The 71,190-nt window shown below is 49.9% G+C and overlaps 1 protein-coding gene across 3 annotated transcripts; it reads right to left on the reverse strand.

Annotated features, from left to right (window-relative positions):
* Positions 1-6,719: 6,719 nt before the first annotated feature.
* On the reverse strand, positions 6,720-39,326 carry LOC101944804 (butyrophilin subfamily 3 member A1-like). Of its 3 annotated transcripts, XM_065571438.1 has the most exons (11): positions 39,189-39,320; positions 32,966-33,058; positions 28,468-28,558; positions 25,255-25,602; positions 23,848-24,132; positions 15,487-15,588; positions 15,213-15,269; positions 10,293-10,319; positions 9,259-9,279; positions 9,083-9,109; positions 6,720-8,424 (listed from the first exon to the last, which is right to left on the reverse strand). In XM_065571438.1, exons 3-11 carry the CDS (start codon positions 28,535-28,537, stop codon positions 7,589-7,591), a joined length of 1,773 nt encoding a protein of 590 aa, XP_065427510.1. In that variant the 5' UTR covers positions 28,538-28,558; positions 32,966-33,058; positions 39,189-39,320; the 3' UTR covers positions 6,720-7,588. The 3 variants fall into 3 exon arrangements, with proteins under 3 accessions (XP_065427510.1, XP_065427509.1, XP_065427511.1); XM_065571437.1 differs by lacking the exon at positions 32,966-33,058 and having other exon boundaries at positions 39,189-39,326; XM_065571439.1 differs by lacking the exons at positions 28,468-28,558; positions 32,966-33,058.
* Positions 39,327-71,190: the final 31,864 nt, after the last annotated feature.

Raw genomic sequence — 71,190 nt, forward strand, 5'->3', positions numbered from 1 at the left:
AGCATACTCCCCGCAAGAACCCTGAGCATTGGTTTTATTTTCATTGATAATCCTGATCGCATGGAGCTTAATCGCATTTTGTCTTTAGAGTATGAGAAAACTCTAACAAAGGTTTGTTGAGTGTTCTCAAAGGGGGGATTGTTGGGATCCACTAGGCATAGCTACCAGGTAACTCGGGAGAGTAGAAAGCCAAAGTGTCGATGAAACTCTTTTGTTCTGGGTCTGTGAACCACAGTGACTCCATCTTGGGAACTCTCACCTACTTCTATGCTAACTGCTTACATGCTCTGAAGCAGGCTGAAGCAGAAATGTATTGGTCAGCGTTTTTAGCAGATGGCTGCAGTTTCATTCACACTAGCAGAAATAATAGAGATAAGGAGGGAACAGAGAGAAATAGTTAGTTTGCAGTTGCTTTCCCATATATCCCCAAGGTATTTAGTGCAAAGGGTCAAGGGATGTACCTTGTTCTCCCTTCAATATGATAAATGTATCCGCAACAGATGTCTCTTGTATCCCCCCTCCCCAAAATAATATATGTATCCTGTGTAACCTATTATCTATCGGTCAGCATAATGACGTAAAAAGGATGAGAACTGAGTTGTTTGTTACTGGTTATAAAAAGGGCCTGTTCAGCCATGTAAGGTGTGTCTCTTCTGGCATGAGTCGAGGAGCACCCTCTCAGCTGACTGACAAATAAAGGACCTGGTACCCGTCTTCTTGTCTCTCCGTGCCTCCTTGGTGTAATTAGGTAAGCTCCGGGGGGAAACGGGCCCTATTTGGCTAACAATATTAACTCTATTGTACTCAAATGCATGTCTGAACTAGCCCTGTTTGTTTTATTGTAAGCACACTTTTAGGATTCCCACACACACACACACTACAACATACATTTCAGCTTTTTACTATAAATGGGTCTGTTTTACACACACAGAGAGAAACTCAAGAGCTAATTCTCACAAACAATTTATTTATTTTTATTTAAAAGACATACAGCTCCTTGAAAACAAACCAAGATGCTTCATTAAAACTTTTTTAGCTCACTTAAGTGCCAAAGGCCTTCTAACAAAACACAGATAGTCAGAACCCCCCCCCCTTTTTTTTTAAATTTACAGCTACCAAGTTTTATATCGCATGTTTGTCCCCTCACCATTCTCTAACTTAATCCTTTTAGATTTCTTACAAATAGTCTTTTTCTTAAGCAGGGTTCTGTAACTTTTTGTGCAGACTAGACGGTCAATATAACGCTGTAAGCAGGCATCTTCCGGTTTGGTCATATTCTTTAACACACGGTCAGGGTCTCCACTAAATTGCATAGCATTTATCACGATCACCCCTTGCGCTAAATGTTCTTGGGTTAGGCACAGACACTGCATAGCATAACCTATGGCAATAACAGTGTTTAATAAGCTTTCCAAACACAGCTCAGCACACAGGCTTGCAGTTTATATCCACTGAAGTCCAAGTCACACAGTCATGGTGCCATTGGGCTGGTGCGTCTATGACACAGTCCTCACAATCTTCAAAAAGCTATTCCCTAAGGCAGTGTTTAAGGACAGCATAAACAGCAACACGTACAATAGTCCACATGACTTTTTTACACTCACGACATGGCACTGGCTCAGTTAGTTCTATGTCAAGCCGCCTCCTAAACTCCTCATAGCCATCATCCTCAGAGTCCTCTTCAACAATTTGTACTGGCGTTGAGCAAAAACATGGTGGGCCCAATTCATCTTCGCGGCTTGATGCAACGCTGTCCAGGGCCTCCGGGTCCTCTAGAAAGGCATCGTCGAGCTGTTGAGAGATTTTCAGAAAAGAAAATGTGTAAGCACCCGCACTGCTTGTTTTTTAATTTACACAACCCCCGGTTCCTAACCCATTACCCACCGCTCCTCGACCGTAGCTTCTTAATCATTCATTTACCTGAGCGCCGTCTTTTCCGTTCGCCTTGTCCGCCGGTGACTCCCCCGAGCCGCGATCGCCTTCCACCTCTGAGGGGGTGGACAAAGAGAGGCTGTCACGCTCATCAGGGTGTCTCACGAGGGTTTTGGGGTCGGGTTCCGGCATATCCAGGCCAAAGGGCTCAACTCAGTCACTCCCTCCTCCTCCTCGGAACTGTTGCTGACAGTCAAAGACCCTTGGGGCTAAAACAAAGTCTGAAGTTCTCACGAGGGTGGTGAAGGAGTCCATGTTTCCTCTCAGCAGTCTTTCCATGATTTCGAAAACATGTGTCCTTGGTAAGAGATGGCCTCCTCTGTCCGGTGCTGGGACTTATGGGGTAATGGTGCTGCACTCTGATTGGGGGAGGGCCTTGGGAGGAGTTCTTAGTGCGGTCACACGACCCACTTCCGGACCGGTCACCCCCACCCCAGAAGTCACCCTGATTGGTCAAAATCTCCTCTCGGGGCAGTCCTATCGGGATGAAACCTCTCCTGATTGGTAGAGGGTGGTGGGAGGAGTTCTTAGAGGGGTCACATGACACACCTTGCTTCCGGTCAGATGGCACCTTGATCCCGGAAGTAATACCCCCATGGAGCGGGACTTCCGGTGACAGGTGGGAGGGTCTAAGGGGGTCAAGGGGCGGGGCTTAAGGGGTCAAGGGGTGGGGTTAGGGTTTGATTGACGGTAGGGCCCTTATACTACTGTCCTGTCCTCACGTCTGATCATCACCGCTCCCCATTTCCTGTCCCGTACACCCCCCGGCCACAGCGTCTTCATGAAGCACTAGAAGCATGAGAATCAAACACACATCAAATATGTCAATGAAACCCCTCTCCTGATTTAGTAACAGAGGATTCAGCCAAACCTACCCTGTTAAACACAGGTCTGGCCTGGCGGGAGGGTTTAATAACCACACTGAGCTCATCCATAGATTTCAAAGTGCTTTTTGCAGGAGGGAAAAAGATGGGGAAATTGAGGCACAGGAATGTGGGGACATCACTGGTCCACAGTCCCACAGGACGGCACGGGCAGCGCCAGGAACGGGAGTCAGATCTCCTGATTTCCAGGCCAGTGCTCTGTCTACTAGGCCACAATCCCTAGCCTTGAATGGGGAGCCAGCGTGACAAAGGTATTTAGGCACCTAGCGCTGCAGTCAGGCATCTAGTGGGATTCACTAGAGCTCCTAGGCAGGCCCGGCACCTGACTCCTGTTGGCAGCCAATGAGAGTTAGGCACCTCACTCCCTTGTGCACTCTGTCAGTCGCACGAGACGTCCGTCTGCATCGCTGGGCTCCTGAATCTGGCCCCAGGTGCTGAAGGACCTGGAGCAGGTGAGAAAGGGCAGCTCCTTCTCCGTGCAGAGCAGGGCCAGGCAGCGCCCAAGCCCCTTGCCCCCGTGTGTGAGCCGTACCCTGCACGGGCACTGGGAGGTCACTGCTGGGACGGCGGCTGTGGCCGTGTGCTGACTGAGGAGCCCTTAGCTGTCACCTCAGGGCCACATGCTGCTGACTCCAGGGAGGCGGCGCTGTCCAGTCCCCAGGCATTTGGAGAGCTGGGCTCTGTCCCTCTCTGCCGCTCCTTCGCAGGGCACTTGGGGCAGCCAATCTCCATCTATTCAGCCCCCCTTGGCGACGGGCCCTGAGCTCCAGGGCTGACAATGCTGCATCAGAGCTGAGCCCACAGCCCAGGGCTCCAGTGACTTGGGGCTATTTACCCAAAGCTCCCACCTCCCACAAACCCTCCCCATCACGTCCCTCCCCCCTCTAAAGCTGGGAACAGGCTGAGCCTTGGGGAGCCTGGGCCCAGCTGATGCCAGACAAGTCCCACTGAGAAACGAGAGTCCAATTTCTGTCCAGGCGGGTGATTAATCCTGGGACAAACCACCCAGGGCTGGGGGGATTCTCCATTGCCTGACAGCATCAGAGCCAGGCTGGAGCTTTCCTGGGAGAGGCTTTGGTCCCACACGAGCTATTGGCTCAATGCAGGGAGCTGTAGTGAGTCTCTGGGCTGTCCAGGAGTCAGACTGGCTGAGCTAACATCCCTTCTGACCCTGTAAGCCAACGCACAGGAGCTGTTTGTGTCCCAGTGTGGGGAGAGCCTGGCTGGGATGGGCCTGAAAACACAGGGCAAGTGTCAGACACACAGGCTGGGATATGGGCTGCAGGGGTTTCATTGAGCTCACAGAGCGTCCCCCACCTGCTGCGCCTATACCCTGGGCTGAATCCTGCCTCCCTCCCCTGGCCTAAACCCCTGGGCAGCCAGGGCAGAATTAGACCCATCTCTCAGCCCTGCAGAGGATATTGATGAATATATGACACTGCAGGACTAGACAGTGACCAGCTGCTGCTCAAAAGAGGGAAGCGAGAGGAGAGTCAGTGCCATGAGCAGCGACTCTCTTCACACACACTCCAGCTGCACCTTCAGGATGAACTGTCAGAGCCTTCAGCATCTGCAGAGTCTCCTGTGCAGACGCCTCTTCCCCCACCCAGCAGTGATCCCTCACCGGCCTGACCCCAAGCTAGCAGCCCAGCGGGGCGGGGGTGTATCACACATTGTGATGTGGGATTGAAGAACCTCTCACACTGTGATATTTCTGGCCTAGCCGGTGTCTCTGTGGCTCATTCTCTTCATCTCTTATGTTCTCCAGGGGAGCCTAACCTAAAGCCCAAGAGACGGGGGTCTGAGCAGTGACAGAGCTGCCCTCACAGAGAGAGAGTCCCACCAGGCTCAGACCAAAAGCCCCTGAACGTCTCCTGTTGTGATGACTCCTGAGAAAGATAAAACCATGAGGTTTATTGTGGGCTTTAGAAAGTAAACCCAACCTCCAACCAGATCTATGACCCTCCGCTGCCCCCCCCCCCGCAGTTAGGGGACCTACTGGATCTATTGGGGGGTACAAAATTCCTAAGTACTCTGGACTTGACTCGTGCGTATTGGCAAATTCCCTAAGATGCTGATGGACAAGAAAAATCAACTTTTATAGTGGAATCTGCCACCTCTGCCGGGCTGGGGTCTATAAAGTACCAGGCCCCCTCTGGCCATGAGGCGTTGATCCCTTATAACAAAGGGCTCACTGTGATCATCCCTGTACCACTGCCCTGGAAGAATCTGCCTTTTGTCCTACATGAGACTCTTGTGATCTCCTAGAGGTTAACGGGCATTGGCCTGAGAGCTATGAGAGTTTTTCCCCTCTGGCCAGGATGCTGTGATCTGAATGACACCTGGGAGGAGCCTCAATCTGCTGTTCTGGGGCAGACACGGATGTACGTGGCAGATGTACGTGGGCCCGGTGGGACGCGCACTCTCTGGGCTCTGTGTTGATCAGACCCCAGATCGATGGATACAGAGATCCCAGCACTCCTGCTGGCTGAGTTTCAGAGACCAGCGAGGTCCTGCAGGAGCATCACTGGATGGTACAGATGCTTCATCCCCACCCCAGAAATAACAAATGTGGTACCTAATTGCAAAAGGGCCATGATGATGAATTGACGTATATAATAATAAGTTGATATCATTGATATACTAACCTACAGAAAAAAGACACTACAACATTACTAAGGTGAGGAGATACAAATAAGGAAAAGGGGGAAAATCCCCCATTGAATATGCATTGAACATAACAGCATCAGTGTACCATATTATAAAAGTGGCATCCCAGCCTAGGGATGGTAGGAGGAGATGTAGTCCGTCGGAGGTGCCAGAAGGATGGCCACTGGTGATGATGAGGAAGGTGATGGTGATGAGGAAGATGATGGCTAACATATCAGGTTGTGCAAGGGATGGTGTGAGTATATGGATGTGCAGATATACATTCTGTAGTATCTCTGCATACCTTACTGAGCTGGGATGTTTGTAACTGTGCTAAATGTTTTAATAAACTATATAGTGTGAATGTTACAACTGTGCACATTGGGGTTCCCAATTATATAATAATTTAAATAATACTGGGCCTGATCTTGGGACAAGAACCTGTCAACCCTCAAAGTGATAACTGGGGATTCTTAAGTAATCTACATAATTAATACACAATCTAAAGATCAGGCAACACCATGAGCGCCTGGAGGGAGTGCCTGGGCCATGTACAGGTGACTTTGGATACAGGCCATATGTTGAAGATGGACCTGGAGGGAGCCCTCCTTGGGGGGTTGTTCCGGCCTGGAAGGGGCTGGAGGGAGATGGAGGTAAAGCGGAAATGGGGCCTGGAGACTCCCGGGGGCTCCGGAATGACCCTGTGGCTCTCCTATCTCCCTCCAAATATGTCTAGCTCGTACTGGTTTCACTATGTCCTGCTGGTTGCACTGGGAGTGGCTGGGGTTTCGGCTGCAGTCCCTGGGAGCTCAGAACAGCCCAGCTCAGATGATCCCCCTCCAGCACCTAGTGAAACGCCTAACAGGCTGGGAGTGGTCAGAGCAGAGTGTGCCAGGCTGGACGGACAGACAGACAGACAGATGAGGTATATTTCCTGCACCAGGTGGTGTGTGTTTCATACCGTAACACCCTCTCTGAGTTCCACCACGACCAGCTACAGGGACATAAAACGCCCAGAGCTCCAAAGCTGCCTTGTCTCCACTGGGGTCTGACACTGAGAGCACTGTCTGGGCCCAGCCAGCTCATCACACACACTCTTTTTACCTAGCGTGGACCCAGTGTTTATGGATGGCGCTGCCGAGGGCTCCCTTCCCCCCATTCGCCGCTGTGTCCCATCACGACCTACAATAAACTGACCACCAGGCCCTAGGGTTTAAATGCAGCACACCCAGCAGTAAAGCCAGACACGGCACACAGGGGCATTGGGGTCACACTTTACTGCTCCATGCCACAGCCAGAGGCTAGAAACTTATTTTTTATTTTACACCAAAGCTGAGATTCTCCCACAATCCCAGGACTCCAGGAGCTGGGGCTTTAAGGGAAACAGAAAATACCATGAGAATTGGCAATGCTGCAGCTGGCAGGCTGTTCTCCTTCTGCACTCCAGCGCCCTTTCTACAATTTCGAACATCATCTGAACTTCCCCACGTCCTTGTTCCATGAGAAGCTTCTGCAGCATCGTCCATCGTCTCTGCTCCCAGTGAGACCAGCCAGTCCTGCCAGAGCCCAGGAGAGGGCTCCGGTGGTTGGTGGGCAGGTTCTGCTCTTGGGGTGCTGCTCAGTGTGAGACTATCACAACCCAGTCTGACATGCAGAGGGCCCGATCCTGTCACCACTCGCATGGCCTGAGGCTGGCAGGAGCAGCGTGTGTGTGTGTCTGCAATGGGAGTGAGTCAGTGCTGCTGTGAGACCCTTCCCCCCTGCATCCCCTGACCGGTGTGTATTGAATTTCCTACATTTAACAGTCGCATTAACGCAGTTCCCTCCAATCAGCACATTCCGATGTAACTGGGGGTCGGGTCAAAACGTTATCACGAATCGCCATGGTTTTCCTTTAAGTTCTGGGGGCGGAAACATCTGACGTGTCGCCTTTCCCCACGTTTCCTGTGGGGCGAGGTTCTTTCCCAGGTGTCGGCGTTTAGGTCTGATTCCCCTGTCGTATTTCCTGGCCCTGGTATCCCTGGAACAAGAGTCAGCTCCAGAGACCCTTCAGGAGTCAAGTTCTGAGCTTTTTTCTCTGCGTGATTCTCTTTGCCCTAGGGGAGGGTTTGGCAGATAGGATTTCAGACCTGGGACTTTGGGCATTTCTTTTCCCCCTTCTCATTGGTGGGTGTTTTCACTTGTGGATGCTCCTGCTCTGTTTTATCCCCCATTCTCTTCTTGGGGAGCAGGTTGGTGGGCAGGAGTTTTGGGAAATTTTTTTTTGCAGATGACCATGGGCTGTTTCCTTTCACTTGATCTTCTGCAGGGGCTCGGGCTGTTGCAGGTGGCCCTGTGTTGTTTCCTGCCCCTTGATTTCCCTGACTAACAAACGCACTAACCCCTGATTCCTGGCGGAAATCCCAGTCACTGCGGGGGCAGATGATGAGGGGTTTTCCCTGGTCCCTCCCCGCAGTGTGACCAGGGCTGAGGAATGGGAACAATCTCTCAGAACCTTCCACAGGAATCTCCAGGATAAGGGCCATTGCACGGACATTATAAAATGAGAGACTCTTCTCATCTAGATCCAAATACACCCCAATCACTGTCGGCTTCACACCCCAGTTCTGGATCACAGTGTCAGCCTCCCTGGGGTGATACTGCCCCCCAGATCTCCCCAGAGCCCAGCATCCCCCCTCAGGGAGTCTCTCCAGCCTCTCCTGTCTCATTCTGTCCCTCACAGACTCACTCAACACCCCCAGCTCCCAGTCCGGGCTGTCCCCCACCTCTATCTCCCAGTACCACCTGCAAACTCCACCACCATGATCCTTTCTGGCCACAAACCCCTCCCTCCCCATGGAGATCAGGGCCCCAGAGGGGGCAGCTGGCCCTGGGGCTGAGGGGTTGTGCTGGACTGTTCTGCCATCCTCAGACACAGTGAGTTCAGAGTGTTTGTGATCTAGATCCAGGGTGACACAGACTGGGGAGAAAAACCAGAAAAAAACCATTAGCCACGGGTCAGTCAGGGACTCCATGATCCCACAGGAGAGATTCCAGCCAACAAAGCTGGAGTGAAGGACAGAGAATTAAGGGTTGGGGTGACTAGTGGGACTGGCACCATTAGCCTGTATCCGTTTGTGGGCTCTGGGGAGCTCCAGTGCTATGGCTGGGCCTGGCCCCTGAGCTCGGCAGAGGTGGGGGGAGCTGGAGTGGGGATTGGACTCATTGCTCCTCTCACTGTCCCCAATACAGGATCTGTCTCTGAGAGGCATTAGGGCTCTAAGTGGCCACGGAGAGTGCCCAGGGGGTGAAGACTGCAGGCTGCAGAGGGAGGGCTGAGTGGGGCTGCAGGGGCAATGACGGGGTAGGGATGGATCATTGCTGAAGGAACAATGTGAGATTTCTGGGGATATCAGGAGTAACTGAGGGGGGATGGTGAGGGAGCTGCCCAGGAGTGTGAGGCTTCCAGCTGAGGGCAGTGTGTTGAGGGCCATTCATGGCATCAAGCCCCATGGCTCTGCAGCCAGTTCATGCCCTGCCCCCCCTGGGGACCCCATGCCTCTGACAGCTCAGCTACGTAATGCCGATAACAGTAACCCCAGCGCAGCATCTGCTCAGTCCCTTGCAGCCCCACTCACCCATGTAGCTCCGAGCCCTCCTGAACTCTGCAAGGGAAGAGGAACAAACATGGTCAGGGGCCCAGCAAATGTGGGGAACTCGCTCCCACAGGAGATGCTGTTCTGGGAGGGGGGTAATTGGCAAATAGAAAGGAACCGAGTGATGTGAAATGTGACATGGAAATACGTCCTCTTACCTAGCTCTGTGACCGCCCTGCCTGAAATGGAAAGAGACAGAGTTATTCCCTGTCATTTAGGCAAAGGGCTCAGTTCTGGGTGCTGCTCTGTGACCGTGTGATCGTTTTACATGTGGTTCATGGGCCCTCCCTGCCAAAGGAAAAATTTCCCTGCTGTGTGAAGCAAGAGACAGGCCCTTTTACCCCACAGACCAGAGATCTCTGCTAATAGTAACAACTGGCTCTCAGGGATGCCTTTATATTGTCTGTTAGTATTGGGACTGGAGCAAATGTTGCTCTCAGTGAGACTGTTGTAAATCCACAATAACTCTATGTGCTTCACTGGAGCAAATCTGGATTTACACCGGTGTCACTCAGAGCACATCTCAGGCCTGTACTGAATCTGTAGCTTGGTTCTGGTGATCACCAGCAGACTGGGGGATTTTAAAGGGAGACTGACAGGATCTGACAGCCTAAAAATCAGACTGGGATTTGCAAAGCATCTAACCTTGGTGGAAGACACATGTCTGGATCTATACAGCTCTGACATTCTCAACCCTTCCATCTAAGGAGAACTACTAATAACCCTTTAGAGCATCAAACGTACACACTCCAGGTGTAATCAGGGAATAGGCGGACTTGGAGAGGATTAGAGCTCAGATCTGGGATCTGGCCTTGGCAATAAAGCATGGAAATGGGAGCCTGACTCTGGTCTCTGCTCATCTCCACATTCTGGCACATGACCCAGAAGAGCTGCATTCCAGCAGTCATCTGTAGAAAGCGGCTGGCCCCTCCTGCTGCATCAGAACAATGTGATCAGCATTGGATTATCAAAGGCAAGGTGACACCTGTCTGTCTAACCAGACATGAGAGTGGGTAACCCTGTGTCTGCTGCAGAGAGCTCACAGTGCTGCCGTGGGACTGGGGTGATGAACGTGACTCAGATTTTGGCCCAAACTGTTCACTCAGCCCTGCCCTGTGGTGTTGATGCTTCTGTATCTGCTCAGCTGGGAGCCTCTGCCCAGGGGCTCTAGTGGGGAGGTGGATGAACTTACCAAGCTTCTCAGGCAGCTCCTGGAACTCTGAGGAGAGATGAAAAGGAGACCATCATGGGTTCAATGTGGGTCGTTCCAAACCCAGTAACATGGGGTTGTTCCAAACTTCGGGTACATCTACACTGCAGCTAGGATCAAGCTTCCCAGTTTGGGCAGAGTCCTGGGAGAGTCCAGGACTTGGATACTGGGGGGCTGTGGCTGGGGACTGATGGGCACCAGCAGAGCTGTGTGCATGTGGGAGCTCAGAATTTGGATAGTAGGGATTTTGCAGGTCAGAATTGATATCCACAGAACTGCATGGAGGAAGTTTGCCCAGCCCCTCACTAACTGTAACTGTCCCATATGGATGCAGGTGTGCACTACACAGTATCTAATTCACACTAAGGTAGTCCTCTTCAAATAGCACTATGTTAATGCAAACTAGGAACCTTTAAGTTTACATCCACAGCATCCAGACGGGGTTGTTACAGAGCATCACTTTGGTGTCCGTTGCTACTCACAGCCCTGTAATCTGAACTGTTGGGCAGTGTAGACAAGCCTGAGTCTCACCATCCCATACGCATTAAATTCACTCTCTGTTGTTCAGGATGATACTGAAATCTGAGTTACAACCTCTGCACTGTTTGGCTATTTCCAGGGCAGGGGGAGATGATCATGACGGTGACTAAGGTCAATATAGAGCGTGTGGTGATTTTCTTATCTCATTATACCATGAAATCACAGACACACATTCAGGGCTGGCTCCAGGGTTTTGGCCGCCCCAAGCAGCCAAACAAACAAACAAAAAAAAGCTGCGATCGTGATCTACGGCGGCAATTCGGAGGGAGGTCTTTCACTCTGAGCAGGAGTAAGGGACCATCCGCCGAATTGCCGCCGAACAGCTGGACGTGCCACCCCTCTCCGGAGTGGCCGCCCCAAGCACCTGCTTGGTAAGCTGGTGTCTGGAGCCAGCCCTGCACACATTTACTATGGGTGTGACACTGAGGGTACGTCTATACTTACCTCTGAGTTCGGCGGTAAGCAATCGATCTTCTGGGATCAATTTATCGCATCTTGTCTAGATCGATCCCGGAAGTGCTCGCCATCGACACCGGTACTCCTGCTCCGCGAGAGGAGTATGCGGAGTCGACGGGGGAGCCTGCCTGCTGCGTGTGGACCCGCAGTAAGTACCGTGTAGTTCGAACTAAGATACTTTGACTTCAGCTACGTTATTCACGTAGCTGAAGTTGCATATCTTAGTTCGAACTGGGGGGTTAGTGTGGACCAGCCCTGAGTCAGAAGGGGTTAAGCACTAGCAGGCTAACTAACCAAGATTCAACCTTTAGAGCAGGGGTCTCAAACATGTGGCCCGTGGGGTTATTTCCTGCGGCCCACCAGCTTCCCCATGCCTCCCCATCCCTCACAAGTTATTTCCTGTGTCTGCCAAGCTCCCCTCCCCCCCGTTCCTCCTCCCCCTAGCGCGCTGTGTCCCTGCTCCTCTGCCTACCTCCAGGCATTTTCTGACACCGAACAGCTGTTTGGCGGTGCTTAGCGCTTTCCAGGAGGGAGCGGGGAGGAGCAGGGAGCCACACGCTCAGGGGATGAGATGGAGAAGAGGCAGGACATGGGCGGGGATTTGGGGAAGGGGTTGGAATGGGGCAGGGAGGTGGCGGAGTTGGGGTGGGAACTTTGGGGAAGGGGTTGGAATGGGGGTGGGGAAGAGGTGGGAAGAGGCAGGGAAGGGGCAGGGCCAAATGGAAGGGGTGGCGTGGGGGTGGGGCTGAGGGGCACGGGGGTGTCAGTGATGGCCTTCGGGCCAATGTACTAGTCCTCATGTGGCCCTTGTGGTGATTTGAGTTTGTGATCCCTGCTTTAGAGACATGTTAGAAGATAATGTTTGGGGTTTTTTCTGTTTATATATATATATATTTAGAAGCTGACAATGTAACCAAAAGGTTCCTATCACTGTATTCTGTTAATTCAGAGATCAAAAGATGTTAACATTTAGATGAACCGTGACTGTAGTAATATGATTGTCTTTATTTCTTTGTGACGTATGTAGTAAACTACCTGTAAATGGCAGGAGATGGGCAGTTGCCTTATGTTAATCCATGTAGCTAATTACCAGTGGTGCTTAGGAAATAGGAGGTCTTACTTCAAAGCCACAATGATCACCTATTATCCACCCAAGGAATACCTGCTGTCAAGAGACTATCAATAGCTTGCCAGAGATCTATAAAAGAACTCTAAGGCCCTGATGCTGTTATCACAGATCTGCTTAAGCTTCGTTGGGGGAAGTTTGAGTTGCAAGACTGAGATCTCCAGCTCCAGTTTGGATCACTCTGATATTGGACATGGTCTGCCTATTTTGGATTATAATCTGATGAACTGATTCTGAAAAGAACTCTTTGCAACTCTAAAGCTCACCATCTCTACCATAAAACTGACCTAAGAACTCTATTCATGTCTGTATGTATAATGATCTTTTAACCTATACTCTCTCTTTTCTTTTCTTTTTCTTAATAAACTTTAGTTTATTTAATAAGAATTGGCTGTAAGCATGTGTGGTGAGGTGGCTGCCCCACACCTGGAGAGGGTGGGCTGCGGCAGGCCTGGGCGCCTGCGTAGACGCGCAACTAATCAGAGAAGGGCTTACTGGGAGCCAATCAGAGGACAGATTGGGGCCAGCCAATCAGGGCCCAGCTCAGCCATATGAAAGGCTGCTCAGAGGGAGAGCAGTTAGTCTGTCCCAGGCCTTCAGAGGGGAAGGTCTGTCTCCAGAGCTGGGAGGCCAGCACCACGGACAGTGCAGTGCAGGCCAGCTTTAGAGAGTGGGAGAAGGCCCTACTCCGTAGCGTGCCAGGTGGCAGGTCTGGAAGGAGAAGGCCTAACACAGAGAAGGGCGGTTGGGGAAGCGGTCCAGAGGAGTAGTCAGAGGAGGAAGGAGAAGGAGGACAGCAAGACTGTCGCCAGAGGGCCTCTGGACCGGGACTCAGAGTAGTGGGCGGGCCTGAGTCCCCCCCTTCCCCTCTTATTGTTCTATTGGGCCATACACTCAGCCATAGGCCGCAGGGAGCAGCCGGACGGAACCACGCCAGACCCTCGACTGTAGGGATCAGACTTAAAGGTGTGGGGCTGTTGATCACCCCCTCCCCCGGAAGGGGGTGCGAGTAGGCAGAAGGACACTGTCGGAGGACAGTGCTCCAGAAAGAGGACCCTGTGTGTCGGGAGCACAGCGGGTCCACACGCCAACCCCTGGCAGGACGACAGACGGGACATCACCAGAAGGAGGCGCTCTACTGGATCGGACCGATTCCTCGCGGCGACCAGTAGGAGACGCTGTGGCGGTGAGTCCCAACCCTGTCACAGCATGTATTTGGGTAAGATCTGAAATATTCATTAACTTGGCAGGCGATGTGTCCAATCCCTCAGGATTGGTAGAATTTTTTATATGATGAACAAGATTTTCAGTCATCCTCATCATATTTGACTTGGCTGCTTAGGTAGGAGCCCAGGGCTGGGTTGCTTTAAGGGAGCTGTGGTTTTGGCTTCTGGGTAACCATTAAGGTTTTGTAGAAGCTGTTTTGTTGCTGGATTGGTGAATCTAAGTATTAGAAATAACCACCAGTTTAGGGGATCATCTGCCCCATTCTTTGGAGTTTGCTCTGATTGAGCAGTCTCAGTGTGGCCCCCCTCCCCCGGATCCCTGTCACAATGGTCTTGCCACTATCTAAAATGGGGAAGAGAAAAGCATTAGACACAGAGACACAGAGTGACTGGAGTTAGTCAGAGCGATCAGTGATATGCACCAACACGCAGGAGACCTGGGGGAGTCTCTCACTCCTTAGTCCTTTTCTACACACACACACTTGCACCAGTTTAACTAATTATGTTTCAAAACACGCCTTGAGTTAAACTGGGGCAGGGCTGTATGTAGAGCAGACCTTGGGCTGGTGCAGCAGGGCCAGTAGAACAATGGGGCAGGGTTAGTTACTCCACAGTGACCCCTCTGGCTAGTTACAGCACAGCACTGATTGCTAGGGGAGTCCTGTCCAGCCCTCCCCAGCTGGAGGAATGGTGGCCACAAGGGGGCATGGCAGAGGGCAAAGGAGATGAAAGAGGGAGATCCTCAGGGCTCTTCCAGGCTGTGATTGTCATGAGAACCCCAGTCACTGCGCTGGCATGTTGTACCCATTCTCTGCACCCTTCATCTGTATTTCCCTGCATGTGTGCACAGTGCCCAGCAGAACGGGTCAGCACCACTCAGCACCATCACAATGCAAATCTATACTGTTCTTAAATATTGAAAAGTTCACAGTGGAATAAATTAGATGTGTGGACTTCAAAGAAAATGGTGCTGCTGCATCTATTAGCACAACTCAAGAAAGTGAATGTCATAGATTCATAGAGTTTCAGGCCAGACAGGACCGTTAGATCATCTATTTTGACCATCTGTACAGCACAGGCCAAAGAATTTCACCCAGTTCTCCCTGCACTGAGCCCAATAACTTGGGTTTGGCTACAATGGCTTCCAGAAAGATGCCCAGTCTGGATCTAAAGCCATCAAGAGATGGAGAATTCACCACTGCCCTGGGGAGCTTGCTCCAGCAGTTAATCGCATTCGACCGTTACAGCGATAGAATCATCTCACAGAGCATCATTGACCTTGCAGTGTCCTTTCCTTTAAGGACAAAGATCCACTGAGCAACTGCTCAGGGTGAGTGGGACAGAATGTGACCCAGAGTTGTCACTGCAAATCCATCTCCATGCCCCACATGCAGGGAATCTCACAAGGACTGACCCTTGGGTTTCTGCTGTAAAGTACATATTTGCCAACCTATTATCATCAAAGTGTGTGCACTGAGACCACAGACAATACCAAGAAGTCACAGAGCTCACACATCTCAATAGACAGAGCAAGAGATAGAGCAGGAAACCTACCAGGAATCATTAACATCTCCTCTTTAGAGCGTTTCTTCGGAAAGGCCTTTCGCTTCACTGTGAGACAATCAGACATTGCAGTGAGACAGGGAAGGAAGGGAAAACACTGAGCAATACACTAATACAGGTAGGGCTGGGGACCCCAGTTTGTTAGGCTGGTTTGTTTTCTAAAACCAACACAAGGTAAATATCTGAACAATAAGACGCTCCCAGACCCCAACCCAGTGCCCTCTAGGGCTGGGCTCTAAACATGCAAATAACACATTCCCATTACCTGTGTATCCAAGATATGCACAAGCTCCAGCAGCAATGAGAACCAGGGTGAACAATACCCAGAATGCAGCCAGCCAGGGACAAACACAGGAGAAGATGTCACCTGGCAAACAGAGAGTGCAGTGTGTGAGGAACACAGTCCCATCCCAGAGCTGGAGAACAACGTTGGCCACTTGGCTTGACAGCTGAATCCTGGTTTAGAGATCCCCAGAAATTCCCAGGACTGAAGGGAACGCCTCCCAGGCTCAAATCACAGCCACAAATGGGAGTCATTGAAACCAGAGAAGCCAGCGCAGCATCAGTTACAAGAACCAGGACTCTGCTCTGTCCTAATTCCTCCTACTGCTACAAACCAACAGCCAGTGGCTCTGTGCCCAGCCTGCCCAGCCCTGCCTGCACCAGCTGGCTGCTCGGATAGTCACGGTCACACAGCTCCCAGTTCTCAGTCACCATGTCCAGATAATTTCAGCAGAGAACTTTTGTTTTCCTAGTTGGCCCCAGTGTGTTATGAGTTCATGGATTCATAGATGTTAAGGCCAGAATGGACCATTATGACCATCTAGTCTGACCTCCTGTATAACCCAGGCCAGAGAACTTCCCCCAGTGATCCCTGCATCCAAGTTCAGAACTTCTGGTCCAGACACAGAGGATCTTATAGAATGAGACGCCTAGTTTGGGTTTAAAGATTCCAAGTGATGGAGAATCAATTACATCTATAGGTCAGTTCTTCCAATGGTTAATTCCCCTCACTGTTAAAAATGTGTACCTTATTTCTAGTCTGAATTTGTCTAGCTTCAACTTCCAGCCATCAGATCTTGTTCTGCCTTTGTCAGCTAGATTAGAGACCTCTTCCCTGTGTAGGTACTGATAGACCATGATCAAGTCACCTTTTAACTTTTCCCTTGGATAAGCTCTATAACTTGAGCTCCTATGATTCTGACTGTGAGGCAGGTTTCTAGACTTCTGATTGTTCTTGTAGTTATTTTCTGAGCAATTTCCAATTTGTCAACATCCCATTTGAAAGTGTGGACACAAGAACTAGACACAGTATCCAGTACTGGTCCGGCTAACACCACACACAGAGGTAACGTCACCTACTTTCTCCTGGTAGATATTCTCATTTATACATACAAGGGTTGTGTTCATCATCTTAGCTCCAGCATCGGTCTGGGAGCTCACGTTCAAGTCCTTTTCAGAGTTGCTGCTTTCTAGGATACAGTCTCCCATCCTGTAAGTGTGACCTATATTCTTTGTTCATAGATGGGTGACCTGGCATTTGGCCATGTTGAAATACTTTTGACAAAATGGGAATTTTTGCTTGGGCCATTGCACTGGTCCTGTGGATCCACAACAGCATGTTGTTAATGTGAACCGACCTTACCAAGCAATCCAGGTCAGTCTGTAGTACTGACCCGTCCCCATCATTATGTATCACTCCACCAATTTTTGGGTCATCTGCAAATTTTACCAGCAATGATTTTATATTTCCTTCCAACTTTTTGATAAAGCTATTGAATAGCATTGCCCCAGAACAGATCCCTGTGGGACCTCACTAGAAACATCCCCATTGGAGGATGATTCGCCATTACAATTATTTTGAGATCTATCAGTTAGCCACTTTTTTATCCATTTAATGTGGGCTACATTTATTTTGTACAGGGCTAATTTTTGTCAGAGTTTCATGCAGAACTAAGCCATACCCCTTACAGAGTCTGAGACCTAGTCTACACTACAAAGTTAGATTGGCTTAATTACATCATTGAGGGCTGTGGAAAATTTCTCTCCCTGTGCAATGTATTTAAGCCAAACTAAGCTCCTGTGTAGACACAACTAGGTCAATGAAAGAGTTATTCTGTCAGCCAAGCTACTGCCTCTCAGAGAGGTGGATTTATTACAGCCACAGAAGGATCCCTTCTACTACTGTTATAAGTGTTTACACTACCACATTACTACTGTAGTATTTCTAGTGCAGACACACCCTGAGTCTATGTCAGCACAGTTACCTTTATCAACCAAATGTGCCAGCCATCTCCTCCAAGAACAATATCGAGTTCATTTCACAAGACTCAGCCCAGATCTTGACAGGTAGTTTGTAAAGATCACAGAAACCTCCATCACTAATTGCCCCACAAATCAGGTTAGAAGGACATTTCCTGTCTTAGTACCAAAAACAGTCCATAGCTGAGTGCAATTCTCAAGTGACTGAGGCCCCACACTCCTGTGGTGACCCATGTAAGCCTTGCTGGAGCCCTAGGTATAACTAAAAGTGTGAGCTAAAGGCTGTGAACCAGAGTAGACTGGGCCTTGGAAAAATAACACATTAGAGAGTGCAGTGCAGAACAGGGAAGAATATTGGCAGCATGTGACCTCCAGAAGAAGAAAGAGGAGAACCTGTGTACCCCCAGTGCAGATAGAGGTGTAAAACAATTTTCAGGCTCTGTGCACAGGTAATACTGCGGAGAAGGATTTAGAAGAGTCCTCTGAGGGAAGGGATCAGAAGGAGACCCCATCGGCCAGAAGGCATGGGATGCATTGTCCTAGGGGTGGTTCCATGACCACCACTCCCAAGAGGAGGAGACGGGTGGTTGTGATGGTGGTTGGGGACTACCTCCGAAGGGGGATGGAGTCATCCATCTGCCGACCAGACAAGGAGACTCGACAAGTCTTGGAAACTTGGAAATGGCAGAGATGCTTAATGACTTCTTTGTTTCGGTCTTCACCGAGAAGTCTGAAGGAATGCCTAACATAGTGAATGCTAATGGGAAGGGGGTAGGTTTAGCGGATAAAATAAAAAAAGAACAAGTTAAAAATCACTTAGAAAAGTTAGATGCCTGCAAGTCACCTGGGCCTGATGAAATGCATCCTAGAATACTCAAGGAGCTAATAGAGGAGGTATCTGAGCCTCTAGCTATTATCTTTGGAAAGTCATGGGAGACGGGAGAGATTCCAGAAGACTGGAAAAGGGCAAATATAGTGCCCATCTATAAAAAGGGAAATAAAAACAACCCAGGTAACTACAGACCAGTTAGTTTAACTTCTGTGCCAGGGAAGATAATGGAGCAAGTAATTAAGGAAATCATCTGCAAACACTTGGAAGGTGGTAAGGTGATAGGGAACAGCCAGCATGGATTTGTGAAGAGCAAATCATGTCAAACCAATCTGATAGCTTTCTTTGATAGGATATCGAGCCTTGTGGATAAGGGTGAAGCGGTGGATGTGGTATACCTAGACTTTAGTAAGGCATTTGATACGGTCTCGCATGATATTCTTATCGATAAACTAGGCAAATACAAATTAGATGGGGCTACTATAAGGTGGGTGCATAACTGGCTGGATAACCGTACTCAGAGAGTTGTTATTAATGATTCCCAATCCTGCTGGAAAGGCGTAACGAGTGGGGTTCCGCAGGGGTCTGTTTTGGGACCGGCTCTGTTCAATATCTTCATCAACGACTTAGATATTGGCATAGAAAGTACGCTTATTAAGTTTGCGGATGATACCAAACTGGGAGGGATTGCAACTACTTTGGAGGACAGGGTCATAATTCAAAATGATCTGGACAAATTGGAGAAATGGGCTGAGGTAAATAGGATGAAGTTTAACAAAGACAAATGCAAAGTGCTCCACTTAGGAAGGAAAAATCAATTTCACACATACAGAATGGGAAAAGACTGTCTAGGAAGGAGTACGGCAGAAAGGGATCTAGGGGTTATAGTGGACCACAAGCTAAATATGAGTCAACAGTGTGATGCTGTTGCAAAAAAAGCAAACATGATTCTGGGATGCATTAACAGGTGTGTTGTGAGCAAGACACGAGAAGTCATTCTTCCGCTCTACTCTGCTCTGGTTAGGCCTCAGCTGGAGTATTGTGTCCAGTTCTGGGCGCCGCATTTTAAAAAAGATGTCGAGAAATTGGAAAGGGTCCAAAGAAGAGCAACAAGAATGATTAAAGGTCTTGAGAACATGACCTATGAAGGAAGGCTGAAAGAACTGGGTTTGTTTAGTTTGGAAAAGAGAAGACTGAGAGGGGACATGATAGCAGTTTTCAGGTATCTAAAAGGGTGTCATAAGGAGGAGGGAGAGAACTTGTTCACCTTAGCCTCTAAGGATAGAACCAGAAACAATGGGTTTAAACTGCAGCAAGGGAGGTCTAGGTTGGACATTAGGAAAAAGTTCCTAACTGTCAGGGTGGTTAAACACTGGAACAAATTGCCTAGGGAGGTTGTGGAATCTCCGTCTCTGGAGATATTTAAGAGTAGGTTAGATAAATGTCTATCAGGGATGGTCTAGACAGTATTTGGTCCTGCCATGCGGGCAGGGGACTGGACTCGATGACCTCTCGAGGTCCCTTCCAGTCCTATAATCTATGAATCTATGAAAAGTGTGCTGCTTGCCTGGAGCTAGAATCCAGGATGTGACGGAGTGTCTGCCGAGATTGATCAAGACCTCGAACTGCTATCCCTTCCTACTTCGCCACATGGGCACCAATGATACTGCCAAGAATGACCTTGAGTGGGTCACTGCAGACTATGTGGCTCTGGGAAGAAGGATAAAGGAGTTTGAGGCACAAGTCATGTTCTCGTCCATCCTCCCTGTTAAAGAAAAAGGCCCAGGTAGGGACCATTGAATTGTGGAGGTGAATGCGTGATTACGCAGGTGGTGTCGGAGAGAGGGCTTTGGATTCTTCAACCATGGGATGTTGTTCCAGGAAGAAGGATTGCTAGGAAGAGATGGGATCCACCTAACAAAGAGAGGGAAGAGCATCTTCGCAAGCAGGCTTGCTAACCTAGTGAGGAGGGCTTTAAACTAGGTTTGCTGGGGGATGGTGACCTAAGCCCAGAGGTAAGCGGGGAACTGGGATACCAGGAGGAAACAAGACCAGAAGCCTCCTGATTCATGCTGAGAAAGTAGGGCAATTGACTAGTTATCTTAGGTTCATGTACACGAACGCAAGAAGCCTGGGAAACAAGCAGGAAGAATTGGAAGTCCCGGCACAATCAAGGAACTATGATGTGATTGGAATAACAGAAATTTGGTGGGGCAGCTCACATGACTGGAGCACTGTCATGGATGGGTATAAACTGTTCAGGAAGGAGGACAGGTATGGGAGGAAAGGTGGAGGAGTTGCATTGTATGTAAGAGAGCAGCATGATTGCTCAGAGCTCCAGTGTGAAACTGGAGAAGAGCTTGTTGAGAGTTTTTGGGTTAAGTTTAGAGGCGAGAGCAACAAGGATGATGTCGTGGTGTGTCTGTGCTATAGACCACCAGATCAGAAGGATGAGGTAGACAAGGCTTTCTTCGGACAAATAACTGAAGTTTTCAGATCACAGGCCCTGGTTCTAATGGGGGATTTCAATCACACGGACATCTGCTGGGAGAGTAATACAGCAATGCACAGACAATCCAGGAAGTTTTTGGAGAGTGTTGGGGACAACTTCCTGGTACAAGTGCTGGAGGAACCAACTAGGGGCCGTGCTCCTCTTGACCTGTTACTCACAAACAGGGAAGAATTGGTAGGTGAAGTATAAGTGGGTGGTAACGTAGGCAGCAGTGACCATGAGATGGTTGAGTTCAGGATCCTGACAAAAGGAAGAAAGGAGAGTAGCAAAATACGGACCCTGGACTTCAGAAAAGCAGACTTTGACACGCTTAGGGAACTGATGAGCAGGATCCCCTGGGAGGCTAATATTAGGGGGAAAGGAGTCCAGGAGAGCTGGCTGTATTTTTAAAGAAGCCTTATTAAGGAGGTAGAAACAAACTATCCTGATGTGCAGAAAGAATAACAAATATGGCAGGCGACCAGCTTGGCTTAACAGTGAAATCTTCGGTGACTTTAATCTCAAAAAGGAAGCTTAAAAGAAGTGGAAATTTGGACAGATTATTAGGGAGGAGAATAAAAATATTGCTTGAGCATGTAGGGGTGTAATCAGGAAGGCCAATGCACAATTGGAGTTGCAGCTAGTAAGGGATGTGAAAGATAACAAGAAGGTTTCTCAGGTATGCAAGGAACAAGAAGGTCAGGGAAAGTGTGGGACCCTTACTGAATGGGAGAGGCAAGCTAGTGACACATGATATGAAAAAAGCTGAAGTACTCAATGCTTTTTTTGCCTTGGTCTTCACAGACAAGGTCAACTCCCAGACTGCTGCACTGGGCAAAACAGTATGGGGAGGAGGGAGAAGCCCTCGGTGGTGAAAGAACAGGTTAAGGATTATTTAGAAAAGCTGGATATGCACAATTCCATGGGTCCAGATCTAATACATCCAAGGGTGCTGAGGGAGTTGGCTGATGTGATTGCAGAGCCACTGGCCATTATCTTTGAAAATTTGTGGCGATCGGGGGAGGTCCCAGATGATTGGGAAAAGGGAATATATATATGCCCATGTTTTAAAAAAGGGAAAAAAGAGAACCTGGGGAAATACAGACCAGTCAGCCTCACTACAGTCCCTGGCAAAATCATGGAGCAGGTTCTCAAGGAATCCATTTTGAAGCACTTGGAGGAGAGGAAGGTGATCAGGAACAGTCAACATGGATTCACCAACGGCAAGTCATGCCTGACCAACCTGATTGCCTTCTATGATGAGATAACTGGCTCTCTGGATATGGAGAAAGTGGTGGATGTGATATATCTTGATTTTAGCAAAGCTTTTGATACAGTCTCCCACACTATCCTTGCCAGCAAGTTAAAGAAGTATGGATTGGATGAATGGACTATAAGGTGGATAGAAAGCTGGCTAGATTGTCGGGCTCAATGGGTAGTGACCAACGGCTCAATGTCTAGTTGGCAGCCAATATCAGGTGGAGTGCCCCAAGGGTCGGTCCTGGGGCTGGTTTTGTTCAACATCTTTATTAATGATCTGGATGATGGGATTAACTGCAACCTCAGCAAGTTCGTGCATGACACTAAGCTGGGGGGAGAGGTAGATATGTTGGAGGGTAAGGATAGGGTCCAGAGTGACCTAGACAAATTGGAGGATTGGGCCAAAAGAAATCTGATGAGATTCAACAAGGACAAGTGCAGAGTCCTGTACTTAGGAAGAAAGAATCCCATGCACCACTACAGGCTGAGGACTGACTGGCTAAGCAGCAGTTCTGCAGAAAAGGACCTGGGGATTACAGAGGACAAGAAGCTGGAAATATGTCAGCAATGTGCCCTTCTTGCCAAGAAGGCCAACAGCATATTGGGCTGTATTAGTAGGGGCATTGCCAGTAGATCGAGGGAAGTGATTATTCCCCCCTATTCGACATTGGTGAGGCCTCACCTGGAGTACTGCGTCCAGTTTTGGGCCCCACACTACAGAAGGGATGTGGACAAATTGGAGAGAATCCAGCGGAGGGCAACGAAAATGATTAGGGGGCTGGGGCACATGACTTACGAGGAGAGGCTGAGGGAACTGGGCTTATTTAGTCTGCAGAAGAGAAGGGTGAGGGGAGATTTGATGGCAGCCTTCAACTATCTGAAGAGGGGTTCCAAAGAGGATGGATCTAGACTGTTCTCAGTGGTACCTGATGACAGAACAAGGAGTAATGGTCTCAAGTTGCAGTGTGGGAGGTCTAGGCTGGATATTAGGAAACACTATTTCACTAGGAGGGTGGTGAAGCCCTGGAATGGGTTATCTAGGGAGGTGGTGGAATCTCCATCCTTAGAAGTTTTTAAGGCCCTGCTTGACAAAGCCCTGGCTGGGATGATTTAGTTGGTGTTGGTCCTTATTTGGTCAGGGGATTGACTAAATGACCTCCTGAGGTCTCTTCCAACCCTAATATTATATGATTCTTTGATTGGGTATTGGCTAACACAAGGTATGCACATTCCTGACTGGAGAGGATGGTGCAAAAACATGACAGATCTCTCAAGCAACTACGTAAACACTTTCATAAGAGATGCTACAGGAAAACACTGACCCCTTGTATGATAATGATGGGATGACAGAATAATGGATAAGGGCTGATCACCAATCACATCTGGAGTGAAATATGTAACTTGTTTGTATCAGTGTATAAAAGGAGAAGTCATAGAAGGGGCATCTTTGTACTAGTATGGGGACAGCATCCTGGTGCACTGACTGAGCAGGTACCATGTCTGAAGCACACACGTGTGAGTGTAACTGTAGCTCCTATGAGCCACTGGTACCATGTTTTGTTTACCATAAACCTGACTGAGCACCTTCAACACCGAATGGAGCCTGTGCTCTTTCATATCAATAACATTGAAGTCTGCTGAATTAACATGCAGCTCTAACTTAAGAGCATCCATGGAACTTCAAGAACAGCAACACTAGCAGCAGTAACAACTTAGCAGCCTTAACAATGTTGGGCAGTGCTAACAACAACCCATTCTGCATAGGGGGCTGGGAGGGAACTCACCTGAGAGGTGAATGGCAGATCCTTGCTCGGTCCCCAGCAGGCCATTCCGCACTATGCAGCTGATGTCTCCATTATCTTTTCCTTCTGTGACAGTGACGTGACTCACAACACTATACAGGTTCTCCCTGTCCTGAGTCATGTCGGTCACAATCTCCATCGCCAGGTTCTGCCCGTTCTTGCCAACCCACTGGAGTTCGGGTTTGGGGAACCAGCCTGCGGTTCTACAGGCCAGCCCAATCCCCTGGCCCTGGGGGCCTAGCACCTCAATGAACACTGGAGCCACAGCTACAGGGAGAGACAGAGAGTGTGTGTATCAGGAAATCGTGTCTTTGGTAGCACCATGTGATTCCCCAGCTACCGCTGGGGCTGTGACTGGAAAGCTCCATTCCCATATATGCAAAGCATCCCTGGGACCCCTCATCCTGACGACTCGGGAAATTAAATAATATAATCTTGCATTTCCATAGAGCACTGAGCCCTGAAATTTCACTGAGGAATGTGCAGGGTGAAACTGCTACACAGAGATCACTGCACCTGCTGCTGAAATGCAGCCACTTCTGGAATGGAGCCCAGCAGCTGTCAGAATCACTGCACTTCAGTACAGAGCAGGAAGTGAGGGATGGTGACCCCGCCTACATCACTGCTACGACTCCTCCTGTGCCACCCTTCTAATACTGTCCCCTCTGGTGTCCTTCTCCTGCACTGGTAATGGTGCCCCAGGCCAAGCCACCCCTCCTGCTTGGATTTCCCTCTCCCTGTGCTGCACACAACCACCCTCCCCTCATTTAAATATCTCCCCAAAAGCATACATGTCCTGCAGCACCTTTGGACTAGGAGCCACCAAAGATGGGAGCTGATTTAAAACAACCTCAATGCTCTGCATTATCACAGGAGGGCCCCTCACTGGGGCTTGATGTTTCTGAACTGTATTGTCTGGGGCTATGTTACTCAATGAGCTAAATGGGCAGAGACCGTCCCTTCCACTGCCCTTGTGCAGCACTGAATGCATGATCGGTGCCCAGGGAATAAAAAAACAATATCCCAGCCCTTGGAAACTGCAGGGGGAGTTTCAGGGAGGCTGAATATAATTGCCACCTAAGCTAGCATTTGGGCAGAACTTGGGGTAGAGGTCCCACTCCCTCAAACAGCACTGCCATGAGCATGACAGCTGAGGACCATAGCATTATGTCTCATTGAAAAGAGGTTGTTTAATGCAGCACTGACCCTGCTAGCACCCCAGGGGGGTCAGTGCTGAGTGTGAGGGGAGAGCGCCCCCTCCTGAGTCTTGCACACAGCTCCTTGCAGCACAAGACCATAATGCCATGCTGGGCTCAGATTTGGGGTGCCACCAGGGGTACAGGATGCTCTGGCTGCCCAGGCAGCGCATCCCCTAGTGCTGCTTCTCACCTGCAACCCGTAGTTCAGTGATGGCTTCCTGGGTCCATTCTGGGTTCCTCACAAGGCACTGGTATTTCCCGTCATCTGACACTTGGAGCTGTTTCAGCTTCAGGGAGACGTTCCCACTGCTGAACTCCTGCAGGAACAGCTCCGTCCGAGTCTGGTAACTCGCCCCCGGCAGGTCCTGGGAACCTTCATCCATGAACTCGTGAACCGGGATAAATCCTGGTCCAATTTTCCTCCACAGCACATCCATTCTGGGCAGCCGGGCTGGGGGTGAGAGCTGGCAGGGTAGTACCACATCCCGGCCAACTACCCCCACCACGGGGCGCGGGGAGCCAGCCAGGGAGAACTTCTCTGGAACAGACAAACCCAGGAGCAGAGTGAATGAGAGGAAAGAGTAGAGGGTGTCGCTGAGCAGTTACAGACACACAGTGAATGTGTGGAGATGGTATCACTGAGCTAAACAAAATTCCCTCAGTCATGTATTGCTCATAGCAGAAGGCTCCCGGGCTGTCATATGTAGCTCAATTGAGTTACTCTCAGCGTGGATGCAGGGCAGTGCAGCCATACCACAGCTGGCACAAGCTAGTCTGACAATGCTGTCCTACAATTCCCTGGAAACTCCTCCAAAGGTGCCTGTCTTGGCAAGGGGTGGCCCCATCTGGAAACCACCTGCCAGTTCATAGCACCCTGCACAGCCCTATGGCATCCAGTCACAAGCTCTTTCCACTGCAAGCAACTTCTTAGATGAACGGGTTTCAGATCCACGTAGCCCCACTATGGTCACTGAGAGGCCACCTCAGAGGGCTTCTGCCTGGCCTGAGGGTATCAGGTCTTTGATGGACCTTTGGCCAATGCACGTCCCTTCCATGGACTCAATGCCCCAAACAGAAACTGGCTCAGATGGGGAGTCACCGTTCTGGGATCAGTGTCTGGGGGGAATTAAGCATCTGAAGGTGATTTATGTCTGCACAATAGCTGTGTCTGAAGCAGTGGTGCCCAAATTTCTCCTATTGTGCCCCCCCACCCAACAGTAATGGAATTTCTTCACACCGCCCTCCATTACTGCACTGCCAAGACTTCCTCAGCTTGGGCTGAAGTGGGAGCTGGGGACAGAACTGGGCATGGGGGTGGAGCTGGGGCTAAAGTGAAGCTGGCCTCAGGGTGGAAAGGGAATGACGGCAGAGCAGGGCTGGGGGCAGAGCAGGGGGCAGAGTCGATCTGTAGCTGAGGCTGGAACTGTGGCTGGGGTCAGAGCTGGGAGCATAGTGAAGCTGTGGCTGGGGTTGGGGCAGAGGGAGAGTGGAGATGTGACTGGGATCGGAGCCTGTCTGGGGACAGAGTGGGACTGGGTGGTGCTCCCGCCCCAACCCCCATGGGGACTGGCCCAAGCCCCGCTGTGTGACCCCTGAATGCTCCTCCGTGCCCCCCAGGAGACCATGCCCCACAGTTTGGGAATGAGTGGTCTGAAGGGTCTCCACGCTCATCTGTCCCACCATGGGTCAATTGTAGAGCAATTGCTGCCAAGCTGCAGCACCTGACACTCACTGTGTGGCTACAGGAGGAGAGAGAAGGGTGAGATTTTGAAAGCCACTGTGATAAATGAAAGGGGGGAACGGGTAGCTCCCTTTTATGGACACCCAGGCAGCCAGTTAGCTGTAAAATCCCTCTTAGTAGTTATTCTCTACTTACTTCACCTGTAAAGGGTTAAAAAATCTCCCTGCATAGGTAAAAGGGAGGGAATGGGCACCTGACCAAAAGAGCCAATGGGAAGGCTAGAACTTTTTAAAATTGGGGGGGAAAACTTCCCCTTTGTCTGTCTGTTGTTGTTCTGGGGGAGAAGTGGAGACAGGGCTGGAACTATGCTGTAAGAAGCTTGGGGTCAGGTATGAAAAATCATCTGAATCATACCTAGAAACTACTCACTTGAAACCCCCAGATATGTAAGTAGATCAGGAATGTTTAAAAAGACGCGATTAGGTTTTGTTTTGTTTTTAATTTCTTTATGGCTTGTGGACTCCTCTGTGCTAACCCCAAATGCTTTTGTTTTGCTTCTAACCTTTAAGCTGGACCTCAAGAAGGTTATTCTTGATGCTTAATTCTTGTAAGTGGGTTTTTTAAATCTAGCAATAGCCTGAGTTTTCAAATGTATTTTCTTTCTTTTTGTTTTTAATAAAATTTACCTTTTTTAAGAACAGGATTGGATTTTGTGTCTTAAGAGGTTTGTGCATGTGTTGTTTAATTAGCTGGTGGCAACAGCTAATTTCCTTTGTTTTCTTTCTCAGTTCTTCTCTGGAGTGGGGGGTGAAAGGGCTTGAAGGTACCCCACAGGAAGGAATTCCCAAGTGCACTTGGTGGCAGCATCTACCCATCCAAGGTCAGAGAGAAGCTATAACCTTAGGAGTTTAATACAAGCCTGGAGTGGCCAGTATTAATTTTTAGAATCCATGCGGGCCCCCACCTTCTGCACTCAAAGTGACAGAGTGGGGAATCAGCCTTGACACCACCAAGGAGATTTTTATACTAGGTGTTGTCAGCTCTTGGGCTACTATGTGTGTTTCATAAACCCCAGCTCCTGGAGGCATGTAATTCTGTGAGAATCTCAGCTTTCATGTAAAACAAAAGTCAGTTTCTAGCGCTAGTGGTTGCAGAGAAAAGCTTGAAAATGTGACCTGTGTGTGACCAAAGGCTCAAAAAGAAAGGAAAATAACAACCCAAAAGGTGGTTTGGTTTGGTTTTTTAAATCTGATGATTTTAAAGCCAATGTCCTGAGTTTTGAAGCCTGACTCATGGTGTTTGAAGGATTGGGGTTGGCAATACTGCAAATGGGTACCCCATCCCCTAGGCAGCTGCAAAGATCTCAGCCTTGCAGGACATGAGAATCCAGGTTCCAAGTGGGCAGGTCTAGCAACACGGTGCCTTAGAGTCCCAGGACAGGGAGGGATCAGAGTCAGGGACTCTGGGAGCCTCTCTCAGGGCCAACAGGAGCTGGGCAACTTGCTGCAAGATCTGACAATCCTGCCACCCAGAGCTAGGACACACCCTGGTCACCCTAATGTCATCTGCACAGCCTCCTGGGCCTGGCCTCTTTTACTCTGCAGAACTGAGTAGGTCCCAAAGGAGGAGTCACTGGGCCTCTGATGCCCCTACCCCAGCCCTGCAGGGGGCAGAGTACATGGGGGACAGGGAGGTAAATAACTGGGATTCAAACATTTTTACCAGAGAGAGAACACGGCGCCAGGAGGAGAATCCCCAGGCTGCACACACAGAGCTGCCACCGCATCGCCATGGAGACACCCTGAGCAGGGACCTGTTAGGAGAGAGCAGGGATGATTAACACTCCCCAGACTGCGTGAGGGGCCAGCAGTGCAGGGAACATAGAATCATAGAATCATAGAATCATAGAATCTCAGAGTTGGAAGGGACCTCAAGAGGTCATCTAGTCCAACCCCCTGCTCAAAGCAGGACCAATTCCCAGCTAAATCATCCCAGCCAGGGCTTTGTCAAGCCGGGCCTTAAAAACCTCCAAGGAAGGAGACTCCACCACCTCCCTAGGTAACGCATTCCAGTGTTTCACCACCCTCCTAGTGAAATAGTTTTTCCTGATATCCAACCTGGACTTCCCCCACCGCAACTTGAGACCATTGCTCCTTGTTCTGTCATCTGCCACCACTGAGAACAGCCGAGCTCCATCCTCTTTGGAACCCCCCTTCAGGTAGTTGAAGGCTGCTATCAAATCCCCCCTCATTCTTCTCTTCTGGAGACTAAACAATCCCAGTTCTCTCAGCCTCTCCTCATAAGTCATATGCTCCAGACCCCTAATCATTTTTGTTGCCCTCCGCTGGACTCTTTCCAATTTTTCCACATCCTTCTTGTAGTGTGGGGCCCAAAACTGGACACAGTATTCCAGATGAGGCCTCACCAATGTCGAATAAAGGGGAACGATCACGTCCCTCGATCTGCTGGCAATGCCCCTACTTATACAGCCCAAAATGCCGTTAGCCTTCTTGGCAACAAGAGCACACTGTTGACTCATATCCAGCTTCTCGTCCACTGTGACCCCTAGGTCCTTTTCAGCAGAACTGCTACCTAGCCATTCGGTCCCTAGTCTGTAGCAGTGCATGGGATTCTTCCGTCCTAAGTGCAGGACTCTGCACTTGTCCTTGTTGAACCTCATCAGGTTTTTTTCTGCCCAATCCTCTAATTTGTCTAGGTCCCTCTGTATCCGATCCCTACCCTCTAGTGTATCTACCACGCCTCCTAGTTTAGTGTCATCTGCAAACTTGCTGAGAGTGCAGTCCACACCATCCTCCAGATCATTAATAAAGATATTAAACAAAACCGGCCCCAGGACCGACCCTTGGGGCACTCCACTTGAAACCGGCTGCCAACTAGACATGGAGCCATTGATCACTACCCGTTGAGCCCGACGATCTAGCCAGCTTTCTATCCACCTTACAGTCCATTCATCCAGCCCATACTTCTTTAACTTGGTGGCAAGAATACTGTGGGAGACCGTATCAAAAGCTTTGCTAAAGTCAAGAAATAACACATCCACTGCTTTCCCCTCATCCACAGAGCCAGTTATCTCATCATAGAAGGCAATTAGGTTAGTCAGGCACGACTTCCCCTTCGTGAATCCATGCTGACTGTTCCTGATCACTTTCCTTTCCTCTAAATGTTTCATAATTGATTCCTTGAGGACCTGCTCCATAATTTTTCCAGGGACTGAGGTGAGGCTGACTGGCCTGTAGTTCCCCGGATCCTCCTTCTTCCCTTTTTTAAAGATGGGCACTACATTAGCCTTTTTCCAGTCATCTGGGACCTCCCCCGATCGCCATGAGTTTTCAAAAATAATGGCTAATGGCTCTGCAATCTCACCCGCCAACTCCTTTAGCACCCTCGGATGCAGCGCATCCGGCCCCATGGACTTGTGCACGTCCAGTTTTTCTAAATAGTCCCGAACCACTTCTTTCTCCACAGAGGGCTGGTCACCTTCTCCCCATGCTGTACTGCCCAGTGCAGCAATCTGGGAGCTGACCTTGTGCGTGAAGACAGAGGCAAAAAAACCATTGAGTACATTAGCTTTTTCCACATCCTCGGTCACTAGGTTGCCTCCCTCATTCAGTAAGGGGCCCACACTTTCCTTGATTTTCTTCTTGTTGCTAACATACCTGAAGAAACCCTTCTTGTTACTCTTAACATCTCTTGCTAACTGCAACTCCAAGTGTGATTTGGCCTTCCTGATTTCACTCCTGCACGCCTGAGCAATATTTTTATACTCCTCCCTGGTCATTTGTCCAATCTTCCACTTCTTATAAGCCTCTTTTTTGCGTTTAAGATCAGCAAGGATTTCACTGTTTAGCCAAGCTGGTCGCCTGCCATATTTACTATTCTTTCTACACATCGGGATGGTTTGTTCCTGCAACCTCAATAAGGATTCTTTAAAATACAGCCAGCTCTCCTGGACCCCTTTGCCCTTCATGTTATTCTCCCAGGGGATCCTGCCCATCTGTTCCCTGAGGGAGTCAAAGTCTGCTTTTCTGAAGTCCAGGGTCCATATTCTGCTGCTCTCCTTTCTTCCTTGTGTCAGGATCCTGAACTCGACCATCTCATGGTCACTGCCTCCCAGGTTCCCATCCACTTTTGCTTCCCCTATTAGTTCTTCCCTGTTTGTGAGCAGCAGGTCAAGAAAAGCTTTGCCCCTAGTTGGTTCCTCCAGCACTTGCACCAGGAAATTGTCCCCTACGCTTTCCAAAAATTTCCTGGATTGCCTGTGCACCGCTGTATTGCTCTCCCAGCAGATATCAGGGTGATTAAAGTCTCCCATGAGAACCAGGGCCTGCGATCTAGCAACTTCTGCTAGTTGCCAGAAGAAAGCCTCGTCCACCTCATCCCCCTGGTCTGGTGGTCTATAGCAGACTCCAACCACGACATCACCCTTGTTGCTCCCACTTCTCAACTTTATCCAGAGACACTCAGGTTTTTCTGCAGTATCATACCGGAGCTCTGAGCAGTCATACTCCTCTCTTACATACAATGCAACTCCCCCACCTTTTCTGCCCTGCCTGTCCTTCCTGAACAGTTTATAACCATCCATGACAGTACTCCAGTCATGTGAGTTATCCCACCAAGTCTCTGTTATTCCAATCACATCATAGTTCCCTGACTGTGCCAGGACTTCCAGTTCTCCCTGCTTGTTTCCCAGGCTTCTTGCATTTGTGTATAGGCACTTAAGATAACTCAATGATCGTCCCTCTTTCTCAGCATGAGACAGGAGTCCTCCCCTCTTGCGCTCTCCTGCTTGTGCTTCCTCCCAGGATCCCATTTCCCCACTTACCTCAGGGCTTTGGTCTCCTTCCCCCGGTGAACCTAGTTTAAAGCCCTCCTCACTAGGTTAGCCAGCCTGCTGGCGAAGATGCTCTTCCCTCTCTTCGTTAGGTGGAGCCCGTCTCTGCCTAGCACTCCTTCTTCTTGGAACACCATCCCATGGTCGAAGAATCCAAAGCCTTCTCTCCGACACCACCTGCGTAGCCATTCGTTGACTTCCACGATTCGACGGTCTCTACCCCGGCCTTTTCCTTGCACAGGGAGGATGGACGAGAACACCACTTGCGCCTCAAACTCCTTTATCCTTCTTCCCAGAGCCACGTAGTCTGCAGTGATCCGCTCAAGGTCATTCTTGGCAGTATCATTGGTGCCCACGTGGAGAAGCAGGAAGGGGTAGCGATCCGAGGGCTTGATGAGTCTCGGCAGTCTCTCTGTCACATCGTGTATCCTAGCTCCTGGCAAGCAGCAGACCTCTCGGTTTTCCCGGTCAGGGCGGCAGATAGATGACTCAGTCCCCCTGAGGAGGGAGTCCCCGACCACCACCACCCTCCTCCTCCTCTTGGGAGTGGTGGTCGTGGAACCCCCATCCCTAGGACAGTGCATCTTTTGCCTTCCAATCGGTGGAGTCTCCTTCTGCTCCCTTCCCTCAGATGGGCCATCTAGTCCACTCTCCGCATTAGTACCTGTAGAGAGAACATGGAAACGATTGCTCACCTGTATCTCCATTGCTGGTGCATGGACGCTCCTCTTTCTTCTTCTGGAGGTCACATGCTGCCAAACCTCCTCACAATCCTTCTGTCCCTGCTGCGCCTGCTCTGAATCTTCAGAACATTGTGGCCGTAGAAGCATCTCCTGACGTCTGTCCAGGAAATCTTCATTTTCCCTTAACATGCCCCATCCAGCGTCTGACCTGATCCACTCTGCTCCCAGGCAGAGCAGCTGCCCAGGGACAGGAGAGGATTTCACCTCTCCCACGCTGCCCTGCCCCTGCCCAGGCCTGGCACTAGCAATTTCCATGACTGGGACATGCCGGGTATCCACCCCCATTTCCTCCCCTTGTCAGTTCTCTGACCAGCTATTGGTGCAGGTGCCCCCCAATTCCTGTGCGGGGAAGCCTTCAGCAGAGCAGGGCCGCTTTTGTCGTAACCCCAGTGGTATCCACACGGCTGTCCCACTGTCAGAAGGGGCCAGATGAGTGACCCAGGGCTCCCCACAGCTAACTGCGTGCAGCTCTACAGCATGAGTTAAAGAGCCAGGCTGTGCAGATGGGGCTGTGACAGACTCACAAGCTGTGTAGATCAGGCCCAGAGGGGCCCGTCTCACACCCTGGCCAGTGGGCGACATCTTGGCACCTTTCTACAGGTCAGCTTGTTTGGAAGTCACTCACCTCTGTAAGTGACGCTGCCAAGTGACACAGACAGGGCTGGCAGTAGCTGTCACAAACATCAGGGGGCACTGTCAGATGCCTGCTCCCCCAACCCTGACATCAATGAGAAACGATCACATCAGTAGACATTACAGTAACATACATGGGGGCGGGAGGCGTTTCAGCTCTGCTCACAACCTCCGGTGCCCTGCCCCAATTCTCCAGCCTATGTACACAGGGTCAGACTGGATGGACACAATGGGCTCTTCTGCCCTTCACATCTGTGAATCTATTTCTGTTTCACTTCCAGCTCCCTCCAAGCCCATCCATCACGCATTGAAATCTGCAGAGCCAGTGCTAGATATAAGCAGATTAAACAATTGCTTAGGGACCCGAGTAGCACAAGGGGGCACCCTATTCACTTTTTATTATAAGAACTTGCCTGTTTTAATACTGGGGAGGGGATTTCCTGATTAGGGCTCCCAGTGAGCTAGCACTGGCTTTGAAAAACTATTGGAATTGTAAGCTGTATCTGTAAATGGGGGTTTTCGTAGTCCTGTTGGTAGGCAGGGGGCTCTGTAGGGAAGTGTGTGATCTGGGTCCAGCAGCAGGCAGATGTAAACAGCAGTCTAGAGTAAAGCGGGGTGACCTGGGCCTCTCTGACTAAGGGAACAGCCTGGTTTGTCTCTCTCTGTTTTGGGTCCTTGTGTGTTATCATTCTGGATTCTAAGCATTAAAGCCGTGTTATGCTGCAACCTTCCAGCCAGAGGATCTATGTTTATATCTAATTCCTCTGTGTGTGTCTCCCTTCTCAGCCCATCCAAGTCACTTGGGAATATCATGAACTGTTGGAGGGAATGGTTAAGGCCTAGGCATCAGAGGGGCCCAGCAGACTCTTGTCTTATGTTTAAAAGAAAACGTAAGTTTCCTGGTTTCATGTGTGAGCAGAAAAGCTCAGAATCGTGCCCTGGGTTTAATGGTCCCAGCAACTCCTGCCTGAGTCTGCAGAAAGCCAGGGGCCAGAGCTCAGAGAAGGGAACTGCCCCATGCAGCTCAGCAGGAGGTTTATTGCCAACCCCACTGCTCTGGAAGCCCTGCAAACCGCACCCACCAGGGACTGAGTGTGTGACAGGGGGAAAGAACTCTGAGGACCCATCCCTCACCAAGCACTGATGTAATGATCTTGGGGCTCGTTAAACAACAAACCAGTGAATGAGAAAGGAATAAAACTTTGTTCAAAACAAACTAGAGAGCTTCTGTGGTGACCTGCTGTGCACTGTTGTGCACCCTGCTTCCAGGCACAGCTCAAAATTCCTATATTCATAATACTGACACTTATGAGGGACTGTCTCTAAATTCCAGAGGGGCAGCCATGATAGTCTGTATCGGCAAAAACAACGAGGAGTCCATAAGCTTTCAAGGGCTATGACCCACTTATGCCCAAATAAATTTGTTAGTCTCTAAGGTGCCACAAAGACTCCTCGTTGTCTCTAATTTATAATCCTCCACAAACATATCTCTACATCTTCCAGCCTAAAAAAAAATTAGCTCTTATATACCAATATATAAACAGCTAACAACTATCTAATAACACATACCTTAAATTCTCCACCCATCTAGTACATTTCCATAAACCCAAAGTATCAATTACCTAGAGAGGAGAGGTTACCAGCACATCACTCTGGAGTGAGTCTTTACCCCTCACGTTCTTCAATTACCCCTTCTCCAGGCAGGTTAGCATGTCTCTGAGTCTTTCGGGTCTTTTAATCTTCCTTTCTGATCTTCTCAATATCAGCCTTTCACTACATTACTGTCTGGCCATAAATATATTGATTGAATCTCTCACAGGCAAACAATATTGCTAAAAGTGCCTTCTCAAGCTGTGCATATCTGGTTTCTGCATCAGTCAGTGATGGGGATGTGTACCCCACTGGTTGCCAACAATCCTCATGTTTCTGTAAAATCACTGCACCTAACCCAGACTGTGAAACACCTGCTGAAATTTGAATAGGCCTACCCGGTGCATAGAAGTGCAACACTGGCTCTTGTATCAGTTGTTGTTTCAAACTGTCCCATGATGATTCCTCCTGTTCTGCACCTATGTAACATTCATTTTTATTCTTTAGCAGTTGCCTCAAAGCCTCTGCTTTTGTAGTTAGATTCACAGGTGCCAACTTTCTCCGGCGCCGGTGGGTGCCCCCCACCCCTGGCCCCGCCCCAACTCCACCCTTTCCCTGCCCCCATTCCAACCCCACCCCCAAAGTCCCCGCCCTAACTCCACCCCTCCCTGTCCCTATTGGATCCCTTCCCCAAATCCCCGCCACGCCACGCCTCTTCCCCCAGCGCGCCATGTTCCCCCTTCTCCCCACTCCCTCCCTGCCCCGAGAATCAGCTGTTTTGCGGTGCAAGCACTGGGAGGAAGGGGGAGAAGCAGGACGCGGTGGCACGATCACGGAAGAGGCGGAAGCAGAGGTGAGCTGGAGCAGGGGCGGAGAGGGGAGCTGCTGGTAGGTGCTGAGCACCCACCAATTTTTTTTCAGTGGGTGCTCCAGCCCCAGAGCACCCACGGATTTGGCACCAATGGGTAGATTAGGTATGAATTTTCCAAGATAATTAACCATTCCCAGGAACCCTTAGACATCTTTATTTGACTGGGGATGTGGCATCATTTCAATGGCTGAAACCTTCCTCTCATCAGGTTTTACACCTTCCTTCAAAATAATTTCTCCAACAGACAGCTCTGTAACCCCTAAAACACATCTCTCCCTATTTAGTTTCAAGTTTGCAGCTCTAATTGCATCCAAGTCTTCCCAAAGTCTACAATCAAGCTCCTCTTTAGTTGGGCCGCAGATGGTGATGTCATCCATTGAGGCATCAACACTGTTAATATGTTAATAGTTCATATTATTGTTTTGTGGGACACTTCTGGTGCTGAAGCTAAGCCAAAGGGTGAGCGTAAAAATCTATATCTTCCAAATGGTTTATTACATGTGCCAGTTTTGAGGTTTCTTCAATATTTTTACCTGCCAAAATCCTGAGGATGCATCCAATATACTGAAATATTGTGCATTCACAAATTGAGTCATAATCTCTTCTCTGGTTGGCAGTTTGAAATGTTTTCCGTTTGCAGCCTTGTTGAGGACACTGCATCTAAGCATATGCGTAACTGGCCATTATTTTTCTCTACAACGACTAGGGAGCTCACCAATTCCACTGGCTCTTCAATTTTTTGTGTTACATGCATTGCTTTCATTCTTATGAGTTCAGCCTTCAGTTTATCATGGAGTGCAAATGGCACCTTTCTATATGGATGGATAACTGGAGGGACCTGCTTGTTTATCTGGATTGTATGTTCACCCTACAAGCAACCCAACCCTTGGAACAGACCATGATATTCCCGAACGATTGCCTCATAGCCAGGTTCAGTACGGTTTTGGAGTGAAAATACCTGTTTTACCAGGCTGAATTTTTCACAGGCAGTCAGGCCTAAAATTGGTGTCAGCTCCTTTGGCACCACGATGAATGGGAGCCTGCACAGGTGTTTTTATAGTTAATGCTAGCAATGCACTTCTCCTTCACTGGTATATTTCTTCCAGAAAAAAACAGTTACTTTTATTTTTGTTGGTTCCAGTTTGGATCTTATTTTCCATGTCCCATAATCTTGTTCAGACAGAACATTAACCTCAGCTCCTGTGTCCAGTTTGTGTGGAATAATTATTTCATTCACTTTCAGAGGCAGTCTCCAATCACTCTCATCAGGTTTGCTTGATCCCAGAATGTCTATGTAAAACTCCTCAACCAGGTTGTCTTCAACTGAGTACACTTGACTTTTCTGCATTTGGGATCTGCAGCATTTTGCAAAATGATTATTTTCCCACATTTTTGTCAGAGTTTTCCAAGTCAAAACACTTTTTGGACCATGCCGTGAGCCACACCTTCCAAATAAATGTCTGTATTCTGTGTCCCCATTAGCAGAAGTTTTCATAGTGAGTGGTTCCACTTTTTGATTTGACCCTTTCTGGCTAAATTCTTTTGTACTTAGTACATGGAAACCCCTTCTGGTAAATTCAGCTCTTTGGCTTGTGCTTTCATAATTGATGCTGCCCTGCAGATCTGGAGAGATTTTTCTGAAGTAAAATCTTCACAGAGCAGTCTCTCTCTCTTAACATATTGCCTTTAATGCCACAAATTATTTCTATTTCTGACCAGACTCTGTCAGCTCACCAAAGTCACAGGTTTAACTGAGTCTTCTTAATCGATTGTTCTATGGTGTCATAAGTTTTTTGAATGCATGTAAAAAAATTGTGTTTCTAGAAGGTCTTATTTTGTTTTTGGCATGCAATGTTCCTCAGATTTAGTCAGAATACTTAGCTTCATGTTTCACCTTCTTCAAACTTAAAGTTATTATAAATATCCAATCCTTCCTCCCCCCAAAACATGCAAAAACATTGATGATTTCACTTTATCATTTTTTCTCCTTTGTCCTCATAGCTGCTAAATACAATTCCAATAGCTGTCAGAACTTCTTCCAGTTCTGTGCAACATTGCCTGACAATTGCAGACTGGATGGAGCTTGCAACACATCCATATTTGGCTTTCTTCCCTTCTTCAGCTAGTTAAGCTATACTATGCTCAACATATAAAAGCTTTTGTTTGTTCTCTGGTTGCTGCTCCACCTGCTCCCTTTTCCTCTGCTTTCAGTTTCAAACACAGGAGTTAACCTCAAAATGTCTGCTGCAGACTCTGTCACTCGGCACTTCTGGCACCATGGAATGATCTCGGGGTTCACTGAACAACAACTCAGTGCGTGAACGAGAAAGGAATAAAACTTTTAATAAAATGAACGAGAGAGCATGAGTGGTGAACTGCTGTGCACAGATACACTGTGTTCTACACGCCTGCTTCCAGGGCATGGCTCAAAATTCCTATATTCATAATACTGTCGCTTATGAGGGAGCCTCTCAAAGGGCTTGTCTACACTGAAAAAACACCCCCTGAGCACTGCAAGTTTCACCGCTGTAATGTGCCAGTATAGACAGTGCACCAGCGCTCCAGGTGCTGTTATCACTCAGCCCAACAGCATGGGGAGCCCCACACACCCAGCTAGGTTGCATGAATGCTCCCAGAGCCACTCACAAATCGCAGAGAGAAAGATACCAGCCAATTCCCTCCAGCTCCCCAGCCTTGCACCCCAGAGACAGAAGAGGGAGTGTAGCAGGCAAGCAGAGTCTGGCCCCTAGCCTAGCTAGTGCCAGAGGGCAGCGCTCCTAGCCTAGCCAGTGCCAGAGGGCAGCGCTCAATAGGCCCCATGGCAGAGGTAGCTCCAAGGGGAGATTCCAAGGAAGGGAAGATGGTGGCTTTGTGAACATTGGCAGGGAGCTGTTCCCGTGCATGGCGTGGGAGAAAGCGCGGAGGTGCTCAAGAGGACAGGCCTACATTCAAGGCTGCTATTGTTGGCAGAGCGTGAGCTGATGGCTCGATGAACTGCTAGGTCTGACAGTTGAAACGTTATCTAACACTACACATCCCTCCAGCACAGACCAGGCTTGTGAATTCAGTGTCCTGTGCTGGGTTAACACATGTTCTAACACAACGTAATGTCCCATGGAGACGAGGCTTGAAAGGGTCTGAGCCCAGCTAGGCTCAGCTACACCTGATTGCCAGACTGAGAGCTCTTTGGGGCAGGGACGGTCTCTCACGGTCTGTATGTGCAGCACCTAGCACAATGGGACCCTGATCTCAGTCAGGGTCTGTGTATCACCTGGTGCAGTGGGGCTCTGACCTCATTTTGTGATCTGCACAGCACCCGGCGAAATGGGGGCGGCGATCTCAGCTGGGGCCTCTAGGTGCTACTGAAATATACATAACAATAACCAGGGAGGCACCTTCCATTTAGATCTCTGAGCCAAATGACCGCCCCCCCACCTCCCCGCCCCACTTCTGGCCTGGCAGCCCCTCCTCTGAGGGGCATCAGCAGGGCAGGGCTGTGAGGCCCTTTTGAAGAGGCACCAAATCACCCGTGTGCCCCATCACACCCTCCAGGGAAAGGACACAAGGAACCCCAGATGACCACACAAAGCAGTGAGGGGATAATGGGCTGAGCGGTGACTCACACCCACCATCAGGGTTTGTCTAGCACTGGAAGGTGGGAACAGGCCATGGCAGGAGGGACGTGATCCCCGGGGCAGGAGTGTAAGCAGCCCTAAGAGTGAAGGAAAGGGGGTAATAATGGGGAGGGACCTACCTTAAGGATTCAGTGTGTCCCAGGAGCTGCCATGCAGCGAGCCAGGGGTCCCAGCCCCACATGAAACGCCCAAGGAACTGAACTGACGTGTTGGGGCAGATAGGGAAACGGATCCTGGAGCTGTTTGTGAACTCTGAGCAGGGGAAAGTGAAAGCACCAGGGCACCTGTCAAACATTAACCAGGGTGAAGCATTGGATCAAAGTCTGTTGATGAAAGAGACGAGTTTCTGAACAGTCAAACACTGCAACCAACACATTAACCTGGCAGAGGTATGATCTGGCCAGAACCCAGGACAGGTGTTTGGTTACCTGCGGAGACAGGGGGAGTGAGGAGTTTATACGCCGATGGGTTCCTGTTCTTCCTCCCATCCCATGGGAGGTCCACTGCAGGTCTGCACTGAGTGCTGTTACACCCCTGCCCTCGATCCACTCCCCATCCCTGGGGCCTCCATGGCTCTGAAACTGGGCTTTGGGCAACTGTGATCCCTGCCTCTCTCCATGACTCCCTGCAGCAAATCCAGCCCAGCGAGACCCCTGCAGGAAGCATTGTTCCTTTGGGGCACAATGCTCTCAGGGAGGGTGTGCAGTGACCCCGGCCTCTGAAGCTCCCCCCCTTGCTGGGTTTCAGAACCCAGGCTCCAGCCTGAGCGGGAATGTCTGTGTGACAGGTTGGACCCCTTGGGAAGTCACCTTATGTGCTGAGATACCACTGAGTCTACCTGTGCTGCCAGCATGGGCCCCCTTTAACCTGCCTTGCTGACCCAGGCTCTTAAAACCTCCTCTAACACACACAGGCAGGGCCACACCCAGCTGCAGATCAGCTCTGGGAAGACTCAGCTTAAGGGACTTGCTCCAGCACTCAGATGTCCACCTCCATTGGAGTACACACCCAAAGATATATTATATTTGCCTCTTCCCTCCTTCACTTTGACCCTGCACTGCAGTGTGTCCCGGGCATGGCCCCTTTCTGTCATGCATCGTGAAATCTGTCCGTAGGTATCATAATTCCTATGGCTGGAGCGGAGCTGGGACTGGACAGCCTCCTCTCCCCAAATGCTGATGAGGTCCAGCAGCTTGGCATTGCTCCAAGCAGGGGATCGCCTGGTGCATGGAGCAGGCATGGCCACCTGGAAAGATGCGCTGAAACCACTGGACGCATCACTGAGCAAACAGGAAGGGGACTTTCAAAATTCCAAAGGAATTTACGGGGTGGGGATGATGGCTGATCACCTGAGGGCAGGGCAGTAGAGTTCAAACAGATGACCAGAGAGGCAAGAACAGGCATTGTGGGACACCTCCCAGAGGCCAATCACAGCGCTGTAATTGACCAGGGTACCTACACTGGCACCGCGGCATTGTAGCTCCGGCGCAGAAAGCTGTACACCTCTCGTCGGGGTGGTTTTTTTATAGCACTGCAACTGCACACTAAGTGGCTTGGCAGTGTGTACACCTCGGGAGTTACAATGCAGAAAGCTGCTTAACGCGCAGAAACTTGCTAGTGTGGACAAGGCCTAAGAAAATAAAACAGAGCATGCAAACTAAGCTTAATACACAAAAGAAACTGGTTACATGTGAGCAGGGCCGGCTCTAACTTTTTTGCTGCCCCAAGCAACAAAAAAAAGCGCCGCCCCGCCGAGCCCCCCCCCACCGAGCGCTGCGACCCACGCCGCCCCCCCCACCAAGCGCCACGCCGCCGGAACCCCCCCCCCGAGCACCGTGCCACATCCCGCACCGCCCCCCCCGCCGAGCGCCACGCCGCCGGAACTCCCCCCGAGCGCCATGCCCCACGCCGCCCCCCCCCGCCGAGCGCCGCGCCGCCGGAGCCCGCCCCCCCGCCGAGCGCTGTGCTGCCGGAGCGCCCCCCGCCGAGCGCCACGCTGCCGGAGCGCCCCCCCCCGCGGAATGCCGCACCGCGCTGCCCCCCACCACTCCAAGATTGGCTGCCCCTTACCAGGTGCCGCCCCAAGCATGTGCTTGGTTGCCTGGTGCCTGGCGCCGGCCCTGCATGTAAGTTCTCACCCTAAAAGTGGTTCTAATAATCTTCTTCACAGGCCAGGTGCCCTTCCCGCCTGGGCCCAGTTCTTTCCCCCGTTCAGTCTTAATTGTTTCCAGCAGTTACCTTGGGTGGGGGAGCTGGGGAGATCTGTGGACCAGGATTACCTCACTACCCACCCTTATATAGGATTTGCATAAAGCGGGAATCCTTTGTTTCCTAGTTTGACCCCCCTTCCCTCACAGTGGAAAGTTAATGCCAGGTAATGTTTTAGTCAGGGCCGGCTCCAGGCACCAGCCGACCAAGCACGTGCTTGGGGCGGCACCTTGGGGCGGGGCAGCACTCAGGTTTTTATTTATTTATTTTTTGGTTGTCGGGGCAGCACTGGAGGGTTTTTTTTTTGTTTCCATGGCGCTGGGGGGGCAGAGATTCGGGCGGCGCAGCGCTGGGGGGGGTGGGGCTTTGGGCGGCACGGCGCGAGGAGGGGGGCGGGGCTTCGGGCAGCGCGATGCTCGGAGGGGCGGGGCTTCAGGCGATGCGGCGCTTGGGGGGGCGGGGGCTTGCGCGGCGCTCGGAGGGGGGTGGGGGCTTGGCGTGGTGCTCAGAGGGTGGGCGGGGGCTTCAGGCGGCGTGGCACTTGGAGGGGGAAGGGCTTCGGGCGGCGCTTGGAGGGGTGGGGCTTCAGGCGGCGCAGCGCTGGCGTGGTGGGGGCTTGCGCGGCGCTCGGGGGGGCGGGGCTTCGGGCGGCACGGCACTGGGGAGGGTGTTTGGCGGCGCGGTGCTGGGGGTGGGACGGCAGGGTGGTGCTCTTCTTTTTTGCCTGGGGTGGCAAAAAAGTTAGAGCCAGCCCTGGTTTTAGTATCAGGTGACAAGACCACCTGACGCTGTAGGGCCCTTGCAGCCATTCTTCACAGGCCAACCCATAGGTTCACAGGAAGACTAAGCTCCATTACAGTCCATTGTCCTTGTTCATGGGCCATCCACCCTGTCTGGCTCTTCCATTGTTGTACCTGAAGTGTTGGCAGTGGGCATCACCCAAAGTTGAAATACAAATACATAGTCAATATTCCTAATTTCTGATACAGAAATGATACCTGCATACAAATAGGATAATCACATTCAGTAAATCATAACCTTTCCTATGATATCTCACATGAGCCATTTTGCATAAAGCATATCTCAGATATGTCATATTCATGTCATAAGCATATTTTCATAAAGAATATGGAATGACGCGTCACAATCTGCACGGCTATTTTTAGCCCTGTAGCTTAAGCCTCATGAGCCTGAGTCAATTGCATTCTGCATGTGCCCTCTGGCTCCCTTTTTTTGTGTAAGCGGGGGAATGGTCCCACTATTGTGGGGAACTTTCCTGGCTTCTGCACTACCCCGGTGAAGTGGGCTAGCGAAAGGATCTGAGTCCTCGCTCCCACTTCCTTTACCCAGATGCCTTGCCCTTGAGGACTCCCCTTCCACTCTCCTGTCGGGGTTACAAGACTGGGCCCAGGATTCCTGGGGGGCTCAACCCCCAACCCTGCTGTGGTCACCTAGGACAGCAGCTAGGGTGTCCCCACTCTGGGGTACTCTCTCTGCACTGGTCACCTCCCTGACCCACTGGTCATTACATATAATTTAAAGCAAATACAAGTTGTTTAATCAACAATTAATTAAAAAAAAAGAATAAGAAAAAATGGGAATGGTTAAAGGAAAACACATCACCCTGCTCTGTGTCAGGTAACATTACAAACAGTGTCTCTGGAACGTCAGGGCAGTTCACAGTCTGTTCCTTGTAGGTCCCAGGCTAGCCAACCAAAACACCCCCACTGAATGTCAGTAAGGTAGGATGACCAGATCAGAGGAAGAAAATATCGGGACACGGGAGGGGGGGAGGAAAAAAAAAAAGCCGAGTGCTGCCTGCTGCCGGCGGAGCAAAAAAAAACCGCCGGCAGAGTGAAATATCAGGACAAATTGCGTCCCAACCAAAGATCGGTTGGGACGTGGGACAAACAGCTAAAAATCAGGACAGTCCCGATTTTATCGGGACGTCTGGTCACCCTATAGTAAGGGGACAACTGTCCCCTTACATTTGTCTAAGTCCCAGGTGAGCCTGTATCTCTGTAGTGTTTAGAAATGGGAGCCGGTTTGGAGTCGTTAAACCGAGAGGGGACGTCCCTTTCTACCAGACAGGCTCTAGCTCAGCCAGAAGTTAGCAGCTCAATGCAGGGATCCCTGGGGGAGGCTTTCTGGCCTGGGCTGTGCAGACGCTCTGACTAGATGGTCCCATTGGTCACTTCTGGCCTTTAAATGTACGACTATGAAAATAAACTGCCCTGGAAACCTCAGAGAACAGACTAACTGGAGAGAGAGAGAAAATGAGGCAGGTTACCGCGCGAGGAAAAAAATAACATTGTGTGAGAGGTTCTTCAATCCCACATCATAGAGTGTGACACGCCCCCGCCCTGCTGGGCTGCTAGCTCGGGGTCAGGCCGGGGAGATCTCACTGCTGGGCGAGGGAAGAGGTGTTTGCACAGGGGACTCTGCAGATGCTCAGGGTGCTGTCGGCTCATCCTGTGGTTCCCTCTCTGCACTGCTGCATGGAGCAGCTGGACTGTTTTTTCAGAGAGTCGCTGAGCAGGAGCCACTATTCACAGCACCAACTCTCCTCTCCCTTCCCTCTTCCGAGCAACAGCCGGTCACTCTCTAGTCCCGCAGCATCTGGCTCCATCCATATCTACTTCAGGGCTGAGGAGACAGGTGTAATTCAGCCATGCTTGCCATGGGATTTGCGCCAGGGGAAGGGAGGCTGGATCTAGTTCAGAAGGAATAGAGGGTGAGACTCTGTGAGATCAATTAAATCCCCTGTGGCAGATTTTCCAGCTTGTATCTCTGACATTTTCCCTATTTCCCAGTCCTGTCCCATCCAGGCTTTGGCTGACATAACCCAGGATCATTGGCCTTTCAGGCAGGTACAAGGCTGGTCATCGTCACCCAGGCTTTGGGAGGGCTGGGGGCTGAAGGGAGGAAGGATAATATAGTTGCTAGGGCAGTGGATTGCGGATCACAAGCCATTGGTTCAATCTCTAACTCCTATGAGCGCTGGTCTCAGTCACTTAGTCTATCCGTGCCTCAGTTTCCCCGTCTGTGAAATGAGGATGAACTTCCCCACCTCTGAGGAGTGTGTGAGGATAAAACCCATTAATGATTGCAACGGGCTCAGATACTCCAGTGACACGGGGTGCACAAGGACAGAAAGAGCATTGATGGGAGGAGCTGTTTATCCCAGGGCTTTGCTATACATAGGGAAATTTACAAGTATAATTAAACTGTTACAGCTTTGCTGGTATAACGTCCATGGGGACACTCTTATTGTGGAATCAGAGCCTTTGTCAGGTGTATTCATAGATTCTAAGGCCAGAAGGGACCATAGTGATCACATAGTCTGACCTCCTGTATAACACAGGCCAGAGAACTGCCCCCAAATAATTCCTGTTTGAACTAAAGTTTCTCTTTTAGAAAAAAACTTCCATGCTTAATTTAAAAACTGCCAGTGATGAAGAATCCACCACAGCCCTTGGTAAGTTTTTCCCATGGTTAATTATCCTCACTGTTGAAAATTTATGACTTATAGTTTGTATTTCTTCCAAAACAAGATAAGATAAACCAGAAAAAGGCTCTTATACCAGACTCAGGTGTGCACAGGGACTTACACAGGTAAAACTGGAGTGGGATAAATTCACCCCTTAGCTGATACCACTTAACATCCCAGGAAGCATTATAGTGGCAGGAGTTGTGTGTTTTATGGAGGTAAATGCTGTGTCCAGTCCATCTGCTTTGGGAACATGTCAAGGGGCCCACAGCTTTCACACAGCTGCCTCTATTGCCGCAGCAGGAAATGATCAATGTTCACCCTGCCGGGAAGGTTGGGGCAGCTAAGAACTGGACTGGCCGCTCAGCGTCCGTGCAGTGTGGTTGTGCCAGTGGAGCTTTATCACAAAATCCCCATCACAGCTGGCACTGATCACCCTTGATTGCAGTCTCACCCGAGGGCCAAGGATAGAATAGGACGTGGGGACACAGCCCCTTGTACCCCTACAGCTCGTCTCACACATAGATTCAGCACATGCACAATTGGCACAAGCACTTCTAGCCAAACCTTCCAAAATGGCCAGTGATTTTGGAAGCCCAACTTGGGGCACCTTAAGGCGTGACAGACAGACTGTACTGAGTCCCCCCCGCTGGAAATCAGCCCCTTTAAGGTGGCTTAAATGGTGCACCCAAAGTCTCTAATTGTTTTTGAAAGTCTTGGTCTCTGTGCTTATCCATCTATCAAGCTCCATATATATCCGCTATCAGTCTGTCTATCCACATACATAACTGATAGATCCTTGGGGGCAACAGTTTTAGGAAGAAATCACTGGAGACACAGAGAGCTGTAAACCTTGAAAGCAGCCATTTATTGCCACACACTGAACTAACCAAAAACCAGCCAAAACTGGCTAGGCTATCTCTTAATAATCTAACTCAGTTGCCATAGCTATCTATCTATCTATGGATCTATCTATATCTCTCTCTCTCTATTGCGGGCTCTGTGCAGCTGACTCCTTTCAAGTCTCTTTTAAAGTACTAGCCTAGAGAAGACACCTGGTCATTTCTTCCCTGTGTGGAGCCGTCTCACTGCTCCTTTCAGGGTCTGTGCGAGTGAGGGAGCTGCAGGGTCTGTGCACCAGGAGGAACTCACTCTGCAGATGCTCTTGCTTCACATATCTCTTTTTGGAGCTCTGGCTCAGGTGGGGCAAGGTGAGTTCCTCTTCTTCACATCCTGCTATGCACAGTTCATGATCCCATCCTCAACCTCCCCTTCACCCTCCCATGGTGGGGATTTTCCCTGTTCTTCTTCATTGTCTGAGCTGAAGTAGTTAATGGCTGCAATCCAAGGGTGCCAGCAGGTCAGACTACAGCACCCGGGATCACTCGGGATTACAGCCATCAATATTTTGTGATCTAAAAATGACCATTTTTAGAAAGTGAGAGGTTTTGTCAAACATTTTCATTTTTTCCAAAGTTTCCATTTATTCAAAGAAAAGTTTAAAATGTTTTTGTTTTGTTTTTTAAAAACAACAATTGGATTTTTTTAAAAAAATTGAACATTTTCATGTCCTCACATGATTTTTTTTTTTTTTAAGATTTCACATTTTGGATTTTCTCTCCCTCCCTTTTTTCCATTTTCCCACCAAGAAAAGGGGGAAAAATATTTTAAAACAATTGCAAAAAATATTTACCCTTTTCCACCTTGCTGTTTTCTGGGCACTGGTTACAACAGGGAGTCTCAGACTGACCCTCACCTGAGCATCTGAGCTCCTCCAAATAGCTGGTCTGCAGAGCTGACTCCATCCCAGTGGTGAAATGTGCCCAGCCACCATCTCAGGACAATCCACTTCTGCATCAATTACTCTGCAAAGTTGATCTCCAAAACTGTTCTGCCTTGTACTCCTGTCAGATTTCCCTTGCGGACCTTGGCTGCTTGCAGACATATGTTAATGTTTATTCACAAGACTTTCTTTCTGTCCCATGTTTCTTTGGCTTTTTGCCCTGATTCCCCCGCTGCTTAGCCACACTGATTCCAGCTCCCCACTTGCTCAGAGGTCACCTCTGGATGCTCTTTCTTAACTGCCTTGTGTTCTTCCCCATCTGGCAGTGACCTCTCTGCAGGGACAGCAGACCCCTCAGGAGCCCAGAATGGGGAGCGGGAGCAGTCAGGGCAGAAGTGGCTGGACCTGGGTGTGGAGGATGGGGTGGAGGAGACTAAGCAGGTGGGGAAGTCCTGTGGTAGGTGTCCTTTGGGGGTGGGGGAGAATTCACCCCTCTGCAGATGATCCCACACAAAGCCCAAACCCCAATTATGTCTCTTTTATACCCAGAAGATGAATTACCCCCTGGGGGAGCTGGGTCCTTCTCACCAGGGGCTGGAGACCAGGATGGAGGCAAAAGGTTCAGGCTCATCCAACACCCCAGGCCCCCCAATCACCCAGTGACCTTTCACCCTGATCCAACTGTGCCTTCAGCCGGGGGGCTGTCTCAGTCCCCTTCAGTCGTCAATCTTCCAGCCCTAGAGATACTGTGGTTGGGGCAGGGAAGGGGGGCAGCGCCAGGCAGGAAATGGGGAGTGGTGATGAACATCAGACCTGAGGAGGGGACAGAGCAGGTCAGAGAGAGGCTGTGATGTCTCTGCTGCATGAGTCCTACAGAGCCCAGGGGGTCTGGGAACAGGGAGAGGGGTTGGCTGGACCATCCAACCCTGGGGAGCAGACAGGGGCAGATCAGAGCAGAGAGTGAGACCGGAGCTTCCGTTCTGCTGAAGTCAGATAGGGCAGAGGGGATAGATGGGATCAGGGAATGACTGTGGATTGTACCCTCCAGACTCTGTCTGGAGCAAAAGAGACTTGGCTGTTTCCATCCCAATTGGTTCCCCCACTGCCCAGATGATCCTGTCTCTGTGCCTTTTGCTTCACGGTGAGTATCCGGGAACCAGTGTTAATTCATAGCAGTCTGGGAGGAAACAGAGCTGAGGACAGCACCTGGCCAGGAGGCAGGGAGAGAAATGGGAACCAATATAAACACTGAGTGTGAGAGCTACTGGGCCACATCCCCTGGAGTCAATGGGGGCACATTCCCAGCTGGTATAAATCAGTGTAGCTCAATTGGAGTCAATGCCGGTTTACACCAGCTGAGGATCTGGCCCTCTAGAGAGCTGAAGGGAAAGGAGGTCGCAGCTCAGCCAAGGTCTGTGTGCACAAGGGAATCTGCCATGCCCCAGAACTACTGTACGGCCTGGTTTGCTTCTTCAGCAAAACAGGAATCAAGAATTTATTTTCCTTTCCATTAAAGGTAGTTTTTGTCCCTGAAAAGGGACCTCAGACAAGGGGGAGATTTTATCTCCAGCACTAACCACACGGCACCTTTCTGTTCCCAGCACTGAGTCCCAGCAGCCAGGAGATCTGCTCAGCTCCCGGTGAGTCCGTCTGTCTGTCCCCTCACACACTCATGTTGGAGGGGTTTGTTTTGATAGAAAAGGCTTCCAGCTACAGAAGATTATTGTTAATTATTTGTATTTCTGTGGCCCCCAAACACCCCTCTCAGGGATCAGGGCCCCATCGCGCCAGGTGCTGCACACCCCTATGTGAAGCTTTGGTCCTTGCCCCCGAAGAGCGGACAGTCTCAGATCTGACATTATCCCTCTGTTACCCAGATGTGCTGAAATAAGAGGCTGCTCCAGAGACTTGTCCCCACAGCCCTTGAGCAGGGTGAGCTCCTCCTGCCCTGCCCCCAAAAGAGCTAACTGCATTATGTTCCATGCACATGGGCTAGCCCACCTGTTGCTCGCATAGGGCCATGCATCCCACACGGCGTTCACACCCCATTCAGCACGGTCCCCACTATGTCCTTCCTGTGTTCAGTCACCTTAGCAGTCGTGCCTTCCCAGAGTTCCCTGGTACGGCTCCAGGGGATTCTGGGTGATAGCACAGTGACCTTGCAAGAGCCCAGGAGGATTGTGGGAAGAGAGACCAAACCCTCCAGGCTCCCACAATCCCATGTGGAACATCCCATTCTCCCTAGGGGCTATCGCAGAACTCCTCTGCGGCCAAGGAGCCACCTAGCATCTGCGAGGTGCTTCTATGGCAACCAACTTCTTTTGGCCAACTGCTCCCTGGGCTCCCCATGAAACAAGCACCACCTACAGCCCCATTAATGGCTTTCACCCATTCCCCTTCCCAGGCGCTCTCCCTGCCCCCACCCTCTATCTGAGCCATATGTCTGCCCAGAAGGGAGACTCTGTGCTCCTCCAGTGCTCAGTGCTCTCCGAGCTACCACTCCCAGCCACCTGCATCATCTTCTGTAAAGACAGAGAGGAGATTTCATCCCAGCAGGGCTTAAAGGAGGTGGTCACCTACAACTATGACCATGCAGTGTCCAGGGGCAGCTCCGGGAATTACTCCTGTGGGTACAAGATCAAGGACAGCGACAACCAGTTGTCCAAATCGCAGCTCAGCCCTGCCCAGCGTCTCAGCATCACCAGCAAGGTGGATGAACAGAAGAGTGAGTACAATTGTCCATGCAAAGGCAGAGAATCCAAAGGCAGATAGCTGAGCAACAGGGTGATAGGCAAAATTAAGTTGTTATTCTCCACCACACCTGCTTTGTTGGCGGGTCACATAGCTGTTAGTGAGACAGCAGTGGGAGGTTGGCTGGCTCTTGGAGGAGATAGTGGTTAGAGTTACAGGCAGCATAGCCAAGTACATAAATATGGCACAATCTCTCTGAAAGGCAGCGAGACAAAGTGGATGAGACCGGGGCTTCCCGTAATAGAGATCTCCGCTCTATTCCCAGCTTTGTCTCAAGTGACCTCTGTTGTCCATACAAGGGGTGAATGACAGCTGTCACCTATACCATAAGGGCAGGAGCTCTTGGCTAGTACCTGGGGCTGTGAAGTGCACAGATAAGTTATTAACACTCGGTGGAAGAGCTGGGCCTAGAGCACAGGGTCTCCTGGCTTGTAGCTGAGAGTCACCCCCAGGCTCCAGGACTCCGTGTGGGGAGTCTATGCCCACACACAACTATTATGCACATGGGACAGGACTGTAAATGCCCATAATGTGCCTGACACTTGGCAGGTCTGACGGAGCCAGGATGAGCCCCTTTGGGGAGGTTTCCATTCGGGGAACAGCCATGTCCCATTTGACTGGTGTAGGGGGCTGGGCTCAGCCATCTCAGCCATGTTTCTCACACACTGAGTGTCACCTGGAGGCACTGACAGGCCCAGATTCTCCTTGTCCCCATTACACAGGCCAGGCGAGCAGCAGTGGAGAGGTGTCAAGGCTCCTTCCCCACTCTGAACTTTAGGGTACAGATGTGGGGGCCTGCATGAAAACTTCTAAGCTTAACTACCAGCTTAGATCTGGTCCGCTGCCACCACTCCCAATGGGCTAACTCCCTTCCCTGGGTAGCCTTGAGAGACTCTTCCACCAACTCCCTGGTGAACACAGATCCAAACCCCTTGGATCTTAAAACAAGGAGAAATTAACCATCCCCCCTCCTTTCTCCCACCAACTCCTGGTGGATCCAGATCCAATCCCCTTGGATCTAAAAACAAGGAAAAATCAATCAGATTATTTAAAAAGGCTTTTAATTAAAGAAAAAGGTCAAAATCATCTCTGTAAAATCAGGATGGAAAATAACTTTACAGTGTAATCAAACTTAAAGAGCCCAGAGGAATCCCCTCTAGCCTTAGGTTCAAAGTTACAGCAAACAGAGGTAAACACCCTAGCAAAAGGTACATTTACAAGTTGAGAAAACAAAGACAAAACTAACACGCCTTGTCTGGTTGTACTTACAAGTTTGAAATATGAGAGACTTGTTCAGAAAGATTTGGAGAGCATGGATTGATGTCTGGTCCCTCTTAGTCCCAAGAGCGAACCATTACCAAAACAAAGAGCATAAACAAAAGCCTTCCCCCAACCAAGATTTGAAAGTATCTTGTCCCCTTATAGGTCCTTTGGGTCAGGTGTCATCCAGGTTACCTGAGCTTCTTAACCCTTTACAGGTAAAAGGATTTTGGAGTCTCTGGCCAGGAGGGATTTTATAGTATTGTACACAGGAGGGCTGTTACCCTTCTCTTTATAGTTATGACAAGAGGAGTCAGACCCCACAGCTCACAGAGACGCTCTTGGGTCAGACCCCAGGGATCGGAGCCCAGCTCTTCCCCCCAGCTCTCCCCTCGGTGCATAGAGACTTTGGGCCAAACTCACCCCTGGGGTAACTCCTCTGCCTGTAACACTTACACTGGGGGAGACCCAGCTCTCTGCAGTGAAACCCGGCCTGTGCAGGGGGGCCAGCCCCAGGGCCAGGTACCACTTAACTCCCCTGAACCCTCAGCACTGGGCGTGAGCAGGGTCTAGGCCTGGTGCTGTCCCAGGCACAGGAGCAGCTGGGGAATGTCATCCATGCACACAGCCTATCACACAACCCACTCTGCCCACCAGGCGAGCCCCGGGCTGTCTGCAGGGTGCAGGGGTCTCCCGCACATTCAGATCCCCGAGAGTGCTTCACAGACAAGAGCATCTGATTGCAGGGCAGGGAAATCCTGGCTCAGGGCTTCCTGGGGCATTTGCACCCCCATGAAGCTTCCATCTCAGTGACAGGTGCCACGGATCAATGAAATGTTGGCTTGTTAAATGGACAGTGACGTCCTCGCTGAGTCTGCAGTGGGGAAACTCAGTGTGAAACTCAGAGCAAGAGAGAGAGTCCAGGGACCAGCTCCTCAGCTGTGTAAACTGGCAGAGCCCTATGGATTCCAATGGAGGGACACCTATTTGCACTACCTGGGGATCTGGGCCCAGTGACTCCAGCAGAGTGATGCTGATTTACACCTTCTGGGGATCTGGCCCCAGTGGCTGGTAGAACCGCTCTGTCTGTTGCTGGGAGGTGCATCCCTGCGGAAGCTGCAGGCGTCTCTTCCACACTGTATGATTCTCTTTGCCCTTGTCCCACAGACAGCGCGAGCCGCAGCGGAGGAGGGGAGGAGCCGACCCGCACAGGTAATGGGCTATTGCTCTGTCACACCCTGATTATCAGAGCCCGGCTCTGTGCCCCCAGCTCTGACCTCAGGGCATAAAGTCTGGGTCAAATTCACCCTGGGGCAGGTAACTCCTCAGCCTTCAGCACAGTCACCACTGGCTCTGCTGGTGCAATTCCCCCAGGGCAAAGGGGCAGCACTGCCCCACAGCATCACTTATGTCCCACTTGCACCTCTCCTGAGGACACAGCTTGTGCAAAGGCCTTGTGCTGCCCCTCTGCCCGGGGCGGGGTCACCCCTGCGGTGGAGAGGGGCGACAGGTCTGGCCTTCTGCATCTGTCGCTGGCTCTTGTGAGGCCTTTACACAGAGTCCCGGTGCAGCCTGAGTAAACCTGGACCGTTACCTGCTCCTCCAACCCTTCAGGGCTGTGCTGGGGCAAAGGGAGGAACCTCAATCACTCAGGCCTCCCGTCGGGGGAATGTTTCCCTCTGCAGCATGATCCCAACTTAGATTTAGGCCTCTGGGAGCTCACATGGGGTCCCTGTTACACAGCAGCTGCTCTGTGTCTAATGCTGGCACTGCAGTGCCACACGCTGCTTTGCAGATGGCTGTAAGCACGTACCTTTCCATGTTGCAGGGCCAACCATGTCCCTCACCATCTGGGCCACCTGCTACACCCTGGTCCTGCTGCTCCTGGTGTCTGCACCCGTCATCACCTTCATGCTGGAGAAATGGGGCCTGCCCAATCCCACAGGCCTGGAGGGGACTCCTAAGGACACCAGCAGCATCATGCAGGAGAGAGGGGCTGGGAACCCCATTGAGAGGCAAGGTGACACCTATCAGTCTACCCAGACATGAGAGCAGGTAACCTTGTGTCTGCTGCAGCGAGCTCACAGTGCTGCCGTGGTACTGGGGTAACTCTAATGTGATTCAGATTTTGGCCCAAATTGTTCACTCACCCTGGTCCTCCGATGTTGGTGCTTCAGGATCTCTGCCCATGGGCTCCAAAGGGAGGTGGATGAACTTACCGAGCCTCTCATACAGCTCTTGGCAGTCTGGGGAGAGGAGAAAAGACCATCATGGGTTCTGCACAAGACATTCAATGTGGGACTGTTCCAAACTGGGTGCATCTACACTGCAGCTGGGAGTGAGCGTCCCTGTTTGGGCAGCAGATGCGAGTTAGGTCTGCTCGGGTTAGTGCGCTAAAAGTAGCAGGGTAGCCGGGGGTAGCACATGCAGCGGCTTGTGCTAGCCAATGCAGGACGAACCCACTCAGACCCCCGGGTACTCAGGAGCCTACCCTGAGCTGCTGCCCCTCCAATTCCAACCACACTGCTATTGTTAGCGCAGTAGCTCAAGCAGAGCTAGCGGGTGTCTGGCTTTGGCTACCCCTGCTAGGCAGCTCGCTCCCAGCTGCAGTGTAGACGTACCCATGAGCCAAGGGTCTCAGAACTGACAGCACATGTCAGACAAAACCTTTGTTAATGGGCAACAGACAAGGTACCCGATCAGCCCCTAAACAGAGCCCACAAATTGCCCTGGGGGCAGCACCCCAAGTGAAACTGCAGGGAATGAGGGAAGGGAGCGTCACACCAGAACCTGTATCACGTAGAGAGACCTGCCTAGCTACAGCCTGTCACCCGGCCTCAGACCTCCTATTTCTGGGCTGTGCCCAATCCCTTTGCGGTGCTGATCTGCAAAAGTGTGTAACTCTCGGGTCAGTGGTTGGCAGGGTTAGCTGGGAAGGGCTCTGTGGGGCCGTGTGGCTCTGGATTTACTGTCCATCCCTAGAGACATGGGGTAAGGTCCTGTCCTGGCTTCTAGTTGAACAATGTGGGAGGTGGAGCCCATCAGAGTGAACCTCACAGATCCCTTACAGAGCACATTAGGCTTTGAAGGTTCTGTTCAATCAAGGACTAGGCTAGGAGGGGGGAAAACGGGACAGGACTGAGGAGCTGAGGGTTGGATAACAGGGAAGCTGTGGGTGGGGCTGAGGGATGCCGGCAGAGCTGGGGCTGGGGGCGGAAGCCCAGGGCTGGGATAGCTGGGGTCTGCAGGTAGTGGTGGTATTTGTCCCATGGGGATCCCCTGCACAGATCAGTTCTGGGGCCTCTGCCAGTGACCTGACATGTGTGGTGCGTGCGAGGTCATGCTGTGCAGAGGACACCATTCAGAGCCCTGGGCAGCACTGAGCAAGACAGAGCAGCTGACGCCTTGCGGGTGAAATCTGGCTTTCAGGGGGCCCCTCGCTCCCTTGGGGCTTTCTGTAAATGTACAACCTGTAGGTGCCTGATGTCACCACTAGCTGCAGGTCAGAACTGAGGGGCACTGGCAGAGCTGTGTGCATGAGGGGAGCCAGCATTGGGATTTTGCAGTTCAGAATTGAGATAAATCCACAGCATTGCATGGAGAGATTTGCACAACCCCTGACTGAGTCCCACCATTCCCTGTGCACTAAATTCACTCTGTTGTTAAGTATGATACTGAAATGAGAGCTGCAAACACTGCAGTGTTTGTATTTTTCCTGGGCAGGGAGAGATGGTCATTAAGGTGACTGAAGTCTATACATTCTCTGTGTTGATTTTCTATCTCGTTACAGTGTGAAAGCACAGACAGGCATTATCTAGGGGGTTAGCAAGTACAGTACCTGATTCAAAGGCCTTCTCATTGTGTGAAATGGGAAAGAGAAAAGCATTAGACTTTAGATGTGCTGTGATGCTGTGTGCCCCATATCAACTGGTGTTATTTAGAGCCACACCCCAGCCCCAGTGCAGGAGCCAGGAACTTCGATAGGAGTGGGGCTGGTGGTTAGTGATACTCACCAACACACAGCAGACCTGGGATTTGCAAAGCATCTAACCTTGATGGAAATGTGGGTCTGGATCCTGATACAGATCTGACATTCTCAGCCCTTCTGTGTAAGGGGAATTCCTTTTCTGTGTTACTAAGAGGCCTTTTGAGCATTACAATTAACTGTTCCAGGTATAACTAGGAGGTGGATGCATAGGCGCTGAATTCCCCTATAGCCAGGGGGTGCTTGACAGCCCCCTCCGCCTTAGGCCCCACCCCACTTCACCTCTTCCCCCAAGCCCGCGCCCCCACCCTCCATCTTCCCTGCCTCTTGCTGCCAAGTTAAAGAAGTATGGGCTGGATGAATGGACTGTAAGGTGGATAGAAAGCTGGCTAGATCGTCGGGCTCAACGGGTAGTGATCAATGGCTCCATGTCTAGTTGGCAGCCGGTTTCAAGCGGAGTGCCCCAAGGGTCGGTCCTGGGGCCAGTTTTGTTTAATATCTTTATTAATGATCAGGAGGATGGTGTGGACTGCACTCTCAGCAAGTTTGCAGATGACACTAAACTGGGAGGCATGGTAGATACACTGGAGGGTAGGGATCGGATACAGAGGGACCTAGATAAATTAGAGGATTGGGCCAAACAAAACCTGATGAGGTTCAACAAGGACAAGTGCAGAGTCCTGCACTTAGGACGGAAGAATCCTATGCACTGCTACAGACTAGGGACCGAATGACTAGGTAGCAGTTCTGCAGAAAAGGACCTAGGGGTCACAGTGGACGAGAAGCTGGATATGAGTCAACAGTGTGCTCTTGTTGCCAAGAAGGCTAACGGCATTTTGGGCTGTATAAGTAGGGGCATTGCCAGCAGATCGAGGAACATGATCGTTCCCCTTTATTCAACATTGGTGAGGCCTCATCTGGAGTACTGTGCCCAGTTTTGGGCCCCACACTACAAGAAGGTTGTGGAAAAATTGGAAAGAGTCCAGCGGAGGGCAACAAAAATGATTAGGGGTCTGGAGCACATGACTTATGAGGAGAGGCTGAGGGAACTGGGATTGTTTAGTCTGCAGAAGAGAAGAATGAGGGGGGATTTGATAGCTGCTTTCAACTACCTGAAAGGGGGTTCCAAAGAGGATGGAGCTCGACTGTTCTCAGTGGTGGCAGATGACAGAACAAGGAGCAATGGTCTCAAGTTGCAGTGGGGGAGTTCTAGGTTGGATATTAGGAAACACTATTTCACTAGGAGGGTGGTGAAGCACTGGAATGCGTTACCTAGGGAGGTGGTGGAATCTCCTTCCGTAGAGGTTTTTAAGGCCCGGCTTGACAAAGCCCTGGGTGGGATGATTTAGTTGGGAATTGGTCCTGCTTTGAGCAGGGGGTTGAACTAGATGACCTCCTGAGGTCCCTTCCAACCCTGATATTCTATGATTCTATGATCCCAGCCTTGCTGGGCTGCTAGCTTGGGGTCAGGCTGGGGAAAGTTCACTGTTGGGTGGGGGAAGAGGTATCTGCACAGGAGACTGCAGATGCTCAGGGCGCTGTCAGCTCATCCTGTGGTTCCCCCCCTGCACAGCTGCACAGAGCAGCCAGACTGTGTGTGCAGAGACTCACTGAGCAGGGGCCATGCTCACAGCACAGACTTTCCTCCCCATTCCCTCTTCTGAGCAGCAGCTGTTCCCTCTAGACCAGCAGTGTCTGGCTCCATCAATAATCCCTGCAGGGCTGGGGAGACAGGTCTAATTCTGCCCTGGGGTTTGGGCCAGGGGAAGGGAGGCAGGATCTAGCCCAGAAGAAATAGGGTCTGGGACTCTCTGTGAGATCAGTTAAATCCCCTGCAGCAGATTTCCCAGTTTATATCTCTGACGTTTTCCCTGATTCCCAGTCTATTCCCATCCAGGCACTTTCCCACTTTGGCTGAAATAGCCTAGGGTCATTGGCCTTTCAGGCAGGTACCCAGCGGGTCATTGTCACCCGGGCTTGGGGAAAGTAGGATGTTCTAATGGCCAGGGCAGTGGTCTGGTGCTCAAGAACCTGGGCTCAATCCCTGACTCAGCTGTGGACTCCTGTGTGCTGTAGCCCATAGGATTATTTTGCTAGCGATTATATCCTACTAATCCAGCCAGCAGTATCAATTAATATGTTTCTTTTTCTGAAATTAATCCATTTTATTCTTATATTTTATCAGTGTTAATTCCTTGGAATTTAGGATGTGTTGAGGCATGTGTTTCCTAATAATAAGTTTTGCTGAAATGCAAGAAGCCTACCAGCCTGTAAGATCCGGTAAGATCTGCTTTATAGCAAAAAGTATAATCAGTTATGAATATGTCAGCATGAAAGCTGGCAACCTTTGGCACAGATAAGAACGGTCCCTGAACTTTGGGGAGCCAAAGGGAGGAACTATCCACATCACATCACAGGTTTATCTGGCATCTACAACCAGTTGGTAACAGCAGGGTACCCCACGACTTGGAGGTCATCAAGGGAGCCTAAATTGGCAGTTTTGGAGTGAGATCATTCTTATTAATATATTTGGAAAGTAAGTGTCATAGCTCAGTGGTTTCAGCATTGGCCTGCTCAACCTAGGGTTGTGAATTCAGTCCTTGAGGGGGCCATTTAGGGATTTGGGGCAAAAAACAGTAATTGGTCTTCCTAATGAAGGCAGGGGACTGGACCTCAATGACTGTCCTTTCCAGTTCTATGAGATAGGTATATCACCATTTATTTAAAGGAGAAGGGTACCCATAAATTTCTTAGGGTACGGAAATAAGATTTGGGTATAGTAGGTTGGGCCTGAATTACATAGGTCAGGATCCTATAAAATACCTTGTAAGAGAGCTCTTCAGTTCTAGGTTCTTCTAACTCCTGAAGCTTCAGTTTCTTGGAGTGCTTTTTCTCAGTCTCTCTAGAGACTCTATCTATTCTATCTTCTATTACGCTTTGCCACACTATCTATCTAATCTATCTAAACAGCTCAGCTTGTGCAGTATAGTATAACTACTCAACATTCCTAACCATTGGGGAAGCCAGCACTATCACGTAATTGGGCATGCCAGGAGTGAAGCTGGTCCTTCACCTCCTATTACCAGGTCCTCAAGGAAGGGTGTGAGTATGTTAGGTTAAGGTACTTATAATAGAAATGTTATCACCAGGAATTCTGGATTGCTTTTACTTTTTGCAGTTATAAGTTGCATTGCATTTCTTATTTTTATGTTAATTTCAATAAAGGTTTTATCAATTTGGTATTGTCCTCAGTGTACGTGCTCTTGCCAAGCACCCCGAGAGTCCTCTCCTGATATAGAACTCTGAGTTCTTGAACTCTGTAGTCTGAATTGGATAAGAACCTATAAATCTTCTGGTCGGTTGCGATCAGTGGCGAGCCATAACAACTAACCCATCAAATTCAGGTCGACTGGGATCAGTCACTCAGTCTCTCTCTGTGCCTCAATTTCCCCATCTGTGTAGTGAGGATGAGCTGCCCTATGCCTAAGGAGTGTGTGAGGATAAAACCCATTAATGATTGTGAGGGGCAAACTGCTCTAGCTTTGCTGGTGTAACTCCCACAGGGACACTCTTATTGTGGAATCAGAGCCTTTGTCAGGTTTATTCATAGATTCTAAGACCAGAAGGGACCACTGTGATCATCTAGCCTGACCTCCTGTCATAGGCGCCGACTTCCTTTCTATCCCGGGGGTGGCTCAACCCCATCCCCGCCCAGGCTCTGCCCGCACTCCACCCCTTCCCTCAAGCTCCTGCCCCTTCCTCACCTCTTTCTGCCCCCTTCCCCAAGCACACCCCATCCCTGCTCCTCCCCCAGTTGTTTGTGGCGGGTGGGAGGCCTGTGAGGGAGGGGGAGGAGTTGATCAGTGGGGCTGCAGGCAGGCGAGAGGTGCTGTGGGGAGGGAGGGAGAGGGGAGAGGTTGGCTGCCTGGGGTGCTGAGCACCTGCTGATTTTTCTCCAGCCAGCCCCAGAGCACCCACGGAGTCGGCGCCTATGCCTCCTGTATTACACAGGCCAGAGAACTGCCCCCAAATCGTTCCTCTTTCAACTAGAGCTTCTCTTGGAGAAAAACATCAACCCTTGGTTTAAAAATTGGCAGTGATGGAAAATCCACCACAGCCTATGGTAAATATAATTATCCTCACTGTTAAAAATGAGGCCCAGACCCATCTATGTTCCCCATAACCCCAGAGGGAATTTCCCCCTGGGGGAGCTGGGTCCTTCCCACCAGGGACTGGAGACCAGGGTGGAGGCAAAAGGTTCAGTCTCATCCAACATCCCAGGCCCCCCAGTCACACAGTGACCTTTCACCCTGACCCAGCTGTGCTTTTAGCTAGGGGGCTGTCTCCGGCCCCAGGCAGTAGGGTGTCCAGACACCAAATGTGAAAAATCGGGACGGGGTGGGGGGTAATAGGAGCCTATATAAGAAAAAGACCCAAAAATCGGGACTGTCCCTATAAAATCGGGACACCTGGTCACCCTACCAGGCAGTGAGATGGGATGGGGAGTGTTTCCTTAATGACGTTTTTAAACTCAAACAAGCAAACCAGGCACCTTCGGCACTCAATCTTCCAGCCCTAAATAGCGATGCTGCGGTTGAGGTGGGGAAGGGAGGCGGCGCGGGACAGGAAATGGGGAGCGGTGACAAATATCAGACCCAAAGAGGAGACAGAGCAAGTCAGAGAGAGGCTGCAGCATTTCTACTGCCTGAGCCCTACAGACCCCTGGAGGCCCAGGAGCAGGGAGACGGGCTGGCTGGAGCATCCAACTTGGGGGAGCAGACGGGGGCAGATCAGAGCAGAGACAGCAGCTGGAGATCCCCTTCAGCTGAAGTCAGACAGGGCAGAAGGCGCAGGTGGGAGCAGGGAGTGATTGCAGATTGTCCCCATCCTGACCCTGTCAGGGACAGATGCAGCTGGATTGTTTTCATCTTGACTGGTTCCCCCCACCGCGCCGATGATCCTGTCTCTGTGCCTCTTCCTGCCTGGTGAGTATGCAGGAATCCTGTGCTAATTTGTAGCAGGTTGGGAGGAAAGAGAGCTGAGAGCAGCCCCTGGCCCAGACTGTCGCAAATCCTATTCAGTGGGAGAGAAATGGGAGCCAGTGTAAACACTGAGTGTGAGAGTTACTGGGCCAGATCCCCAGCTGCTATGAATGGGTGTCGCTCCACTGGAGTCAATGGGGGCACATCCCCAGCTGGTGTAAATCAGTGTAGCTCCACAAGTGTCAATGTCTGTTTACACCAGCTGAGGACCTGGCCCTATGGAGAGCTAAAGAGAAAGGTGGTTCTCAGCTCAGCCAAGGTCTGTGTGCGCGAGGAACCTGCCATGCCCCAGATCTAACGTCCTGCCCGGTTTGCTTCTTCAGCAACACACAGATCAGGAATTTAATTCCATGTCTATTAAAGGCAGTTTTTGTCCCTGAAGAGGGACCTTAGAAAAGAGGGAGATTTTATCTCCAGCACTAACCACATGTCACCTTTCTGTTCCCAGCTCTGAGTCCCAGCAGCCAGGAGATCTGCTCAGCTCCCGGTAAGTCCGTCCATCTGTCCGTGCCCAGACACACTCACCAGTATATCTATCTACCAGAATGGGTTTGCATTGATAGAAAAGGCTCCCAACTACGGAAGATTATTATTAATTATTATTATTACTGTGGCCGCCAGATGCCCCTCTCAGGGATCAGGGCCCCATCGCACCAGTTTCTACACCTCTCTATGTGAAGCTCTGGACCCTGCCCCCGAAGAGCTGACGGTCTCAGATCTGACATTATCCCCCGGTACCCAGCTGTGCTGAAATAGGAGCCTGCTCCAGAGACATTATGCACGGAGGGGTGTCAATGCTACGGAGCGACCTGCGCTGTGCTCCATGCACGTGCGCTATCCTGGCTGTCACTCGCACAGAGCCGTGCATCCCATATATCGTTCATACCCCACTCAGCACGCTCCCTGCTACCCCTTCCTGCGCTCAGTTACATTAGCAGCCGTGCCTTCCCACAGTTCCCTGGCATGGCTCCAAGGAATTGTGGGTGATTGCACAGTGACCTCGCAGGTGCACAGGGGGATTGTGGGAAGAGAGGCCAAACTCTCCAGACTCCCACAATTCCCATGTGGAACATCCTCAGCTCCCCGGGGCTATATCCTATAACTCTTCCACAGCTTTGAACCACCTACCACCTGCAATCTGCTTCCACGGCAACCAAATTCCTTTGGCAAACTGCTCCCTGGGCTCCTCTGGAAACAGGCACCACTGACAGCCCTATTGATGGCTTTCATCCATTCCCCTTCCCAGGAGCTCTCCCTGCCCCAATCTTCTACCTGAAATAGACATTCCCCTGGGAGGGGGACGCCGTGCTGCTCCAGTGCTCTGTATTCTCCCGGGCCCCAGCCACCCGCATCGTCTTCTGCAAGGACGGGGAGGAGATTTCATCCCAAAGGGGCTTGGAGGAGAAGATCACCTACAGCTATCTCCATGCAGTGACCAGGGGCAGCTCTGGGAATTACTCCTGCGGGTACGAGATCAAGGAGAGCAACAACTGGGTGAACAGATCCCAGCTCAGCCCTGTACCTCAGTGTCACTGGTCACGGGGGTGATCAGCAGACTAAGTACACTTGTCCATGCAATGGTAGAGAGAGAATCCACAGACAGATACCTGCACGACAGGGGTGATGGGCAGAAAAAGTAGGTTGTTATTCTCTGTATGTACCAGCTCCTATATGGAGACAGTAGTGGGAGGTTGGATGGCTCTGGGAGCAGATACTGTTTATAGAGTTAGAGGCAGGGTAGCCAAGCATATAAATCTGGCACATTCCCTGTGAGACAAAGTGGATGAAACTGGAGTTTCCGTAGGGGCATGAGCTCTCAGCTAGTACTAGGGGCTGTGAAGAGCACAGAGAAGTTACTAACACTCAGTGGAAGAGCTGGGCCTAGAGCACAGGATCTCCTGGCTTGTAGCTGAGTGCCCCCTCAGGTTCCAGGAAACTTAGTGGGGAGTCCATGATCCCCCCCACAATTCTGCAAAGGGTGACAAGGCTGCCAAATGCCCATGAAGCATGTGACACCTGGCAGATCTGACGGAGCCAAGGGAAGCTCCTTTGGGAGTTTTCCATTTGGGGAACAGTCACATCCCATTTGACTGGTGTAGAGGGCTGGGCTCAGCCATCGCAGCCGCGTTTCTCACACACTGAGTGTCACCTGGAGGCACAGACAGGCCCAGATTCTCCTTGTCCCCATTGCACAGGCCAGGCGAGCAGCAGTGCAGAGGAGTCAGACCCCACAGCTCACAGAGAGGCATTGGGCCAGACCCCGGGGATCCGAGCCCAGCTCTGTCCCCCCCAGCTCTCCCCTCGATGCATAGAGACTTTGGGCCAAACTCACCCTGGGGTAACTCCTCTACCTGCAGCACTTACACCAGGGGGAGACCCAGCTCTCTGTAGTGAAACCGGCCTGTGCAGAGGGGCCAGCCCCAGGGCCAGGCAGCACTTAACTCCCCTGAACCCTCAGCACTGGGTGTGATCAGGGCCTAGGCCTGGTGCTGCCCCAGGCACAGGGGCGGCTAGGGAATGTCACCCGTGCACACAGCCTATCACACAATCTGCTCTGGCCACCAGGCGAGCACCGGGCTGTCTGAAGGGTGCAGGGGTCTCCCGCACATTCAGATCCCCGAGGGTGCTCCGCAGACAAGAGCGTCTGATTGGGGGGCAGGGAAATCCTGGCTCAGGGCTTCCTGGGGCATTTTCACCCCCCCGCGGAGCTTCGACCTCAGTGCCAGGTGCCAGGGATGAAATGTTGGTTTGTTAAAAGGACAGTGACGTCCTCGCTGAGTCTGCAGTGGGGAAACTCAGTGTGAAACTCAGAGCAAGAGAGAGAGTCCAGGACCCGCTCCTCGGCTGTGTAAACTGGCAGAGCCCTATAGACCCCAATGGAGAGACACCAATTTACACCTGCTAGGGATCTGGCCCAGTGACTCCAGCAGGGTGATGCTGATTTACACCCGCGGGGGATCTGGCCCCAGTGGCTGGTAGAACCGCTCTGTCTGTCGCTGGGAGGTGCGTCCCTGCGGAGGCTGCAGGCGTCTCTCCTACACCGTGCGATTCTCTTTGCCCTTGTCACGCAGGCAGTAGAGGAGGAGGGGAGGAGCCGACCCGCACAGGTAACGGGCTATTGCTCTGTCACACCCTCATTATCAGAGCCCGGCTCTGTGCCCCCAGCTCTGACCTCAGGGCATAAAGTCTGGGTCAAATTCACCCTGGGGCAGGTAACTCCTCAGCCTGCAGCACAGTCACCACCAGCTCTGTAAATGCAATTCCCCCAGGGCAAAGGGGCAGCACAGCCCCACGGCATCACTTATGTCCCACTTGCACCCTCTCCTGAGGACACAGCTTGTGCAAAGGCCTCGTGCTTCCCCTCTGCCCTGGGCGGGGTCACCTCTGCAGAGAACTGCCAGCCACACTGGAGAAGGGCGACAGGATCTGAGCTGCTGCATCTGTCGCTGGCTCTTGTGAGGCCTTTACACAGAGTCCCGGTGCAGCCTGAGTAAACCTGTACCGTTACCTGCTCCTCCAACCCCTCAGGGCTGTGCTGGGGCAAAAGGAGGAACCTCAATCACTTAGGCCTCCCGTCAGGGAAATGTTTCCCTCTGCAGCATGATCCCACCTTAGATCTAGGCCTCTGGGAGTTCACATGGGGTCCCTATTACACAGCAGCTGCTCTGTGTCTAATGCTGGTACTGCAGTCTCACATGCTGCTTTGCAGATGGCTGTCACCATGTACCTTTCCATGCTGCAGGGCCAGCCATGTCCCTCACCGTCTGGGCCACCCGCTGCACCCTGGTCCTGCTCCTCTTGGTGTCTGCACCCATCATCACCTTCGTGCTGGAGAAATGGGGCCTGCCCAAGCCCACAGGGCTGGAGAGGACTCCTAAGGACACCAGCAGCATCATGCAGGAGAGAGGGGCTGGAAACCCCATTGACCAACTGTGAGCAGCGAAGACAAGTGCCAAGTTCTGAGCAGGGTGTTGGCGAGACATGATAGGTCAGTGCTGCACAATAGGCTCCTGCAGTTACAGTCTTTGCCCAGGTAACTTCTATAGCCTCCTTCAGTCCCTTCTTCCTTTCCCCTGTCAGGGTCTCTGTCAGTCACTCTGCCCTGCAGCCTGCAGCCCTCTTCTCACTCCCAGCCAGGCCAGGGCCACACTGAGCTCTGTCAGAGCTTAGACCTGCCATGAACTGTTCCAGTCAGACAGCCCAGCCCAGCTCCTTCCTTCTGTACAAATAATCTCATCTTCAAAAAGGCTGCAAATTTAGGGGGAATGGATGGGCTCCTGGTTAAGCCGTGAGGCTGGGACTTTTGGGAGACTGGGGTTCAAGTCCCAGTGCGGCCACCAATTCCTTGGGCCTGTCATTTAATTTCTCCAGACCTCAGCTCCCCATCTGTGAATTGGGGATAATAATTCTGTCTTGTCTAAGAGGAGAATTTTCAAAGCCCCTAAAGGATTTAGGAGCACAAGTGTGTGTCTGTGCTCTGTGCCCACTGCCTTGTGCTCCTAAATCCCTCAGGTGCTTCTGATAATTCCTCCCACCCCCCTTAGATTGGGAACTCTTCCGGGTGGGGGCTGTCTCTCACTAAGGGTTTATCTGCAGCAGGACGATACTGGTGTAATTATCCCAGTCATCCTGGGATAACTCCCCACAGGGACATGCTTATTCCAGAATCAGAGAGCCTTGGCAGGGTTAGTTTACACCACTTTCAAAGTGACATAAGTGTGACACTCTGTACCTCAAAGCGGCACCCTGGAACCCCCGTATTCACCACTGTCATATAATTATTGTATGTTTTGTACACAGTATGCCTTGTGAGGTGTCATTTTAAAAGGCTTCATTTGTTGAACATTAATATCCTGTTGGATTGTAAATGCTATCACTGTATGTGTAGTTTTGAGGTATTGCTCTATGTGTTACTGAACTATGTTATGAGGTTGGGAGATGACCAAAGCCAGGAGCCTGTCAGTAGGGACAAAGGAGCACCCACAAATGGCCAGACAGGAATTAATAGCTCATCAAGACTCAGTCCACTATCCCAGAGACTTCTCGAAGGCACATACGCCAAGGGGGAGAACTAACCCAGGTCACAACAAGGATCTTTCTAGCAGCTGGAAGAAAGTATAAAAGAGGGAGAATGACATCATCACTTGTCCTCTGTCTCACCCCCACCTCAATACCTGGAAGAACATCTGGGAGACAAAGACTTTGAACTGGGGAAGATTGGTCCTGGGCTGGAGCCGGGTCCAGTGTGTTATTGATGAACTGTAACCTGCTTGTACCATCTGTTAGGGTGAGAGACTGTTTGATTCAAATCTTGCTTAGTCTATTTAAGTTAGAATTTAGACTGAATTTATTTTTGTGTCTTAGGTAACCCACTTTGATCTCTATGCCTGCTACTTATAATCACTTAAAATCTATCTTTCTGGAGTTAATAAATCTGTTTTATATTTTCCCTAAACCAGTGTGGTTTTGGTTCAAGTGCTTGGGAAATCTCAGCTCAGATTACAAAGGTTGGTGCATGTCCACTTTCCTATAAAGAAGTGGACAACTTGTTAATAGTTTACACTGTCCAACAGAACCTTGAATAATGTAAGACGATATATTGCTGGGAGCTGATGGGAACTGGCTGAAGCCTCCCTACTGATGGTTCATGAGTGGCTGGGAGATCATTCATGTAACTCAGCTCGGTCTGTCCCTGCCTGTGGATGGCTGTGTAAGTGCAGTGCCTGCCAGAGGCTTGTAACTTGACATTAGCATCACAGTGTGAGGGACAGCCCAGGTTGGTGGGTTTAGAGGGCTCAGCAGTCCCACAGTCCAGGTTGCACCCTGGGGGCCCTGTCACAATAAGCTAAACTGGACAAAGCCCCTCATACACTGGAATAAGAGTGTCTCCATGGGGAGATATCCCGGGATAGCTGTAGTGGGTTAGTTAGACCAGTATAGTTCTGTTGGTCAGTTTCCCCCTGCAGACCAACCCTTAGTGTCTGCACAGCACCCAGCACAAAGGGGCCCTGACCTTAGCTGGGGTCTCTGGAGGGTCCTGTTATATAAATAATAATGACAAAATTCAGTCGGGGCTCAGTGGCCTAGTGCTGGACAAGGAACCAAGGAATGAGGTCTCTGTTTCTGCTTCGATATTCCGTACCCTGGCTGGTTATTCTTCTGTCTCAGTGGTGCCTTGGGATTCAGATGTCAGACTGGGAGTGTAACAGGGAGATATCTCTGTAAAAGATCTAGAGCGAAGGGGGGAGACGAATAAGTTGTGTCTGAGGCATTATTGCTAGGCAGATGCATAGTTAGCATTGCACACCCACAAGTTATGAAAGTGGATGTAGCAATTTGGGGCATGCTCAGTAGGCTTCCTGTAATCTCCATTTAAAGCAAGTAGTCAGGGCAGCTGCTTTACAGATAACCATGTGACCTGCATGGGCTGGGAGAAGCTCAGCCACAGAAGCAAAACCCAAGTTGTTTAGCTCTAAATTATTTTGCAGCAGATTAGTGCTATTGTTGATTTTCCAACAGAGACACACAAGCAATGTTAATTATTAAAAACAAGGCTTTGGAGTGGAGCCCAGAGATGGAGCGCGGAGCAGCTCCGGAGCAGTGGAGCTGCAGGTTTTTGCCTGGAGCTGGAGCGGAGCCAGAGCATAGCTCCAAAGCCCTGAAGAGGGGGAGGGAGAGAAAACTAACTTCTTTCATTTTAATTGTATACCTTAAATGTAACTTAATTTTAGTCAAATTCTCTTAACAAGTCTGGTTCAGCAACTCTCATCTTATTTAAATGTAATATTAAAGAAAAATAACCTATATTTTGCTGTTCTTAGGGGTTTTTTTTTATTTTTTTCACTTATATACTTAATACTAATTAATTAGTGAATTAGGTAACTAAGTAATTCCACAGTCCTGCAGAGGAGAAAAAGTCTACATGAATTCCACCTAAAAACCTCCATAAACAAGAGAAAAAAATATTTTTATAGCGCTTTTCACTCAAACTATATAAAATTAATAAACAAAAACTAACTAAAACACAGGTGAAAGCAATCTAAGCTTTTAGAACTCTACATTACTTCTCACAGTTTATGAAAACTAACCTGTTTAAATTTATTTTTTCTATTATTTTTATTTATATTTATATGTAGCTAAAATAATATGTAAATTATAGCCTTGCTATTTAGTAAAAATTAAGCTGCTATTATTATAATTATAAACATTTATAAAATTAATTCCTAAAACTAAAATATTAACTGAATTCCTTTAATTCTTTGTAGCTTAATTGTAAAAAGGCTAACCCTATATAATCTTTGCTGAAAATCCTCAAAAATCTAAATTTTGGCTCTGCGTGTTCTCTTACTCCACCTTACCTATTGTTTCCATGTATTTCCATGCCCAGACCTGAAGAACTCTATGTAAACTTGTCTCTCACCAACAGAAATTGGTTCAATAAAAGATATTACCTCCCCCACCCAGCCTATTTTTTCCATATACACATTAATGCTGCCATCTACTGACCAAAGCTATAATTGCAACTGTGCAAATTTGTCTGGGTTTTTTGACTCTGCACCAGAATTTCATGAACTTCTCCATCCCATGGAGCTGAGCTGACTGTACCAGACACTGTCTAGCAGACACCTCCCCTGCCATTAGCACCTACATACATCCCTGTGGCCACCCACACAACGGCTTCTCCTGAAATTCAGCATTAGGAAACGGCTGGTTTCTCAAGAGGAACATTTCTCTCTTCCTCTCGCTGATTCTGTTCCCCTAAGTCCCAACAACACCTTGCCACCTGCCACCCAGCAGGGAATCTCACACCAGCTTCAGCTAAAAACAGAGACCAGAGAGCCCGGCTTCAACCCTCCAGTGTCAGCCAGAAATGAAACTTCAGTGTGGGTTGGGAGTCTCAGGGCACTGAGATATGGAGCTTTTTCCCTATACGGGATTCAGGCTCCAATCCAAACCCATGCTGGGGGAACTGGCTGGCCCAATGCAGCTGGGAATGGGACATGGGGCCTTTCCCCTTTGTGGCACTGATACAACATATTAAACATGCTAAATTAGAAATAAACCCCCTGTCAGGGTTCCTTCCCCACTCTGAACTCTAGGGTACAGATGTGGGGACCCACATGAAAGCCCCCTAAGCTTATTTCTACCAGCTTAGGTTAAAACCTGGTATGCTGCCACCACCAAGTGATTTAACAAGAAACAGGGAAAGGACCACTTGGAGTTTCTCTTCCCCCAAAATATTCCCCCCAAGCCCTTACACCCCTTTCCTGGGGAGGCTTGAGAATAATATCCTAACCAATTGGTTACAAAGTGATCAAAGACCCAAACCCCTGGGTCTTTGGACAATGGAAAAATCAGTCAGGTTCTTAAAAGAAGGATTTTATTAAAAAGAAAAGGTAAAAATCATCTCTGTAAAATCAGGATGGAAAATAACTTTACAGGGTAATCAGATTTAAAGAGCCCAGAGGAACCCCCTCTAGCCTTAGTTCAAAGTTACAGCAAAACAGGGATAAACCTCCCTCTAGCAAAGGAAAAATTCACAAGTTGAGAAAACAAAGATAAACTAATACGCCTTGCCTGGCTGTTACTTACAAGTTTGAAATATGAGAGACTTGTTCAGAAAGATTTGGAGAACATGGATTGATGTCTGGTCCCTCTTAGTCCCAAGACCGAACACCACCAAAAAACAAAGAGCACAAACAAAAGCCTCCCCCTCCCCCCAAGATTTGAAAGTATCTTGTCCCTTTATTGGTCCTTTGGGTCAGGTGCCTGTCAGGTTAGCTGAGCTTCTTACCCCTTAACAGGTAAAAGGATTTTGGTGCCTCTGGCCAGGAGGGATTTTATAGTATTGTATACAGGAGGGTTGTTACCCTTCCCTTTATAGTTATGACACCCCCAAGGTACTAATTGTCCAGCTGGGCCCCAAAAGCTAACAATAATGATTCCAGACCCTTATTCACAATAACCCTCAATAGCTAGGAGCACATAACACACACAGCATCAGGATTATACAGTGTTGCCAACTTGTGGAATTTTATCATGAGGTTTCCAATATTCGATGTTTTTTCTTAAAGTCCCAGCTCCTGGAGTCATGGGATCGATTAAATGAGAATCTCAGCTTTCATTTTGAAATAAAAGCAAGTTACTCACCCTTAGGTCTACAAAAATAAGCTAGAAAACATGAACCTACTGCTGTTATACATGGGGACACTCAGGAAAGGTAATCCCAATTAACTTTTAAAGTGGATTAATTAAACCACATTAAACCCCTGTGTGGATGCTCTTATTCAGAGTTAAAGTGGACTTAATTTGATTTAGCTCTAGCCAGGTGCTCCAATCACCCTCAGACCCTGGAAATGGTTCAGGCATAAAAATTGGGCGTTTTAGTCTGAGTCTTCCCACTCCTGGGGCTCCCTACTGCATGTCTCCCTCTTCCCTGCTGTCATCTGCCATTTTCCTTCCCCAACTAATGGCTGATCCCAGCACTATCCCCAGTGTTACAAGACTGTGTGTCTCCTTCTTGGAGGGGTGGCCAAAGCAGGCAGAGTGCCTGGAATGATGACACAGGCATGAGTTCAGTAACAGCAGCACAGGTGTCTCTTGCTGGGTGAGGGGAGGAGGCAGCTCCCCTCCTGCTGCTGGTGCCCCTGACTCCAAAAACACTTTCACTTTCCCTAGGCCGGAAAGGGGCCACCCTCTTCCATGCCTGTCCTCTCAGGATCTCTTTCTTGGTGGAGTGGACCATCCCCTCAGGATGCAGCAACACTCTTTAGTGGCCATCTGTGAATGTGCCCCATACACAGATCCAGCCAGCAAAGTAATTCAGGTGCAGTATTTTGGTGATTTATATCATAATTACAGATTATCATAATTTTTAACTACAAAGCTTGTTTTGAAGTGGGCTCCTCATTGTGTGAATCCCACAAAGCCGGACCACTATTATTATTTGCATTGTAGTAGCTCCTAGGCACTGTACAAACCATGAACATGAAGACAGTCACCCTGATATGGATCAGCAACATGGCTTGAACCCTTAAATGTCAGACACCCAGTGCAGGCCCTTGTTATCTGAACCACATGAAGCTTCCTTTTAGACTAGTTCCTGGAGGATGGAACAAACCCTTTCTCAACAGGTTACACAAGTGCTCACTTGTCAGCTGTAGAATATGGTTTATCAAGAAATGTGGCTTTTACTCCAGCTCTGGGAGAGGGATGTGGCTTATGTTGAATAGAAATATTTCAGAGTCACTAACCCAGCCTGTGTTAGTGACTCTGAAAGGTGGTGTGGTGGAATAAATGATCAGAATGGGGTTTGTCATCATAGAGATCTGGGTCCTGGGTGTCTCTCTGACTCTCTCTCTCTCTCATTTTTTAGCCATTTTTGCCACGCCACATTTTTTATCATCAAATTAAAATTCGGCAGTTTCAGATTCGCACACAAATTTAACGTTGCCTTTTTAAAGTGCTTTTTATTTGCCATGCATTGACCTAAAATTGGTACTCTTTGAATTCCTGTTATAGAAGAAATGATATATACAAATGTGGACCATAACTGTGATTGGATCTTTCTGCTAGAGGAGTGTGACGTTATCTGATTAGAGTATAACCATGCAAATCATTGTTGCTACCACTGTTATATAATTGCAACAAATCTTATACAAAGTGTGACATGTGGCCAGAAAGTGTTAAGCATTCTGCAGGCCTAAATGACCCAGAGTCAACCTGTAGAGACATGTTAAAAAACTATGTGAATGGTAATTAAGGCCAATCCATGGTTAGATAGGTTAGAACTTTGAAATGCAAACCTGTATTGTTAGAGAATTTGAGGTGATACTAATTGTATGTGGGTGCTTATATCTTGTCAGATGTTAATCATGTAAACAGACAGTTCCTATCTCTCACTATAGCTATTGATTCAGAGATCAAAAGGAAATATTAACATTTAAATAAACTTTAAACACAGTAGTATCACTGTATTCATCTCTCTTTGAAACGTATAGCAAATCTCCTGAGGATGGTAGAAAAGGGGTAATTGCCTTATGTTAATCCATATAGCTAATTAATTACTTGTAATGCTTAGGAAATAGGTCTATTTCAAAGTATCCATGATTACCTATTGTTTGCATAAGGACTCTGAGCTGTCAAGAAAGACCTGGAATTGTATAAGAACGTCCGGGGTCCTGATCCAGTCATCTCAAATTTGCTTGATGCTTTATGCAGGAGAAGCTTAAGCCACAAGGCTGAGATCTCCAGTCCTAAACTGGATTCACCCTGAATATGAACATTGGACTATAAGCTATGAACTAATTCTGAAAGAACTCTTTGCAACTACAATGCTCACCATCTCTGCTATGAATCTGAATCTCAAGAACTGTACTCAGGTCTGTATGAATACTGATCTTTTAACCAATACTCTCTCTCTTTTCTTTTTTACTAAATTTTAGTTTAGTTAATAAGAATTGGCTGTAAGCATGTATCTGGAATATTCATTAACCTGGGAGGTAATGTGTCTGATCCTTTGGGATTGGTAGAACTTTTTATATGATTAATCAGATTTGTCAATAGCCCTCATCATATCTGACTTGGGTGTCTGGGTGGAGGC

This window comes from Chrysemys picta, chromosome 17, assembly GCF_011386835.1.
Source record: "Chrysemys picta bellii isolate R12L10 chromosome 17, ASM1138683v2, whole genome shotgun sequence".
NCBI lineage: Eukaryota > Metazoa > Chordata > Testudines > Emydidae > Chrysemys > Chrysemys picta.

What these genes read in the sequence shown, in the direction of transcription:
- LOC101944804 (XM_065571437.1), bottom strand. Translation starts at nt 28,537, where the DNA reads ATGGCGATGCGGTGGCAGCTCTGTGTGTGCAGCCTGGGGATTCTCCTC. An exon ending in GGAGATGTTAATGATTCCTG is followed by an intron (nt 10,320 to 15,212) that starts GTAGGTTTCCTG and finishes ATCTCTCCTCAG; the next exon opens with AGTTCCAGGAGCTGCCTGAG. An exon ending in GGAGCTGCCTGAGAAGCTTG is followed by an intron (nt 9,280 to 10,292) that starts GTAAGTTCATCC and finishes TTTCCATTTCAG; the next exon opens with GCAGGGCGGTCACAGAGCTA.